Source organism: Mercenaria mercenaria, chromosome 2 (assembly GCF_021730395.1).
Source record: "Mercenaria mercenaria strain notata chromosome 2, MADL_Memer_1, whole genome shotgun sequence".
Lineage (NCBI taxonomy): Eukaryota > Metazoa > Mollusca > Bivalvia > Venerida > Veneridae > Mercenaria > Mercenaria mercenaria.
Window position 1 is genome coordinate 40,333,363 of NC_069362.1, and position 72,089 is coordinate 40,405,451.

General features: G+C 34.8%; 1 protein-coding gene across 1 annotated transcript; it reads left to right on the top strand.

Annotated features, from left to right (window-relative positions):
- Positions 1–29,435: 29,435 nt before the first annotated feature.
- On the top strand, positions 29,436–46,790 carry LOC123563783 (uncharacterized). The gene is made up of 3 exons (XM_045356804.2): positions 29,436–30,007; positions 43,282–43,440; positions 44,706–46,790. Exons 1-3 carry the CDS (start codon positions 29,743–29,745, stop codon positions 45,059–45,061), a joined length of 780 nt encoding a protein of 259 aa, XP_045212739.2. The 5' UTR covers positions 29,436–29,742; the 3' UTR covers positions 45,062–46,790.
- Positions 46,791–72,089: the final 25,299 nt, after the last annotated feature.

Sequence of the window (72,089 nt, forward strand, 5' to 3'; positions counted from 1 at the left end):
GCCCGTATGTAGACAAATTAAATTCAAATCATCGAGACAGAAACATCTTAATTGAGAATGTTGCAGCCGACAAAACACAGGGAAGTATGGGAAATGTATCCGTTTTATGATACTACTATCAGATAATTATAAAAGCAAAATGTTAGAGTATCAATTTAGATTCTATTATACACTATTGCATTGAAAAATGATTAGTTATCTTCTGTAACAACTACTGCGATATGAGAATTACCATAAGCATAAATGAGCCGCGCCATGGGAGAACCAACATAGTGGCTTTGCGACCAGCATGAATCCAGACCAGCCTGCGCATCCGCGCAGTCTGGTCAGGATTCATGCTGTTCGCTTTCAAAGCCAAATGGAATTAGAGAATCTGTTAGCGAACAGCATGGATCCTGACCAGACTGCGCGGATGCGCAGGCTGGTCTGGATCCATGCTGGTCGCAAACCCACTATGTTGGTTTTCTCATGGCACGGCTCAAATTATAATAACATAATTGCTATGATAACAATAATTTATATAAAATGTGTCTCAAATGAAGATCGCGAAACTGCGTTCTAACAGTTAGGTAAACATCCATTAACGACACCTTAAATTAGCTTGGTCCTCTATTAAATGAGTTTACATGTGTCTCGTAATACAAATCAAACTGTACAGTGTCTGTTTCTCCTGAGTTTATGTCAACAGTAGTTCAGCTTTGTAACAGCGCGCAGTAAACCTCACAAATGCTTCTGTATTCTGTAACGGTACCAGTACAAACCTGTTCACCTCAAGTGAATGCTCTTCTCCTGTGAGTCAGGGGTTGGAAGAGTGACATAGAATGTTTTTTTACCAATTCGTCACGAAACCGAACACCCTCGAGGATCAAACACGCGACCTTACGATACACAAATCTGCCCTTTCCCTATTGAGATAGCCTGAGAATCACTTGAAACTGATGTGTTTAGTTGATTTTCATTTGAGTCTCTTCAATGTAGGTCACATATCAAATACAGAGTGTCACATGAAATAAACATTACATTACAACGATTACATCAGTTTCGTTCTAAGCTTTTTTCGTCTAGACTGTCAATTCTACAAAATTAACATTTCCTATCTGCAACATATCTATCCATAACATTATTGTTAGTAACTGGATATAACAACATGTTTTTGACGCGAGATTTTCAATGAATACATTCTTTAAAATACACTGTTAAAACTTTTGCTTAACTACAAAATATCAATTTTTACAAGAATTTCCAGCTTTGTCATCAATCCAAAGTGCAAATCTCTTACTGACTCCAGACGGAGCAGTGATTCACAAATGTGTCCATAGGAGATGTTGCAGATAATTACATTAGTTTGATAGTAAAACGAAAGAAAATTGAAGTGGCGTTAATTGGGATCTCAAGAATCTGCCTGCGTCTAAACAAATGAAATATTAATTGTCCAAAGAGAACAAAAAAGTGAAGTTAACGAAATTGCTGTCAACCAAAACAGAGGGTGTGTGGAAAACATTGTATCAGATAATTATAAAGAAAAAACCAAAAAGTGCATTTGAAATATCCAGTGTTGTTAAAGATCTGCCATAATCATTAAAAACATTTTATTCTTAAACAGGAGAATCATTAAAATATCTAATTTTTAAACAGGAGAGTTATGATGGGACTAGATCGGTCACCTGATGTTTTAGCTTATAACTAAAGCAGATAAGCAGGCTATTTCTTCGCAAACATCTTAGAAAAATTAGCGGACATGCTTGTATTAAAAAATTTCATTTACTTGACTCGCCATTTTGTTAAAAAAAATTGAGAAAATTCAACGTTTTGCATATCGAAAGTGCACGTAGGTCTTACCTAAGACCCATAATTTTAGAAATCTATATTACCAAGAACAACGTCAGTTTATTAAAGCAATATAATTTTTTTTTCTCGAACATCCGAAAATTTCAAATGTAACCTCTGCAACTAGAAAACGCTTATCTCTGTTTTTGTTACAACATTGAGGCACCTATTTTCAATGCATCAGTTAGTTGATAATGGAATTAAAACTTAACGTTCGTCATGTTCCTGCATTAACATTTAATAATAGTATCTTAAAATAATTACTTTCCCCAACACTCCTGTTTTGAATGATCAAAGTGTCATTAATTATGATTATATATCTGGGTAACTATTTCTGTATAAGTTTCGATGCCGGGAAAAGATTAACACGTCCCTATGTTCCACATCAAAAGCATTATTTCGAGACATTGTTCAATAATCTTATTTTCTGATTATCTGTTTATTTATTGTGGCTTTATTAATTGCATGATTAAGTGAAATTTTACAGTTCCTGGTTCTAGCCTTAAGGAAAATTAATAATGATTAATTCATACGATTGTATCATTAGTGTATGAAATGCATACGGTTCGTTAATGACGATATCCTATGAAAATTCAATTCAAATTGTCTGTTCCTGCCAGCTACTTGCCATGTTGTCACGTGAAAGTAGTACTTGCCATGATGTCACGTGAAAGTAGCCAGCCATAAGCTATCAAAAATCTTTTCTATTAGCATGTTTGATGCTATAATGATTTATTCATTCTAGTAATGCAGTTAATTTAACATAATTTATCTTAGCGTAGAAGGGCTGAAATGGTAGTGATAACTGGCAGATAAGCTCTTATTACGCAGCTATTTTTTCAGTTCCACGTTTACGTAATATTCTTAAAATGTTGTGTGGCTATCATATATAATTTTCTTTCGTACTTGAATCAAGTGTTGATAATTATTGTTTTGTTTCCTTGAGATCATTTTGTCCCTTCAATGTCTTTCGCTCATTGGCAAACAAGTTGATTTTTCACTCCAATTGCACTTCATGCTATATGTATGAACATTATCAATCAAATTGTGTGTTGGACAAAGTGGTATTATATTTCCTTAGAGTGCACTCAATGTATATGTATACTTTAGTCGGTGATAGTGGTTGGGCATAAAGATCTCGATTAAACAGTATGCTGCTGATTTTCTTTGTTTCTTTCTATGTTCAATAATGTCTTATGATAGATTTTACTGGTATCATGTAACCCCGGATATAATAGGTATCTATTTCACCTTTTTTAGAGAAAAGAATCATTTTTACATTATTATCATAAATGGATGTTATTCCAGTTGTAGAAATGCCATTTCACAATTTAAGTTCAAATGTAACTTTCTAACAAGAAACTCTCGTATCACATTTATTGCTAAAGTAGACAAATGCCTTTTCAATACCGTGGGTATAGAGGAATCTTAATCAAGATCCTATCGTTTTGCTTTTATAATTATCTGATAATCGTGTCATATAATGCATATCTTTCTCACATACTCCTGTTTGGGTTCATCGCAACTCGGTAAATTGATATGTTTTTATCTGGATAATTGATATTCCATTTTTTAGACGCTGGCAAAATCTTTGGTATGTCTGTTAACGCAGCATTAAAACCTTTATTTTGTGACTTTGTACGAAAATATTCCAATTATTCTTATAATTTATTTGAGGTTATATTGTACTTTCTGATTTCTATTCTGTTTATGTTTTACATATGGTTCTGCTATACTGATATCAACTGGCACGGTAGCCTACGTGACTGAGTGCTTAAGGTCGCTGGAAAAGTCACTGAATCACAGAACAGTTTGTACGTCCGAGTAATTAATACTTCGCGTGGCCTCCCACGGCTATCACAACATGCACACACCTCTGACTCCTCGACAGCACGTAATTCCAGATGACCCATTCGGTAAATTTCCTCCATTCCTGCACAACGGCCTCGGCACTCGGGCAACCTGTAAAGGAAGAAAGTATTAAAATTTCACTGATAAATGTACATTTGTATTATGATTTATTGGGAATAGATTCATTTTGTAAATATTTGCAATTAAAATATCGTTATATAATATCGATAAAATCCGATTTACTTTTGTGTTGGAGTGAATGTCAGGCTTACAATATGCCGATTGCGCGACCGCGCTTTTAAATTTTCATCCCAACCATTATAATTTTAATAGCTAAAAAATTAATATGTTTTTTGTTAGGGTGAATAGAATTCTAGAATAACTAAATGAAAATAAAAATCGATATTTTAGAGTTGAAATCGTGCACGTACCAGGCGCAAACCTGCTGGATCATCAAGATTTGATAGTTTCTGTACAGCAAATGTAGCCAAACAACTTTCTGTATAGCTTCAAGCTAATACATTGAACTTTATTTATTCGAGAAAACGGAATTTAAAAAGTGTCGGGCTATAAACGGTCGTAAGTGTACAGGCGAAAGTACAACTACCATTTCAATCAACACCATGAAAAATAACTCCCGGGTAAAAGTGAGTACCGAGTCATAAATTTCAGAATTATCAGATGATTGTACTTCAAATGGTCAGATTGTCTACATACTCTTAACATAAAAAAGTTAACAGCTTTCAAATTGATTGTTTACTTCTCATGCAAAACATAAAGCTGATATAGATACACATATATATATTAAATGACTAAAACGCAGAGGCGAGTAAACTACATTTCTGTATAATTTGTACATAGGAAATAAAGTTTACTTTTATTTTAAAACACGTTTGCGACCAGCATGAATCCAGACCAGCCTGGTCAGGATCCATGTTGTTTGCTAACGGTTTCTCTAATTGCAATAGGCTTTGAAAGCGAACAGCATGGATCCTGACCAGACTGCGCGGATGCGCAGCCTGGTCTGGATCCATGCTGGTCGCAAACGAACTGTGCTGGTTTTCTCAAGGTGCGGCTCAATTATTATATTGCCATTACATATTGATTGCAAATGTTTATAATGCGAAGAAACAGTACTACTAGTTTCCGAGACAACTGAAATATATCCGGCTGAATCCCTGATTTATCTTGAAATAGGGTTGATGTATGACAAGGATAATGCCAAGAAATAGAACATTTAGAATACATCTATCGTGTAGAAGGAACACAATTACAGTATACATCATTTAATTTTTTGCAACATTTCGGGGTTTTGATATATCATCACTATGCTAATACGGCTAATTGTCTCGCAATTAATTACCTGCCATTTTAAATCTGCTTCGAAAGAAACCACTTAATTACGGTGTGTATTTATATATATATATATATATATATATAATATATATATATATATATAATATATATGATATTATAATATATATATATATATATATATATATATATATAACAATAAAAGGAGACATAAATTTCCTGACTTGTGTGGGTTTACGAGGATCTACGACTGTGACCGTAATTGGAAAATCTAGAACATGTTCTCGTTTTGGTGACAAGTGAAAGAATGCGGACTTACGCGATGGAAAAATATCAACAGCTATATATGTCTAGAGACATTAACCCTTAGCATGCTAGATAAATTGTCGTCTGCTGGAAATGTCATCTGCTAAAATAGTAAAGTTCATTCAATTTGCTCCAAAATTGGAAGAAATATTGTCAGAGTAGCAAACAGCTTGGAACCTGATCAGACGCCGATTTAATCGGCGTCTGATCTGGTTCCAAGCTGTTTGCAAAGGCTGTTAAATTCGCCTGCAGCAGGCAAAGAGTTAAACGTCATTTTGTTTTTCATATACTCAAACCAGAAGATAGCTTTTTTCAAAACAAGATTGAAAGTTTCTGTTGAAAAGAATACTTCTGGCGTCAATGATTTAGTCAGAGCCATCTCTAAAGTAAACAAATTAATCATTTTAGTAAACAATTGAGGTTTGTTGAAGGAAATCAGTGTTCAGATGTATATATAGTGGAGAATATATTTCAAGAAAGGAAAGTCATGTATTGAGCTGAAATTTTTGACCATTCAGTTGTAATTTTAGGTGTCTCAGTAGCCTAGTCTTCGAAAGGTTGATGGCTGTATATAGGTGTCTGCTCGTTTTAAATTCGTAGACAGTACATGGAGTATTACGCTGGCTATTCCTTGACATGAATATTATCGTTGTTGTTTAAAACCCATTTCACAACATTTTAACTTATGAACTTATCATTTATTAAGATATAGATATTACTTCAATTATGATATTAGTTCTGATTTCATTTAACTGTTGGGATAGAGGCTAGGAACATATCTAGATCATTTTAACGCAACACAAATGTCATAAGATAACAAAATGTCTTTACAAAGATCTGGCCTTATATGATAATATAACATAAGTACATGCGACGGAGAGATATGGTTTTGATGTACAACGGTTTGATCTATTCCATGATTAATTACTTATGCAGTCCTTCCTGTGTTGATGGTATTTTTATTATCTTTAACATCTCATCGGCACAATTTACTTTACGTGGCGATATTTCTAGATTTTGACAGTGTTGAAAACCACCAGGTGCCCCTCCTAGCATTGTTTAAGGTAGGTGTAGTATCCTCGGTAGACCCACAGGCCTTCTGTTTGGCTTTCTCACATGCAGAATTCCAAGTGAAGTATCGAACCCACACCGCTAATGGTCAAGCGATTCGAAGTCAGCAACTTTAACATGGGCAATGGGTGAAATATATATGACGAATACATTATATAAATGCCCCAGCCTTGTACCTTTCGGAGCAGGTAGTACATTTATATGCTTCACAATATAATATGGGTTTTAAATTACTCAGTCCTACCCGTACAACTGTGCGCGTACTAGTCTGATCCCCTAAAATATTTCTTCATTTCATTTGATATGTCAATGGAATAATAAAATAATACATCGTGTACGATTGGAATGCCAGGTTATTTCGAATCGTTAAATAAAAACTAAATTTTATGATATAGATAATTTTATTAAAATCAATGTCTCAAGACATGAAGTTGGGTATATCTAAAGAACCAAAATATAATATAGAACCATGCACTGAAAATGCGAAAAGTTACAGAAAATCCTAAACAAACTTAAGGTGTAGGGCAAAGCAAGAAACGGAAATAAACGCTCTGATTAACAAAGAAACAGCAAAAGGTACGTCCTTGAGGCAAAGGAACACAGAAGGGGACGCGGTCAGTCCGCCAATGATAAGAGAAGAAGTATTCTGATTGGTCAAGAGAAGGGTTCCGGCCATTTCACGCGCATGTTGGGTTTATTTCCAGAGTTTGTGGAAAAAGCGACCATGCACTACGCAAGGATTGTTTATCAGTACTGGTAAATAAGGCTGTTCTGATTCTGTTAGTGTTAACACATAAATGTAAACATATGAACAAATTTTTTATAATACAATAATGTAGTTATTATTGTTTTCGGACTGTAAAGATCAAAATTGACTCGTTACAACCACGTGACATTTTTCTGGATCTTTACTTTTATCGGAGGGTGAATTGCAATGTAATGTTGGTGGGTCTTTTTTACTCTAATATTTTGATGAAAGAGCCTGACAACTATTTTTATTGTCTGATGATGTTGGGAGAAAAGTTATTTTTGTGGCAAGCTACTCTAAAAGAGGAAGTATAAGGATTGAAGCGTTTAGAAGTGAATAAACCAGACTGGCAAATGTTACAAATCATCCTATAATCGCCCGAGTGGTTCGACCGGCAACAAGCACAAATATGGTTTATACTCGTCTAAACGCAAAAAAAAAAAATAATTGGAAGGTCTTTTAACGTTTTCCAATCTCGAGGCAAACATAGATGATCCAAAAGGGGACGTACGCGATTAATGTGATGTAATTAACACTATAATCACAATGAATTGAACTGTCCTTAAATATGTACCCATTTCGATGTTATCGAGCTAACAATATCTGTTTCCATTTCTGCACATCTTTGTGTTAGCTATCACTTCCGAGAATATCTTTGAAATATTTTAGAGATAATTGTTGATTTTCTACAGTAGCATATAATGTCAGTATATTTAGAGGTGTATCTTGTTACGATATTTAAATAAAACGTGAAGGTATAATTTCTGGAAGTATACTTGGTTTTATTTCTATCAAATGTGGCATGTTCTTGCTGTTCCGAAGGCATGACGCTATTCTCGTGCAAAACGGAACTGTTTAATGATTTATATTTAATTTCTAAACTCCCGAACGTAGTGTATTACAAAATGGTATTAGTAATTACTTTTGTTTTGGATACCAACCGTTAGGGTTATGGAAACTATCGATATAACAGGCTATCCGTTGTATCAATACAGATTGTATCAGCTTTACACTCATATTAATAGTCCGATGTTTTAGTCTGCGAATGTTTTTATGGGCATTTTCCTGTAATTGCTTATATCTAAGATTCATTTTCATTACATTTTCCTATCTTAAAAACAAAAAAAGCCAGTCGATTATCATTAAGTCACTTTCAAGTTTTTTTGATACTTTGAAAAGAACTGTTTGGTGAAAATATGCAAAATGTTCCGAGTGGACAGAGCAGGTTAGAAGCCTTGCATATGTTTCAACACCTAATATTGCAATATTTAGATAAATTTAAGAGTGGTCAATACCTAGGATAATGTGTATACTGCGGCAATACAGAAGTATTTATGTGTGTATACTGCGGCAATACAGAAGTATTTCTGTTAACTTTATACTACAGTACATGTAGAACAATATCTAAATAAAATGTGCGGTATAATTTCTAGAAGAAGACTGACTTGGTTCGAACAAATATGACAAGTTCTTGCTGTTTTGTTGTAAATTATTCGATGGCATGACGGCAGTATCGTGTAAATTGGAAAATATTTAATGATTTATGTTTCATTTCTAAACTCAGAGCATCGTCTATTAGAATGTGTTATTAGTAATTATTTCTACTTTAGATACAAACCATTATGGTTACAGTAAATTGCCTGTATAATAAGGTATCCTTTGTATAAGTACTAAGATGCCTCTGTCTGCAAAAAACATTTTTCCTCTTCGACGTTTTCCTGGAATTGCTTATATATCTAAGATTTATTTTCAATAACATTTCCCATTCTAAAGGCCAAATGACTATCATAAAATAACTTTCAGATTTTCTGGTGAAGGCAATATTATGAAAATAAGTGATTGTGTACGTAGTCTTCTCTAATTGGTATGTTTCAGAAAGGGGTTTAGAACAATGTTCCGTCTGGAAAGTGTTCAGTAAAGGTCTTGCAGTTATTCTAAATTATAATATATTCTGTCATAATTTAAGGACCTCCGTAATACGTACACAATTATTTTGCTCCTTTTTAAGAATTTGCAATAATTATGTCACATTTATATCCGTACTTGATACTTTCCTTAAAGGAAAAATAAACAAGAAAAAAACAGATTCTTACTTTAACACTTAGTGATAAATTGTCGGCAGATGGTATTCAGATAAGCAGCATGACAGTCTTGTAAAGCGTCTTGTAGCATCAGGTCAGTTAAATTTATATGTTGCATAATCACTTTAACAAAATTATTCTTAAATATTTCCAACCAAGTTTGCCTGTAATTTTCTAGTATACCACTAGCATGCTGGTGACAAGTCAATCGCATCCCTCCCCCTCCCACACACACACACTCTCTCTCTCTCCTCTCCCCTGAATAGATTAATTACGTCGAGAATAGCATTCCCCTAGCACCAATTCGAGGGAAATCTAAACATACCTATCTTGAAAACGTATTGTTTGTGTTTTTTGTATTTTTTTTTCTTCAGATTTTGCAACATTGCCATCTACTGGTGAATTTGACATAAACAATTAAACTGTTACATCGATCAGACCTCAAAAATGTTTACCTCTGCTTGTCTGTCTAAATTGTACAAACCAGTATATCTCCAACTAACAACAGTAACAGTTCAGATATAGCTGGTCCAAATCCATGACTCTAGATACCGCCCAAAGTGTAACAAACAATGGTTATTAAATCGGCGTGATCGAGGTTCTTCAGTCTTTTAGACGTGATTGTTAAAACTGTGATGATTTAATGGCGAAAAGAAAAACATTTCCAAATAGCAAATTTTCTCTTTTGCGTGGTTTAGTGCAACACGTGATACGAGCATTTTGCAGTACTCGAAAAAAAAATCACCCACTGACCTATATCATCGATTTGATTTTCGCTATTTGCCTGTTCTTTCATGAACGCCCCGGATAACCTTTGGTGGACAAATCGAGAACGACTTTGCACTTTGGCTAAATGCCATATGTTCGTGCAGATATTTAGCTGCTGTTCATAAGTAAAATTTCTAAACTATTTAAAATTTTACAATGAAAACAAGAGCAATGAATGGTAAGTAAATGTTACCTTGGTAATAAGTTAAAATCTGTGGGACTTCAGGACATTATATGAATGGTAAGCTTGAATGCAGTAAAGGATGAACCCATTGGCTGGCCTATTTGACTAACATAATCTATATGGTCAGCTTGAATATAGTCAGTGATGTAACCATCGGCTGAACTACTTTATCACTGACAATTCATCCGCGATATTCATGAATTAAATTATTTTCTGTAGTGCACGAATGTAAGGTTACAATAAGGATTCTATGAGGTTTACAAGTAAACTCGTAACTTTGGTACATGTAGGAGATAATGCCGTCCCCAAAATATTACTCAGTACATCAAGATATTAATGTGCAGCTTTAACTGAAATGAAAGGTCTTACAAGACCGCTGCTTGAATGCTAAGGATGATCCAAACATAACATTATTTGCTCGAACCGAGAACCGATCTCCGGATCAAGCCTTAATATATAATCTTATATTGTGACATTGTTAAACAATTATACAGTCCAACTTCGTTCGCTCGAACTCGACGGCACCAGCAAAATTTGTCCGATTTACCGGTAGTTCGAGTCAACGAACAAAACTCATTAAACTGGAATATTGCCGAGACCTGACGACGAATTCGAGCTAAGGGTGATGTACGAATTACCAGAGTTCGAGCGAACGAAGTTTGACTCTAAATTACTAATTGATTCTAAAGAAATACGTAAATTTTCATTCTTGATGTCTTTTGTGTTCGTTGTGTCACCGGCTTACAAATGTAGTAAGGAGCTCATGCTTCTAGCCTTTAACGTAAATGAAAATTATTTCCAATTACGTGTGGTGATTACAACAATTGATGCGACACATATGTTCCGGTAACGTCTACTTCCGATGGCATTTTAAATAAGGTGTTGTGTTTCTGTTATGTATGTGCTGTGTCGAGGCACGGAAGGTCACAGATATCAACTACCTAACCGACGATGTAGATACTATACCAGAGGGGTTTTGCATTTATTGTTTTCGGTCTTATTACACAATACAATGTTTTGGAGAACTGCATGACCTACGCGCTTAAAAAGTATGTGTGCCAATAGTAATTAATGAAAACGAAATGATTTCCTTATAGCAGCACGATTCTAGAAGGGCTGATTAGAAAATATAATCGAATTATATCATAAAAATGATCAAAGTTATTTTTTAAAAAATGGGTCCCCCGAATTCCAAAATTCATGGGAAAGAAGCAAATTTTTAAAAGAAGCCTGGTTTTAACTCATTTTTTCAAAAGTCTCATTTTCACATTAAATGATAACTAATTACAAGTATTTTTTTATTTCAAAACCATATATTATTGTGATTTGTTTTATTATGTTGATATATTGCAGCTTCAATGACAGTTCTTCGACAATAATAATAATAATGATATTGATATGCTGTTTATCTAATTGCATGGAATATACTGACCATTGTAGTCAGATTCTTATATTATGTAGATTTAGTTTATGACAATACAAATATATACAACCGTTTCAGTGATCGATACTTTTTTAAAGAAATATCTTTAAAACTTGAACGTGAAGTAAAGAGGTCACTCATCCCCCCCCCACCCCCATCCCACACACACCCCTCTTTAAGTACTTGTTTGCTATATTACTGACTTAACTTGACATGTAATCTAATTGTCTTTCGTAAACCAATGTTAATAAAATATTCATTGCATAATTTTACACTTTGACATTTATAATACGACGATTTGAATAGCACGTTGCTTCGTACTCAATCCTTCATACAAATATAATTATCTTTATCAGTGATTAACGTATGTAATAGAACAAGATCAAATTTACATTTAACAATGCAATAACTGATTACATAATAAGTATCAATTTCAGAACATTATCATATATAAAGATATAATACATTCACATCACATAAAGGGATTTGTTATGAATACTCGTGTTTATGCAGGCAAGGTTTGTATTACATGTACTTCATTTTACACTGCAAAGTAACGTTTGCAATTATTCAATAAAGACTATATGCAAATAATTTATGAATGAAATATTAAAGCGATCAAGATAGTGCTTTTTTTGCATCCCGCGCAGGCAAGCAGCCACTTGATACACTAAAGGACCTGGATCTCAGCATTTATTTCACAAAGATTTAGCATGATAATTTCAAAATGGGTTAGATTTATCTCCAAATATTCTTGATATGACCGGATGTGTTTAACAATTCAAGACATTTCCAGTATCCATGACCATGCTACAGACCCTTCTATTTGTTCGCCGCGCATATATGAACTGCACATTTAATGGGGACTACCTTCGCCCTTGTCTGCATGAATTATATAGAAATGTAGCATGCTTTTTCTATGCATGTAAAGTGCATTGCAATTTTCACTTTCTTTGCATGATACAAATCTTTTTAATGCTTCATAATAAAAGAAGAAAGCCTTAACCTTTTCTCGCTATTTCCCATTCTCCGTTTTACGCATGCAGTTATTTTGTAAATAAAACAGTAAGACTATAACTATCTCTTAAAGGCTCTACAAAGGAAATCCAATTTGTGCTTATCACAATGAAGTAAGCAACCTACACCTTGACAATGTGGTGGGAGGATTTACTGAACGGAAGGCTTCAAATGCCTATCAACAATAAAATAAATTGTATTGAAGCTAAGATAACATGATTTACACAATCAAAAGGGTAACTATATAAAACGGTGAAAGTTTGTAATGGGAACACCACTGCCGTGCAACGGACAATAGTCTAGGCACATAGATAGGGTGTTAAAACGCTAAAAAAATCACAATTACCCTTTTACGTTTTTAACAAAACAAAAATTGAACTAGAGCTATCATTAAAGATGATTAATACCAACAAACGCCTCTTTGATACAGAGAACGCAAATTGTGATCTATGCCTTGAAAATAATGCATTCTAGTGGTTTAGATGGTATGGATAGCTAATTGAACAATGACCTCTAAGTAACCTTGACCTTGCACTTAACAACCTGGGCCATCATCCCAGCATGCCATCTTAAATGGGATAACAATAGATGCTAGTTTTATGAAAATCTTCATAAGAGTTTAGAAAACATGGACCAGAAACGAAGTTAAACCGTTTGACCTTTGAACGCCAAGTGTGACCTTTGCCTTAGACCTAGTGACCAGGATTATGCGCCCTGCGCATTGGAGCGTACGCGAAGGACCGACAGACAGACATGCGTGGTTCAATATAGCCTCCATATATTTTGTACCTTGGGGTATAATGATAATAAAAAATAAGATAATTTCCCGTTAGGCTAACTCATGTTATTTGTTACAAATAATCCGATCGTGCCTTAAGATAAAAATTAAAAATAGGGTTCATACAAGGTATCGGCACACAAACGTGTACTCATTGGCTTAGCTAAGAACAGCGCACCAAGAATTATGTGTTGTTTGGTCTGTAATTCTGATTTGCCTAATAAATTTCTCTGCACGAGAAATAAAAAAAAAAAAACGACACTGCATGTCAACTTAAAGGCTCAGTTTAAGATTTGTAGAAACTTGTTTTATTTTCAATGTAACCGAACATTATGAAATTGTGAATGAATGTGGACAGTTCCATACTATTTACTATGAAAACTTTTGGTGATATTGCTTAAAATGGGCTTTATAAGTTTTGTGTGCTGCATGTATGCTATGGAAATAAGACAACAACGCGTGCAGATCTATCTATGTACAGTATTATATATACACTGACCAAAATTTCTGCATTTACACATTTACATTGGACAAATACATGCCTGTGTGCATATAGCAATTTTACACTATTTATTTATTGCAGAATAATGGTAAAACACGCTATACACTCGTTTAAAACATATAAAGTTTAGAGACTCTAATACAAAAATCGCGTTAGGCTATAAGGAATGTCATTCCATCAATTTGCACATTTACAATCAACCATTTTTCCTTTCCGTGCACGTGGTATTCTTTTACCAACCAGAATAGTGACAATGAGCATGTATCAGCGCATGTACATAAGATTATGATACCTCACATGCATATCCCATATAAAAATTCTCAACACATACTAGGTCCAAAATGCACAATATTATTTCTACAACGGCATGATGGTGCACCTCTAAAATTAACCATCAGTACATTGCAATGAATTATTCATCACAAATGTGTATCAAAATGTGTTGAAAGTGGCATCTTGGTCAATAGAAGCTTTCAGTTCTGACAAAAATAGCTGGAATTAGTGAAAACCAAGTCATGCTGGCGTTTCGGGGCAGAATTAAACAGATCAGATGAAAGCAAAAACCTGTAAGCACAAATCTGACAATTAAGAGTAGTGTCATTGGGAATTTCTAGGGGAATAAAATGCAACCTTCGTAGTGATCTAACCCGACAATCGTCAGTTGAGATGAATTTTCAAAATACATGAAGGATTTTGTAACATTGATAGTATATTGGCTGCATTTTCTGGTTGGTTAGGTAAGTCATTGTTTCTTTTTCGTTTTATCTGAGAGTAGACAGGTTTCCGTTACTTACAGAATATTATTGCACACGTAACGTATCAATGAAAATAATTCGGGACAAAGAACTAATAAAAACATCTTGTATAGCTCTTGACCGGAGAGACTAGGTTTTAGTTAACTTGTTCCTCAATATAACTATCAAATGTTTTGAAAAATGCCATATATAATCACAAAAATATTGAAATGAAGCACTTATAATAGACATTTTTATTTAGATATTATCTTTGCATACAGAAAATGATGTTACTCAATGAAAATCTTTGAACTACCGGATTATTTTTTGTGCATTTTGTTTTTGAAATTATTTAAACTTGTTCATAAGGTTTAATTTAGTCCATTACTTTCAAAGTTTCTAAAGAGGTCATTTAAAAGAAGATGTCAAACATGCTATGTTTATTTCAGCACGGATTCAAGAAAAGACGATACAACTTGACAGGCAAACTGTAATATATATGAGACCTGGTGACAACATGTTTCCGGTACAAGTTTCAAAAAGTGTTTGGATAGACTACATACAGACCTTGATGATATATGGCAGCGCCTTGCTGACAATTTCGTCAAATAAACAGACACAACTATAATGTTCCTAATGGCGGAAAGACCCCGTAGTAACTAAAATAATAGCTTACAGACATTTCCAAAGTGTTTTCTCTGCATAAGCGATATAATAACCATTCCATTAGAGTAATATCTATTCAATCTCTTAATACAGCATATTTTTAAGGCCAGGCACATTATGCGTTAGTCAGAAGCTTTAGTCTTTAATTACCCGCTGAAATAAACGGGAACAACACAGAGAAACATGTCGGTCAGCCTCAGAGGTGCATTTGCAGTGCTTAAGTTTTCTAACACTACTGATCTCAGCCATGTTCCTTCAGCTCCGCAGCCACCAGAGTTTCTCTTGAAGATCTTGAAGAATGATTTAGTGGTGACATTATTTACGTTGAAGTCTCTAAAATGGGACAACCAAAGCCAGGAGCTAGTACTGTGGCAACCGCTTAGTCTAATCAAAATGTGTTCCAAAGTTTCCAGGGTTACAGTCAATATTATGCAAACTGTCCATATCAACAAAGATAGTGCAAGTCAATTTACACAAAGCGTAACACAAATTACAAACCCTTCATTCATAAGCCCGATTCAAAATTACATTATTGATCCAACACCTTTTAACTGTACTGTGCACTTCTATTTGCATAGGAATTAAGATAAATGAATTTGTGTTACACAATTTCCAAGACACTCACTGTGATATCGTACTAATTTAAAAGTTACTAGACTGTTTTATTGTTTACAATTGTTAAAATTCTATTAATGATATGCGAAATCGTATTTTACTTGTATTTGGTTTTGCTAATAATTGGCTGAATTACATATGTAATACTATAAGCACTTTTTCAATTCGCTAGCTAGTTTTTCAACAAACCATCATGCACTTTATGGTGTGGTAGGGGATAATGTGAACCCTTGAAAGAGGCGAAGCATTCACTTGAGTATAATAGTTGATATTGTGAAACCGAAAAAAATATGATATTTCAGGCGAAACCTGCACTTGAGGACGGTGGCAGATATTTCGAATCAGATGCGAGGTACATGTATGCACTTGATAAATAGGGATGGTTGTGAATAGTGTGAATCCGAGAAAAGTTATGTCAATCCAGGCGTATCATGCACCTGAGGAATATAGCAGATATTGTGCACCCGAGAAAAGTAATGTCAACCAAGGCGAATTATGCACCTGAGGAATATAGCAGATATTGTGCACCTAAGAAAAGTTATGTCAACCAAGGCGTAGAATGCACTTGAGGAATATAGAAGATATTGTCCACCTGAGAAAAGTAATGTCAGCAGATATGAGGGAGGATTGTGGATTTTGTGAACCCGCGAAAAGTAATGTTAACTGAGGTTAAACCTGCATTTGATATCGATAGCAGATTATGTGAACCCAAGAAAACTGAGGCGAAACATTCACTTGAAACGACAGCAGATTTTGTGAACCAGAGAAAATTAATGTTAAATGAGGCGAAAGCTGCACTTGTTGACGATAGTGGATTTTGTGAACCCGAGAAAACCGATGCTTCAGATTGATATTGCTTTTCTTGGGTTCACAAAGACATCGTCTTTGAAGAGCATGTGATATTTGTATGCTTGATTGGCTTAATTTAACTAGACATGGCTATCAGATCAACTTTAAGAATGTTTTCATTGCCTTTTCTTTTATATGCAAAATTCTAAAGACACTTTGCTACCATTAGATAATTTACTTCCAAGGAAAACAAATATGTTTTTCTGTTTCTGTTTTTTTTTTTTTTTTTTTTTTTTTTCGCTTAATCAAAATTGCTTTGTGTGCATCTGATGTAGCACAATAATTCTTAAATTACTACGAAATACGTCTCATATATCCTAACAAATATTACAAATCGCAATAAAATTGTTCGTAAATCAACCCAATAACATTAATTTTTATAATTGCACTGGAGTTGGATGATAAATTGCATTGTCTGTATCCGTTGTCCTCTTAATTTATACATTATATAAAGCTAATATTTTCAGATTATTCCTTATTTTTTACAGATAATTTGACAGCATAGACCATTGCTCGTAGATTGTTTATATACATATAGAGGTATTTACGTGAGGTGAGGGTAATTGGAAATAAATAATTATAAATGTGCTAAAACATCTTATATGCATGCACTTATCTTTCTATAGAATATCTATGATAATATTGAATGGATTATTTTATTACCCAAACTGAGTCAAGTCAACTTAGCTAAACCGAAATAGAAAATGATATCTGATAAGATTTAGCTTAGCAAAATGTCCCCCCTTCTAGCAAATATGCAATATTCTGTCCTTTTAGCATCATGTTACAGATGTCTAACACAATTTCAAACATTTCGAAGTAGCTTTCCTCGAATATTTTCGCCGCGTGATTAACACGCACGAACTCCTGCACGTAGATACACAAATAATTTTACACATTTGCATTTATGAAATGCAAGAAATGGTATAGACAGGTCTAAAAAATGAAAGAAAGCATTTGCACGCTTAAAACCATCACGTGACCAGAGACCATTTCATTACGTGCTTATTTGACGGCAGTCTGTTTTTAGATAATACACATTCATCATATTAATCTCTATTCTACATTATCAAATATTTATTGCAAGGGTTAATATACTAACGACTGTTCCTTGTCGTCCTGCTGTTAACAACTTTCATTTCATAATAGGCTGACTTAAAGACGCATAAAACACGTTAGCACAGAGGCTATTTGTTATGAATATGCGTGAGTCCACGATGGCGGCGCCCTACTTTTAATCGGGTGTCTTTGACAGTACCCTTGTATTCACCACCTTCTCAGTCAAGTGTGAAATGTCAATAATAAGTGTCCCGTGTCTTGGGAAAGAACAAAAAGTGTTTGCTCGTATGCTTCAAGTAAGGTATCTTGCCCATTGCTGTTGTCTGCTAGAGAAGTAACATTCTAGATTGACTTTATTTTTACAGCATAAAACACACCGTGTCCTCTTGACCTCAAATTAGTATGACTAAAAGTTGCGTTTTGAACATCGTTTTTCTTCCAGTGTATATATTTGTATATAGATACAGACCGGACACGAAATAATCCTAATTCGACCTTTGATACCTCCAGTCTCCTTTTCCTTGAACCGACATAACCATTAGTAATTATGATGTCCTGCATTTTGTCTCAGAAAAAGATAATTATTGTGGCAAAATATGTGACAGGAAATAATGTTTATTTGATGGTTGATCTCACCATGCAACCTTGGCCTTGAAGCGACATAACCGAATGTTGTATTCTACATGCCGTCTCATTATGGTTAACGTTTTTCTTTATTTTTATTTTTTTAAGGAAATTAGTTTTGGTGAACAGATTTATGACCCAAACGAAAACAAGCTATGTCCTCCAATGTTTGCGGATACATGACTAAAGCCTTAACTCGAAAACTCCGTTTCCATTTCATTAAGATTATGAATCTGTGATAAAGTAAACGCTTTGCCAAATCAGCAATGCAATGCAAGATACAGTAACAATCTACTGAATTATTGGAACAATATACGAAATAAAACTTTTGATACAGCGCTAACAGACGCACGAAATATCTTGTCTGACTTTAAAGCAGATGAATTAATAATTATCCAGACTAAAAAACTTTAAATCAACTGTTTTGCGGTCAACTAAAATTGTTATCTGTGGGAAGCACAATCATGGTATCATACTTTAATCAGATAAGTACTTTACCAAAATGATAAAATATTAATTCAAATTCTTTGATACACATTGTTGCATTGAAAATAGATTAGCCTTTCTCTTATAACATCAACTTGAATACAACAATTCCAAGCGATCAACTGAAAATAAACTTTTCGTGAGACATTAACCAGACGAAATTGCCAATTTATATTTGTAATCAGTATTCAGAATATTGCAAGGTATTCACAATATTTGGCGTACACTTTCAAGATAAGTAAAAGCATTTAGACCAACTCGATTAAAGTGACAAGGACAATATTAGCAAACGCTTATTATTAAGTATATAGCGTATCGTACTTAGTGAGCTTTTGAAACAGTCATTGTTTTCATGAGATTTTGTTTGAGAAAATATGTTTGTTGGTCAAAACTGGTTACCTACTTAATATAATTCTTTACATCGTCAGAAGAAAACATAACTTATAGAAAAAGCGGAAAACCACCAACACGAACATACATTTGTAAACGAAAATGTAGCAGGCTCGGTTTGACTGGACCTGTTCATGGATGGTTGTGGAGTTGCAAGCTACCGTCAACGTCCTCTAGCCCCGGGTTGAGTACCAGAATATAGGAATATAGGTTAGAGACATACGCAGATGTATTTATACGGCAGTGCACATGGAACCTTCAATGACACACGGAGTTTAATTCCATGAATAGCGGCGTTTGGTCCCCAGATAAAAAATGGCTTTGCCGTATACGAGAAAACGATGGGCAGAACTAAACAAACTGGAATCTGGAGATGGGATCTTAGGTTATGGAGCCTGCTTATCACAGAGACTGCCAAATGACAAAATTATAAAGCAGGCAGCATATTCAAGAGGCGATTAAACAATACCCAAAGCATTTGAAGCGGGAGAATTGGAACTACCCAAGTCTAAATGTAAAAATGTGAAGAAAAACCTCCGACAGAATTGATGTCGTTTGAAATGTTGCCTATCTTAGAGTTGCGTGCGCCAAAATAAAGACGGTGGTGACCTTCAGCCAAAAAATATTAATTTAAATTACAGGACGACTCGAAATGATTTGTTTTTCGTGTAACTAATGGAAAATAATCGTTTTCGTTTCAGCGTAAGATCGAAATATCTTTAACCGAGTCAGATGCAATATTTTAACGAGAGGCGCAATCACGAGTGAAATTTAAGATCTTGTTTTCACGAGAGCAAAGACACAAACAAACGTTTTTTCCATCTTACATGTAACAAACGAATTTTCTTTTTATTTCACATCTTTCTTAATTTTTCAAAGTCCTAATTATTTCACTGAGTGTTTGCTTAAATCATTTATTTGATTTGTGGCGCATCATACTGTAAAAGGATAAAAGAAATAGTTTGATAAAAAAGGAAAATGTATGATAATCGAACGCGAGAAAATGGATTGTTTCCGCAGTATAAATCGACATTCATTCTGCCGACTACACTAATGACGGATTAGTATGACTCGCATAACGTTTAATATTAATAATATTATTGTGTTTTAGTATAATTATGTCAGTTAGATTTACTTATGATGAGGGCAACTTGTAAATGCTGCAGTAATTGAACGGGTAAATTTGTATGTACTTTCTATCCTAATATGAAATATGTTAGTATTAAAAAGGCCCGTTCTGTGGTACTGTTCTCAAGGGAAGCGACTAGAAGAAGACTGATTGGAAAAATATCTTTCTCAGTTGTCGTACTTCGTATACACAGAATTTTTCCTACTGTTTTTTTTTTTTTGTGTGGTTGTTTGCTTTGTTGTTGTTGCTATTGTTGTTGATGTTGTAAGTGGTGTTGTTTTTTTTTATATTTCTTTCGTTTTGTTTTGTTGTAGCAGCTGTTGTTTTGGTTTTTGTATTTTTAAATCCCAGTGAAAGCAAATATTTGATATGTAAATAAAGATGGGATGCTACTATGAAAATACTAAACATTCCTAATATGCCATTGATATAGAAGTGGAACTTTTACTATAATTTTCTGTGGTGCAAACCCAATGTAAGCAAGTAGGAAAATGGTTTAATCATGGCTACATTCTGTGAAAGAATGCATTTAGCGCACTATTACAATATGTACACGTGTACATAACGATTTAATTGCTGTACAAGCCATGTAAAATGAGTGTTCGACCATGTAAAGTATTCGCGAAGGAATTTGTCAATAACATAACCTTGATACCGAATAAGATAGCATGCATTTACTGGTGAAATTTTATGTGTCGTTCTGTTGAAACGTTACATGTTCTTAATTTTTGAAACACAGAATTATATATGTTACGTTTATCGTAAGTTTGTCTTTATAAATTCACCTAATTCAAGGATGCAGGGTGAATTTTTAGTATAGCTGAGTAGCTGAGCGTTATTCATCAACAACTTGAACTTGTTGTGACCAAACCGATTCTTGCCGTGCAATTCAATCTTTCTTTATATATTTTATATATACAACTAAAAGTAAAACTATAAATTAAACCATATTTGTTCAACTGGTTCTGCTGATCGCTCTTAGGGGCAGAAAGAACGATTTTTTCTCATACGTTTGATTGACATCCATTAGACTTGATATGAAGCATGTAAGGACGTTTCTCTAATGGTCCCTGGTGACTACACATTTGGGTCGCTAGAACTAATAATCAATAAAACCTTTAAACATTTCTTTTTTTAAGAACAACTTACAGGAAGCTAAACGAGCGTGTTCAACAGTGTGGTAGTACGCGAAGATACCTCTCATCAGTGCTAGAACTGGCAATCATTCGCCCAGACCAGAATAACGAATGTACGACGAAATCCCACAATACTGAACAGCCTTCTATTGCTTGTGTCTTCGAAAGTTGTCTATTGTCATCCAATGAAACCGATTTCAGAAATACTCGGCACTGGAACCCATAACAACGGGGAATTGCAAGTACAGGTTGATTTTAGTATCACTATCTGAAGGCAGAGATCAGATTAGCAACTACGAACTTAATTGCCTTCCTGTCTTACATATTTGACACAGAGCACTTTTTTATCAGAATATCACGAAACGCATTGCAATTGACCACAAATCAATAACGTATATCTTGTTTTGCTTTGATCATGTGTTATTACTAATATCAGTAGAATCGTCAGTTTGTATGATATATAAAATCCTCAGAATATTTAACCTTAACGCACACCTGATAAAAGAATTATTATTATCCATGTATATGTTAGTGTTCTTGAATCCATAACAATGTCAACAACTTCATCTGTTTTGTTGTCTGTCAAACCTTCACGCAGAATATATTCCTCATCTGAGAACGAACTTGCGACCTCTCGATTAGTCGTTTATGATGTACATACCAGATGCATTGTGCCTTGATGATTGGGGAATTTCAAATATCCACCCGTTCATTTTTACCAAATATACCAAAACGGAAACTGATACAGAAGAGGCGGGAGAGTTTTTATGATATAACCCAACTTGGATGGTGAATTGACGGACCGCATGTCAGTTCAGTTTGTAAACTTTGCTTCAGGACATTAAATTGCGTGTTTTAATTGTTTAAATCTAATACTGTCGATAATTTTAAAAAATGATAGGGCATAGTTTCAGCGTAGGTTTTGTACTTACATCCTTATGCTGTTGTCTGTAACGCAACATCCAAGGTCCGCTAATTTCTTGATGCATAAATTTTGTTCTTTTTGTGAAATACCTTCAAAAGATTCCTCGAGAGAAACCTGCTAAATTTACGCATCTGTTGTGACTACAAAAAAATCGATACATATCTAGTCGTCTGCTGCTACCACTGTGTCTGTTGACTAACAGCCTCGACCGGCTCCAAAGCGAAAGTACATGACAAAGGCATATTAGCAAACGACATCTTACTTGGAACATGCGACATTTTGAGCGCACGATATCTTACCTAGAGGGTGACGACATCTTATTTCAAGCGTACATCATCTCATCTCGTGGACACGGCATATTATTTCGAGCGCACGACATCTTATCCCGAACGTGCGACATATTATTTTAAGTGCATGACATTTTGTCTCGAGCGCAGGACGTTTATTCTAGTAGGAATGACACCTTATCTCGAGCGCACTACATCTATTTCGAACACACCACATTTTATCTTGATTGTATGACATACTATGTCAAACGCTCGAGAAAATTTAATCTAAAAACGTAAGTCCGTGACCTAAACATTACATCCTAGAAATTCTTTATAGTTTTATAATTTTTTATATTAGCTATTTAAACCTTAAGTAGAGTAGTCAATCTGAACAAGCTGTATGATGTATTTCATCAATTAGAACAGAGCAAAAGATGATTCGTAATTCATCTTTAAAATGTACATAATTAAATTAATGGCATGCATTGTTCCTAGACACTACATGTTTTCTTAGACATATAAAATATAATACAAGGAACTTTATACTGAACCCGTAATAGGGAATCGATCCTACCGATTTTCGTCGCGAAGAGACGAAAGTCGGGATCGATCCCTCTACGGTAACATGCGATAAATGCAGAACTAAACAAACTGGAATCTGGAGATGGGATCTTAGGTTATGGAGACTGCTTATCACAGAGACTGCCAAATGACAAAATCATAAAGCAGGCAGCATATTCAAGAGGCGATTAAACAATACCCAAAGCATTTGAAGCGGGAGAATTGGAACTACCCAAGTCTAAATGTAAAAATGTGAAGAAAAACCTCCGACAGAATTGATGTCGTTTGAATTGTTGCCTATCTTAGAGTTGCGTGCGCCAAAATAAAGACGGTGGTGACCTTCAGCCAAAAATTATTAATTTAAATTACAGGAAGACTCGAAATGATTTGTTTTTCGTGTAACTAATGGAAAATAATCGTTTTCGTTTCAGCGTAAGATCGAAATATCTTTAACCGAGTCAGATGCAATATTTTAACGAGAGGCGCAATCACGAGTGAAATTTAAGATCTTGTTTTCACGAGAGCAAAGACACAAACAAACGTTTTTTCCATCTTACATGTAACAAACGAATTTTCTTTTTATTTCACATCTTTCTTAATTTTTCAAAGTCCTAATTATTTCACTGAGTGTTTGCTTAAATCATTTATTTGATTTGTGGCGCATCATACTGTAAAAGGATAAAAGAAATAGTTTGATAAAAAAGGAAAATGTATGATAATCGAACGCGAGAAAATGGATTGTTTCCGCAGTATAAATCGACATTCATTCTGCCGACTACACTAATGACGGATTAGTATGACTCGCATAACGTTTAAGATTAATAATATTATTGTGTTTTAGTATAATTATGTCAGTTAGATTTACTTATGATGAGGGCAATTTGTAAATGCTGCAGTAATTGAACGGGTAAATTTGTATGTACTTTCTATCCTAATATGAAATATGTTAGTATTAAAAAGGCCCGTTCTGTGGTACTGTTCTCAAGGGAAACGACTAGAAGAAGACTGATTGGGAAAATATCTGTCTCAGTTGTCGTACTTCGTATACACAGACTTTTTCCTACTGTTTTTTTTTGTGTGGTTGTTTGCTTTGTTGTTGTTGCTATTGTTGTTGATGTTGTAAGTGGTGTTGTCTTTTTTTTATATTTCTTTCGTTTTGTTTTGTTGTAGCAGCTGTTGTTTTGGTTTTTGTATTTTTAAATCCCAGTGAAAGCAAATATTTGATATGTAAATAAAGATGGGATGCTACTATGAAAATACTAAACATTCCTAATATGCCATTGATATAGAAGTGGAACTTTTACTATAATTTTCTGTGGTGCAAACCCAATGTAAGCAAGTAGGAAAATGGTTTAATCATGGCTACATTCTGTGAAAGAATGCATTTAGCGCACTATTACAATATGTACACGTGTACATAACGATTTAATTGCTGTACAAGCCATGTAAAATGAGTGTTCGACCATGTAAAGTATTCGCGAAGGAATTTGTCAATAACATAACCTTGATACCGAATAAGATAGCATGCATTTACTGGTGAAATTTTATGTGTCGTTCTGTTGAAACGTTACATGTTCTTAATTTTTGAAACACAGAATTATATATGTTACGTTTATCGTACGTTTGTCTTTTATAAATTCACCTAATTCAAGGATGCAGGGTGAATTTTTAGTATAGCTGAGTAGCTGAGCGTTATTCATCAACAACTTGACTTGTTGTGACCAAACCGATTCTTGCCGTGCAATTCAATTTTTCTTTATATATTTTATATACACAACTAAAAGTAAAACTATAAATTAAACCATATTTGTTCAACTGGTTCTGCTGATCGCTCTTAGGGGCAGTAAGAAGGATTTTTTCTCAAAAGTTTGGTTGACTTTCATCAGACTTGATATGAAGCATTCATGTAAGGACGTTTCTCTAATGCTCCCTGGTGACTACACATTTGGGTCGCTAGAACTAATAATCAATAAAACCTTTAAACATTTCTTTTTTTAAGAACAACTTACAGGAAGCTCAACGAGCGTGTTCAACAGTGTGGTAGTACGCGAAGATACCTCTCATCAGTGCTAGAACTGGCAATCATTCGCCCAGACCAGAATAACAAATGTACGACGAAATCCCACAATACTGAACAGCCTTCTACTGCTTGTGTCTTCGAAAGTTGTCTATTGTCATCCAATGAAACCGATTTCAGAAATACTCGGCACTGGAACCCATAACAACGGGGAATTGCAAGTACAGGTTGATTTTAGTATCACTATCTGAAGGCAGAGATCAGATTAGCAACTACGAATTTAATTGCCTTCCTGTCTTACATATTTGACATAGGGCACTTTTTTATCAGAATATCACGAAACGCATTGCAATTGACCACAAATCAATAACGTATATCTTGTTTTGCTTTGATCATGTGTTATTACTAATATCAGTAGAATCGTCAGTTTGTATGATATATAAAATCCTCAGAATATTTAACCTTAACGCACACCTGATAAAAGAATTATTATTATCCATGTATATGTTAGTGTTCTTGAATCCATAAGCAATGTCAACACACTTCATCTGTTTTGTTGTCTGTCAAACCTTCACGCAGAATATATTCCTCATCTGAGAACCGAACTTGCGACCTCTCGATTAGTCGTTTATGATGTACATACCAGATGCATTGTGCCTTGATGATTGGGGAATTTCAAATATCCACCCGTTCATTTTTACCAAATATACCAAAACGGAAACTGATACAGAAGAGGCGGGAGAGTTTTTATGATATAACCCAACTTGGATGGTGAATTGACGGACCGCATGTCAGTTCAATTTGTTAACTTTGCTTCAGGACATTAAATTGCGTGTTTTAATTGTTTAAATCTAATACTGTCGATAATTTTAAAAAATGATAGGGCATAGTTTCAGCGTAGGTTTTGTACTTACATCCTTATGCTGTTGTCTGTAACGCAACATCCAAGGTCCGCTAATTTCTTGATGCATAAATTTAGTTCTTTTTGTGAAATACCTTCAAAAGATTCCTCGAGAGAAACCTGCTAAATTTATGCATCTGTTGTGACTACAAAAAATCGATACATATCTAGTCGTCTGCTGCAACCACTGTGTCTGTTGACTAACAGCCTCGACCGGCTCCAAAGCGAAAGTACATGACAAAGGCATATTAGCAAACGACATCTTACTTGGAACATGCGACATTTTGAGCGCACGATATCTTACCTTGAGGGTGACGACATCTTATTTCAAGCGTACATCATCTCATCTCGTGGACACGGCATATTATTTCGAGCGCACGACATCTTATCCCGAACGTGCGACATATTATTTTAAGTGCATGACATTTTGTCTCGAGCGCAGGACGTTTATTCTAGTAGGAATGACACCTTATCTCGAGCGCACTACATCTATTTCGAACACACCACATTTTATCTTGATTGTATGACATACTATGTCAAACGCTCGAGAAAATTTAATCTAAAAACTTAAGTCCGTGACCTAAACATTACATCCTAGAAATTCTTTATAGTTTTATAATTTTTTATATTAGCTATTTAAACCTTAAGTAGAGTAGTCAATCTGAACAAGCTGTATGTTGTATTTCATCAATTAGAACAGAGCAAAAGATGATTCGTAATTCATCTTTAAAATGTACATAATTAAATTAATGGCATGCATTGTTCCTAGACACTACATGTTTTCTTAGACATATAAAATAAAATACAAGGAACTTTATACTGAACCCGTAATAGGGAATCGATCCTACCGATTTTCGTCGCGAAGAGAGGAAAGTCGGGATCGATCCCTCTACGGTAACATGCGATATATACCGAATGAGATATACTATCGAATTAAAAAATGTGGTCTTCCGGCACGTGCACAGAGCGTCTGACTTCGTACTTTTTGGAAGAATACGCGTTTTCCTTGTGCGTAATAAGCGTCCACATAACTTGTCCGAACCGCAACGTCTTGCATATCAGTAAAAATATGTGCAGTATTGTTTTTTATTCCAAAATCTACCTTTAAATTGATACAAACGCATATTTCTGGGCAAGCTGATGGATTGTAACGATTCCCGATTGAGGCATTGCCTTATTTCATATTAAAACTCGGAACTTTCTATTTAGTTAGATATTCTCCGAATGGTATCTCTGCATCTTCCGAAGCTCGTATATCAGCTACGTTTACGCCCGTTCCGATGCCCGTATATCAGCTACGTTTACGCCCGTTCCGAAGCCCGTATATCAGCTACGTTTACGCCCGTTCCGAAGCTCGTATATCAGCTACGTTTACGTCCGTTCCGAAGCTCGTATATCAGCTACGTTTACGCCCGTTCCGAAGCCCGTATATCAGCTACGTTTACGTCCGTTCCGAAGCCCGTATATCAGCTACGTTTACGTCCGTTCCGAAGCTCGTATATCAGCTACGTTTACGTCCGTTCCGAAGCCCTTATATCAGCTACGTTTACGCCCGTTGCGAAGCTCGTATATCAGCTACGTTTACACCCGAAGAATGCCAAAACGGCAGCTACAAGGAAAATACCTGTTGCTGTTACGTGTCCATACATAGATAGTATTTGTTTGTTTCAGTGTTAGATTGAAATATCGTTCACAAGTGACAAAGCCACGAGTGAAAATTAAGATATGGTGTACATAAGTGAAAGATATTTTGATCTTACATGTACAACAAACAAATTTTCTTTTTTATTTCACGTTCTGATTAAATTTACCCATTTTACAGTTTCTTACCAGTGAAAAATTTATTCGATATTTTTCAATGTGAAAATACATGTACCAGATATATTTCACTCTAATATTTCAATAATTCACCGAAAAATATGTGATAAAATTTAACATCATTCACAAAAAGCCAATATAATTCATTATAAAATGACACGATTTTCATTCGAACTGAAATTTCAGTGCTAGAAAGTAATCGATTAAAGTATTTTAACGCTTTAATGTAATAACTTTGGAATCACTTTTGCTACAGTAACAAATAAAAGGGGTGAAAACAGATATCTGCAGCAGATAGTTTGGTTATCGTTATTAAATTGGTAAAGAACATTTATTTAACTTCGTTGTTAACAGGAAAGACCATCAAATATTATGCAGTACAGCCATTAAAGTTTAGAGCAGGATTTGAATTAAATACATCTGCATTGATATACTGTCTGACTGAATTATATTATTATTTATGCGTTGCATGTGTATACGCCCAATTAACAGGGATTGTTAATCAACTGTTGTGGCTTTATATTTTAATTTATGAATATGTATCGATAGAAATTGTTAACATTTCAACTCGTTGTATTTATTTCCTCTCTGCTTAAACAATTTTTTTTCTGACCTTCAAAAATATTAAAACATTGATAACCAGTCAATGAGTTCAAGCTAGCTTAAAAATGAGAAGTTTCAAAATGATATAGAGGGGCTGTTTATGTTGTTATTGTTGTTGTTGTTGCTGCTGCTGCTGCTGCTGCTGTTTTAGAGTTTCCTTTTAGGACCAGTATCAGAAATAATACGATTTATAATGAACACATCATACCATAAACAAATACAAACACAATACTCGCCAGGACACGGCTATATGCAATATGCCCGCAACCTCAGGGGCGCGGTCGTCTGACGATAAAGAATGTTTCAATAAACGTTTCATGACTTTCAACACCTTAATATATCACTGTATTCTATCATTTATATTTCTCATAAAGCAAGCTATTTCAAATAAAACAATTCTTAGTATGATAAATGGTGTATCAAAAAGGCCTGAAGTTCTAATTTTATAAAATGGCATAATTAGTATGTAAATTGCACGCTCATCAGTTCATTGATAACACGAAAAGAGAAAATTAATAGCAATTACACTACACGCATATTATCATAGATTGTGGCAAAATACTGATAAACAATCATTTACATTAATGGAAAATATATTATGTTAATTACTAGACACATCAATTGTAAAACTTTCCGTGCGCAAAATACTAGTTACAGAACATCAACTGTCACAAATCCCGTTACGTCTTCATGCGTTGGCTATGTCCTTTACTATGTCCTTAAATTTAAAGCCAATTTGCATAATATAAGCTTTAAGATGTGCAGTTGTTGCGTCTTTATTCATTTAATTTACGCCTGAGGCAAGGAGACGTTGACAAATACATCGTTTTAATTTAAACATTTAACTGTACCTTCATCAGATTTACGTAAGCACTACAGGAGGATAAACCGGCGATGCAGGAATAATTGAAGCTTGAACTCTCTCTTTCTGGATTTGGTGTTTCAACATTTCTTCGAGTTTTCGCGAGGAGCTATTTTTTACTGATTTATTACGAGCTTTGTGAAGATTTTGTTTAAATTAGTTTTAAATTTTCTTTTCGTTGTATCTAACAAAAACTGTACAAAAACTGTACAAAAACTGTAATTAGAAATGGGTAATGGTTTTTTACGTAAGCTTACCACAACGTTGTCTGTGATAGCGTGTCTATTGCAAATCGCTTCAGTTGCATCGCCGGGTTGGATTATATATATTAAAGGGAACATTGAAGAACATCATGGTTTATTTTATAAAAGGACATGCAAGACCATTGTAGATGACACTAAATGTAAAGTCGAGTCCTTCCATGAACTACATCATGACCTTAGAGATCGACTGGTAAATGCGAAGGTTAGCAGAGAGAAAATAGCATCTGTTGGTAAGGCTGACGTTATCTTTTTATGACCTTTTACAACAACTAATCTCAACGTACAAAATAAAATTATGAGTTATCAAACATAATAATTATTGTACATAATGTACAGTGTGTCCAAGGCATACGCAATAGAGACATTTGCTTAAATTGGACATATAACTTTACTCTGCTGAAACATCAGTCTGAGAATAATTGCAGTCTATTTAAATGTAGTCTTTTTACAATAATATTCTGTTTTTCTTTTTATGAAATTTCCATCTAACTAGACCGACATTATACAGTTAAGGACGTCTTGCATGCAGTTTGAAACATGTAAGTCGTGGTTCAACAATTGTTCATGTGAAACCTATTATATCTTAATCCGGTATTCAAAACTGGCAAAGTTAGAAACAGATGTTAACCAGTGTTTCAATCATTATAAAACTGCCTGGCGAAATTACCATCGTCCTGAATGTCACATAAATACGAATGTTGATGTGAAATAATTTCAAATGATATCATTAAATTATCTTGAGATATGGAGTTCATTTTAATTGTTAACAAAAATTTCATTTATAGAAAAGAACATGCAGTACTAGGCTCATCGTGGTCTATCAACAACTTTGAGTATATACAGGCTACAAACATATCTTCTATAATAAAACTTATTGTTGAAGGACATTCAAAGACAAAAAGAGATGCAGTACGTCTTTATATCAAATATTAGATGATAAAATTTAAATTCTTCTTATTTTATATAACCGTTATTTTTTACTCTTACTTTTATCGTAATTTATTAAGGAGACATTAACACAATTTCTTACTTCAAAGACAGGAGAGCTTCAATTGCACTATTATATTTAATTTACCTGTTATTTTCCATTAAATGATAAACGCTTGGTCACGGGATATTTAGTTGCAACGATGACCTTGAATGACACTGTAAAATATTTGTTACATTTGTCTTAATCATAATAAATAATATGTTTAATTAACATCACTTATTTATTTGTACTTACTTCGTACATGCACGTGTCAACGTACTAGGTTGTTCAACTTTGATACAACCTTCAGCTTGTAAAAATGTGTGTGTTTTGATACGTTTGGCTTGCTTGTTTTGCTAACATAACGGCGTAGTTACTAATTGAGATGTATATTACTGCTAGATAACATATGTTATCCTGATTTGTTTATTTGCTAAATTAACGTGTATTCTGGTATTAAATACAGACATTAAATCTAGAATTTCCGTCCTTAGCAACAAATGACATTACTATGGTGGCCGATTTCTGCCCCCGCCTCAACGAAAGAACGACGTTTTCCCCTTTTGGCGTTCTGTCGTTCTGGCGCCCCCGCCCATTCTTCGTTATATCGTTTTGGCGGGAGTGCCAGAACGAGGGAACGAAACAACGCCAAAAGAGGAAAACGTCGTTATGGGAACAGTTAGTTTAAACATATTTTATTTCTTTCGATAAAGTTACATAGTCATTGTGCAAAATACATTTATGAAATGTTGGATTAGAAAACAAGCAAGTAAATGCTTATATTAATTCCTTTCCATGGTGGAGTTGGCCTAATTATCATTGCACTTATTCGACCGGAAAGTAATGTAAATTAGTGAGAGTAGTTTTTAATTGAAACGTTTGCAAAAAGGATTTATATCATTACGTTTACCGCAAAAAATATTATAATAACTTTATCATTGTTATTCAATTGTGTAAGGTATGTAATAGAATATAGACTAAGAGCTGAGGTGAATATGAAATAAAAAAAAGAAACAAATTGTGATTTGGTATGGGTCATGATGTCACGCAAGGGATAAAAAGAGTGCAGAATATCACCAAATATGTCCCCGTCATGTGTCAAATCTCTTAGTTGCCGCTATGTAGCTCTGGACACGTAGGAAGATTAGTTTATTGTTTTCGTATGCAAGATGCTCGTCTCCATGAAGAAGATTATTGAGTGTGATACCACATGGGAGTTCAGATAAGTACCGTTGACGTGCAAGGTGAAACCTCGGACACTGAAGGAGAAAGTGAAGCGGAGTTTCGACTGCACCACATTCGCAGAGAGGAGATTCAACAATATTTCTACGATGAAGCTCAAAGTTTAGAGAACTGCATCCGAGTCGTAAGCGGGTATGTTGAATTTGGTACTTTCGTACCCCGACGTTAAAGAGTGGTTTGGAGCTATTCTTACAAATGGAAAGTTTGTTTTTAAATTCAGAAAGAGAGGAGGCGTTTTGGACATCTGGAGAGAGCGCGTTCCACTGACGGATTGTTGCAGGCAAAAAAGAACTTGCATAAGACTGGGTGTTTGTATGGATCAAAGGTATGCTGTGAATAGAACGGAGATGGTAAGGTAATGGGAACAGTTATATTGACAATAGCTCGTTGATGCCCTGGCCTTACCGTCACAAACTATTTTCAGTCTCAGCTGAGTCTAAAATAACCATATAGTTCACACTAGGTCAACTGCCAAGTTTTCTGTGCAATAAAAACCAGGTTTCGTCACAGCAGTTTTTCTTAGCAACACACACTTGAATGTAAGAATGTAACTATAACTTTGGGAGAAAGATGGTCCAAGGACGTCCGAATGAAATCTTGCATAACAAAACAATTGTAAAATCCATTTTGTGGCTGACAATTCATTATTAGTAAAGTGTTTTGCGCTTCAAATATGCAGCCGATGCACAAAATTTAATAACACCTGTTCTGTGTGACTTACGTCTTTACCTTGCAAGATGTGAGTTATGCTTCATTTTCCAGGTCTTTTAAAAGGTATCTTCAATCAGGTTCATTATACGGGCAGGATAAGAGAAAATCCATAAGTAAATATTTTGTCTAAGAAGATTTCTATCGAGTAAAGATCTATAAATATTAATTTTATCTGGGTGTTACCTTGATGCTAAATAAGATATTCTGAAAGTTCAAGACGGATCCATTGGACTTTCGAATTCCTCACGAATGTAGGTTAAATTGACAACGGTAAAAACTATTAAAATCATTTTTGTAGTAAAATTAGTATAATCAAACTTAACTGAGATGTCTTAATTATTTTTAACAGTTTATTTTACCGCCATTCAATTTCTTTCGAATTAAGTAAAACATCGATGGTATTTTCTAATATTGAAAAGAAAGTTTAAAATAAGTCTTGTTATGAAATAAGTAAATCAAAAAGTAAAAGTTAGTAAGAAGTGACCCCCTTGGTCGAGTGGTAAAGGTTGCTTACTTAAAATCACTTGCCCCTCACCGATGTGGGTTCGAGCCTCACACGGGATGTTGAATTTTTCTTGAGAGGAAGCATCCAGCTGGCTTACGGAAGGTCGCCGGTTCTACCCAGGTGCCCACTCATGAGAAATAGTGAAGGAGAGACATCTTGGGTCTTCCTCCACCATCAAAGCTGGGAAGTCGCCATATGACCGATAATGTGTTGGTGCGACGTTAAATTAGGGGTATAACGATACATCGAAATATCGATGCATTGCGATACTGAGTGTCCCGATGGTATGCATCGATAGAAAAGTCAAGATCCAATAACAATCGCCGATAGTTCCTTCAACAATCGATAGTTTCGATAGTTTTTCAAACTTTAGTAAATACAGAAATAACTGATAATTTATAATCCAAGAAACAGAGTCGGCTTTCATTTGCGCCTCGGAAAATGTTTACGTCTCCATTACAATAAAATAATTACCCTCACGGAATTAAACTACCATAAAGGGCTGAGAAGTCTGGGAGATAATCAAAACATTTAGTTTCTTATAAACTTTAACTAAATGTATTTAAATAAACCGTTAATCGTAAATGAGAAACAGTACTATGGACATGGAGAAAGTAGGCTACTTGTAGGAAACTGTTCGGTAGGGCCCTTCATTTAGTCCGATCCGTCAGTTTTTCGTCTTTTTCGATGCTTTGGGTTATTAAACACGCTGACATTCGCAACAAAACGGCCGATTCGTTTGAGTGTACCTTGCATAGGTTTATTGTTTTACTTATTGTTTCAAAGCCAAGGAAGGCTAGAAAAAGAAGAAAAAATGTTACAAATATTAAATGTTAGATTTATTTCTGTCCATTTCAGTTATACAAACATCTCAATATGTATTAACAACAATTATATACAGTGCCTTACACTGTGTAATAATGCCAGTTGGTGTTTTATGTATAAAACATGGTGGCCGATAACTATTGCAATAGTATCGCAATAGTAACCTGCAATAGAATAGTATCGCAATAATTTTTCAGCAATATCAATAGTATTGGAATAGTCAAAATTGGCCTCAATAGTCACCCCTATTTATTTCTGTCCATTTCAGTTATACAAACATCTCAATATGTATAAACAACAATTATATACAGTGCCTTACACTGTGTAATAATGCCAGTTGGTGTTTTACGTATAAAACATGGTGGCCGATAACTATTGCAATAGTATCGCAATAGTAACCTGCAATAGAATAGTATCGCAATAATTTTTCAGCAATATCAATAGTATTGCAATAGTCAAAATTGGCCTCAATAGTCACCCCTACGTTAAATCCAACAAAAACGTTAGTAAGAGTAACAACACCACATATAATTTAGCATAAATCTTGTTTGGGCTGAATTTCTTACACTGAATCCAGTCAAGCTAATTCTACAGTTTTCTTTTCTTTTAAGATTCCGACTGGTGAATATTCTCATATGTGGTAAAATCTATCCGTTTACTAAAGCAGTCGAGCCGCTGTCCTTCTCTTGCAAGCCGGTCCAATGCTGCTTTGCTTTGTGTTATAGGTTAGCTGGATAGATAGAGCAGGAGGCTTAAAATATGAATGTAGTTTTTGTTGTGTGTTATGCCTCAAGCCCATAAGGTTATCTGGATTGGTAGAGCAGGAAGTTGACAACCTGAATGTTCTTTGGCATAATAATGTGCACTGTATGACGATTCACCAAATATATTTTTTCAAGGGACTCCTGTTAATGCTCGGAAATTGCCAGTCAGTTATTTGCGAGGCTTGTATAAATTCTGGTAACAGTCTAGGAAAAGTAATGGAATTATTGTCTGCCAAATATTACTGAAATGCATTACTTACTAACTATACATTGAAACTTCTTATGTTGCATTACCTTAGGATATGATCAAACTGTTTTTGTTTCGTAGTTCAGACCAGTCACTGAAGAAGCTATACCACTTGCACTGGGTCTGCGATGAAAAATCAGACATTTACACTTCATGAAAAAAAGAAATAACCCTTAATCTGTAATTGAGAATCTTCATTTAATCTGCAAACAATTTCATTAATTCCTATCTGGGTTCATTGAATTGCCATAGCACGAGCATCATGGGAATAGACAGAGATTTTAAACTGATTGTGTGTCTTGGAATAGAACTATTTTGAAATGAAAATCAAATTATTGCCCACCAAGACACATTTGAAACCCTGATTTAATCTAAGCGATAACACATTAATGCACCGCATGGAATTTTGTTGATCACGTGATAATTACTGCTTTCGTTGTTTTGATAACAAGCATTGGTCACCGCAAAACTGGTCTTAAACTTTGGTCGATTTTCATGAAAATATGATTTTTGTTTTTTTGTTTGTTTTGGATTTAACGTCGCACCGACACATGATAGGTCATATGGCGACTTTCCAGCTTTTAATGGTGGAGGAAGACATCAGGTGCCCCTCCGTGTATTATTTCATCACGAGCAGGCACCTGGGTAGAACCACCGACCTTCCGTAAGCCAGTTGGATGGCTTCCTCACATGAAGAATTCAACGCCCCGAGTGAGGCTCGAACCCACATCGATGAGGGGCAAGTGATTTGAAGTCAGCGACCTTAACCACTCGGCCACGGAGGCCCCATGAAAATATGAATACGTTTGTTCTAATTCATCGCAAAGTCCTACAAAATACAATTAGTATAGGTACCTACTTTCAGGTCAAATGCATTCCGACCATTTTATTCTTGATTCACTGTGTTATACATGTTGTTGACAGCGAAGAAATTAAAAACAATGAAACGAAAAAAGTGACAGACTGTCATAATGTCAAAAAGTAGAGCAACAGTCAACGCAATACAGTCACCGGCACATGACAGAAACTGTTGAAACGGCGAATTCTATGAAATAGCATTCTTTCGTTTACTCACAAATGCAAAATAAACATGAAAGTAACTTTTTATATGAATAAAAAGATTCATTGAATGATACAATGTCTTTTCAAGCCTATTTTCATTTGAATTATACATGTGCTGAACACAAAAAGCAAAAACAAAACAACGATGAACCTGTCTTTGCTTGAAAGAAGAGAAGGCGTGTATTGTATATAATAATATTAACTTGTTTTATGAAGAAACATGTATTGTATTAGTTATTACAATAAATCTACTGTTGTGTCCAGGTTGAAATGTAAAATCATCACTTAGAAATTTTGTTTTCGAAGATAGAAATGATACTCTGTTGATTAGTTAAAGCCATGTACATGTCAATTTCGCGAAATAAATGCCTCTCTAATAATATCATCACTAAACGTTTACAAGGTAAAAAGTTTACGTAACAAACTCTGGTGCTAGTCTGTGTTCAGACCCAAAGTTTTGTTCACAGGTGATAACTCCTGAGGCTATTCAAATTTTGTATAACTATGTCCCTTTTCTTCTCAAAACACTGGAGATTATCAAAGCCAAAATATATAAGGAAAATTATTAGCAAGATTTAAAAAGAATATCTAGTCGGTAGCCAGACTATCTATAGTGCTAACGTTTACATCTTTGTTCCTTTCGCTGAATAATCACATCACTCATGATTGTACAGTCAAAACTCGCATACATGACCAGCAAGATAATTTTCCTTATATGTATTCTGCATTCCTATGTTACAAAAAGAATTATATATAGCACGATTCTTGTCTCATAGCATATTCAAGTTCTTGTTCTGCAACCAGTTTATCTAAACTGCTAAAAAGCAAGGCTTTAGCTTGAAAAATACATTGTGATAATGTATACGAAAACTGTGTTATATAGTTATGCACCTTTTTTGTTTGAAAATACCCTTATGGAATCATACATAATTTATATTTAAAATTAGCAAATGCAAGTTGTTTTTTTACAGTTAGTACGTATAACTGCTCTACTTTAAAGAACACTTTACCACATAATCAATATAAATACCAAATTAATGCTAGAAGCTATTATCTGTTCTGTTCTGTTCTGTTCTGCTCTGCTCTGATCTCTAATAACCATGTTATGCTGTTTATTTTGATGGATTTTGAAAATGTCAATTTCTGTAAGATTAGCTTTTATTTTAGGACAGTTTGCTGAGATGTAAAATACCACAGGCGTGATTTGTTTTACATAAGCGTGTAATGTAATAATATATAAATGTTCCCGGCCACATAATGTCGAACGATTATGCAAATGTTCGTTGTTCTCTATATTCTATAATGTTCAAATTTATTTTTCTTTTTTTTTTTAAACTTTTTTTTAAAACTGAGACATGAAAATGTGTTCCTTATAATCCGATAATTCGCTATAAACGTGTTCGCTGTATAACCATTGTGAAGAGACCTTTTAACCGGAAGTGTTCGATATAAGTGAAATTTACTGCATATGAATAGAGATGGTACCTAAAAAATTCAAATTCATCTTTATAGGTTTTTTTCAGAGTGAAATGATAGCTAAGTGCACCAATTTTCTAAATATATTTATGGTTTTCCTCTTCTCCATGTCAAAAATAGAAATATTTGATATCTAAAAAATGACCTTCTCAAAACATCTGAAGCAAAATGGACAACTCTTGTATTGACCATTTTTTAAAGATTTTAGGACTTCCCCAATTATAGTCTATATCAAAAGCTCCCACAGCTAAATAAATTCAATAGCGTATAAGGTAAGTTTACTCTACTTTCAACATTTTGAAAGAGCCTATACTGAACTTCCTTTTGTCTTTTAATAAAGTCAAATTCCAAGACTAGCCAAGAGTCTAAAACGCTTGAAAAAATTCTGAGTGAAAGAGAATGACATGCTCTTTATTATAAGCTTACCAAAACCATACCAAAAATGTACCTAAAAGAAGTTATTAAAGATTTTATATTGTAAACAAACCCCTACACCATTTTACTATCAATATTTTCCACTCATGAATGCACTCAATTCAGGTGATAATTGTTGATATATTTGTAAATGAGAGGCCCCAACAAAAACCTTTTTTCAAGTTGTGTAAACAGTATAAGTTTTAAATTAATGTCTGAAATTATCCGATTACTTTGTTTTCAACAATAAATAAAACACCTTTTAGTTTGTTTAGGGTAGTTGACCTGTAACGAAAATCATCAAATAGAGTAATCTCCATATGCTTTTTCAGCATTTATTCGTTTTTCAAGGAAAGCAAAGGATCGTGCTGTTTCCCTCCAGAGAATGTTTAAATTGAGAATTGCTTAAAATACATTACACAGAGCCATTACCTGTCAGCTACCTTAACATGTAATATTACAACCACTACCTTAAAACATTGTAATTATATTTGACAATGAATTTTTGTGTTACCAATTTAACTTTTTTTGTTATTTCTCATTGTTGGATATATACATTTTACATTTTGATATATAAATGTTGTGTAAACCAATGTATCACCATTGAGAACAATAAATAAACAACTTTGGCTAAAAGATCAAAATGATCATTTTGATATATAAATGTTGTGTAAACCAATGTATCACCATTGAGAACAATAAATAAACAACTTTGGCTAAAAGATCAAAACTTAATATAACGTTTCTTAATGTCGTTAATTTTCTTCAAAGGAATGTATGCATTATTCTATATAATCTTCATGCATTACAAAACTTTCTATCAGGGCCTCACTACAACTTACAAAATAACTGTCTGTGTAAGTCATGAGAAAAGCGTGCATATTGTATATTGAATACAAAGGGATTTAAACAAATGTAGGTCATATTTTGTCTGCTTGATAAGTTGTTTGAAAAAGGACCTATCTGATTTTTCTTTCACTTTTGATCAATGTTTAATGTTGGCTTCAGTTTATTGATCAATTCAGAGTTGTCCCCCTTTGATTTATTTGGGTAGGTACCATCTCTAATATGAATATGAAGGATTCGTTTATGTCAGTACTTTATATCTAGAATTATGGTAGTTTTTTATCTATAATAATTGATTTCTTCAGATATTATCTAAGGGTAGTATTTTCTTAATTACATGTAATGGTAAAATTTTCAGATCCAGTCAGGGTCATCGGTGTGTCTTAATACCATGGTATAATTTGGTTTATTACACCTCACTTTTGTCTACAATGGTAAAATCCCATTGCTCGAAAAAGAGATATTTTGACTATCAGAAATATTTTCAACCTTTTTGACACGTGACCGAGCGAAAGTGACTGTCAGGTCATGTGACCGCGCTGATATTTTGAATGTCATATAAGGGCAAATAACTGCTTCATTTTTGTCGAGCCCGCTTGCGGAAGCGAAGACATAGTTGTCCAAATGGCTGTTCGGTGTATGTGCTTGCGTCCGTCCGTGCGTCCGTGCGGATTTGTTTGTCCGGACCATAACTTTGACGTGCATGGAGCAATCTTGTTTATATTTGGCATGAATGTTAACCTCAGTGAGACGGAGTGTCATGCGCAAACCCCAGGTTCCTATCACAAAGGTCAAGGTCACACTTACAGGTCAAAGGTCAAAATTAAAAATGACTTTGTCCGGAGCATTTCTTCTTCATGCATGGAGGGATTTTGATGTAACTTGGCACAATTATTCACCATCATGAAACGGAGTGTCAAGCGCAAGAACCAGGTCCCTAGATCTAAGGTCAAGGTCACACTTAGAGGTCAAAGGATACAAGAATGACAACTTTGTTAGGAGCATTTCTTGTTCATGCATTGAGGGATTTTGATGTAACTTAGCACAAATGTTCACCACCATGAGACGGAGTGTCATGCGCAAGAACCAGGTCCCTAGATCTAAGGTCAAGGTCACACTTTGAGGTCAAAAGTCGGATACAAGAATGACTTTGTCTGGAGCATTTCTTTTTTATGCATAGAAGGAATTTGAATTAACTTGGCACAATTGTTCATCATCATGACACGGAGTGTCATGCTCAAGATCCAAGAATTACTTCCCTTTGTTGTTACTATAAATAGCTTATATTCGTAACTTTTTTATTACTGGTCGTAGGGAAAAATCAAGACCACTTTTCTGTAGTACAACATTCATGTTACATCCAATTGTCAGGTGTATTTTGATCTATCTCTACTGGAGAGGAGTTTTGTTTGGACTTAATTCTTTTTTAAGATTTACGTCCCATTGTTGTTACTTTAAATAACTTATATTGTAACTTTTTGCAATCTCTTCTTTATTTGGCATAAATGTTTGCCTCAATGGGACAAGGAGTGTCATGTGCAACTCCCAGTCCTTTTGACAGCTGGCGGGCTCGACATGTTGCCCGTGGGCATCTAGTTTAGCCAAATGATTGCCTCCCTTGTACACAATGTCATATTGTAATGAAGTCACTATTCAATGTGTACGCATGTGATTACCGCGCTAAAGATGAAACTGTTGAATTAAATGAATTAAAAACATTTTCACAACTTTATGTGCTTAATTTTGTTCGGTATAATAAAATAAATATCATATGGCAGCGGGTGCGACATTGATATTGTCAACCCTCGAAACAGAATGTCACCACTCGGCTTTCGCCTCGGGTGACATTCTGCCCTCGGGTTGACAATATCAGTGTCACACACGCTGCCATATGATATTTATATAATATGCAGCTATATGTCTCGAAGTTAAATTCGAACAGGGTTACAAACGGCAGTGCAATATTAGTGGGAATTACTGTCCTTGCGTGTAAATAGGAGTACTTATCAACCTATAAATTAGCTAATTAACATTATGCTAATTTATAATTAGGCTAATATAAATGAAAGCAGTTACTTTCCATGTAAAGTTCGTTGTACTTTTCACAGAAAACAAGTTTTTTTTCCTACTAATTTTTGAAACTGCGTAGTTACTCATGTATCCTCAACAATTAATCACTGTCACACGTTAAGTTGATATACGTCCTTATATTAAAGCGGCTTGCAAGCAGAAGAAAAATAATTATCACAAAACGCTTTGAAAACAACGAGTGGTTAATTTATAAAAAAACAAAATCTTTACCTGAAATATGCTGTAGTATTTTTCACGAAACGCCATTCCAGACATACAAAATGGATTTCCAATTAAAACCGTCTTTTGTGTAAGCTCGATTAGACAAAAAGCAGGCTGATCATGGTCTACACTGTTCGCTATTCAGTCAGTAAATTTTCAGTGAAAACCCCTTTGAATAATAAGTGGTACTGCCCAAACTGAATGAAGGACCAGACCATTTTAGGAATATATCAGGGTAAAGGTTAACGTATCATCAACATGTATTTGTGTATAGATAGTGCTGTTTATTAGGTATACAAAACTATAAACATAAATATATGAAAAAGTAATATAAATGAAGTTATACATGTATGTTTAGCTAAGTTAAAGTTGAAATATTTTGATGAGAATTTTCAAGACTAGATCTAATGATAAAATATTTTATTAAAAGGTGAGCATATGTTAATAATTTTTTAAAGCTTTAATGCGAAGTTTTGATATAATATATCACCAGACAAAAGAATAGAAAGGCGAACAACGTTATACACAAGTTAAAACACGTTTCTACTTTTTTATTAAGCCAGCCGAGTAACCGCAAAACAATTAACCAAGAAACAGGTATTTTCATCCGCCCCTTCGACAAGCGATAGATTCTTTTTCTTGCATACCGCTTCAATTAATATAAGAAATCGTAGACTTTAAAGTGCTTTTTGAATACAGTGCCGAATAAATATACCCAGTCATTCCTTAAATACAGCACGAGGGCCATCTTACACCCCGGGGTGTATGGCGAGTTTTTTTCCACACCGCTAAAAACGCGAAAATTGTGTCTGGCATGCAATAATATGTACACTAAAATACATAAAGTAAAGTGAATATACATGTACAAAAAAAAAGACAAAACAAATGCAAACACATTCTTTGAAAAGTTTTAAGTATTGACTGAGACAATGGAAAGTTTAGCAAGAAATTAATTAACTAACCACATGAATTTGTTTTAATGGTCTTGATTTACAGTTCTTCACATGTAAAATGAATATATTAGCTCATCTTAACAATTTCTTTAAGTAATGAATTTATGTATGGATTTATATCAAGCATGTGTTTTTGGGGTACGGTCGGGATGCAGAGGCAGCTTCATGAATCAAAAATAGGAGCTCCATTACAGAAATGTATTCTTTGATATGTTTTTTGTCTCTTGTATTATTGTAATTTTTTTTGTCGTTGTTTCTTCTCTCTCAAGTAACTTGCTAACATTTAACCTATTTAATAGAGTATAACATTTTTTTTCTATGGGAAGGGACTGTATGCTGATGTTGAAATAACTCGTAACCAACCCTTTTGTTTTTTGTTGTGTGTTAAAAATGTATTTATATTGTGTGTATCTTTGAAACAGAGAGCAATAAAATATGATTAAACCAAACTAAGTAATGAATGTATTTAACATGTGAACATATCGTATCCAGAGAGAATGGTTACAGTCTAGCATACTAGTATGTAACAGGATAAAACTGAACATTCAGTGTAGTCAGATGTTTAAACTTGATTAGTACAGATAGCGTTATGTATTAAAACAATCAAGGAATTAGCTGACATTAAGCAAAAATTAAAGCTGACAATTGATAAAACAGAGCGCTATAATTTATTCGCGCGCGTGTGTGTATTGTTTTCTGTGGGTTTTTATGGGTAATGAACATAATGTACATTTATACAAACATTTGTGGAGCATAACGGCCAGCGTCGGTCTTTAACAGATTTTATATGATACGTAACGGCCTGGTGGAATATGCACCAGTATTGGCTAATTCTCTGCAATGAACTAGCAACTTCCTCACTTGTCAGACAGGTGGGCGAAGAATTACTTCATACGCACTATTTTTGACAAATCTTCACAGCAGAACACATGCCGCGGCTAGAGAGCTAACTCGCGGCCTCTTGATTCAAACTTCTGAGCTGACCGGGCAGATGGACAGAGGACAACAGAATAAAACTGATTATTACATAAATACTTGATTATATTAAAACATATATATGACATGCAAATATTCATTCTCCAACCAGTTCAAACAAGTTACATTTGCTATTTCCCGAATATAGACGGAATCCAGTAACAGCTCAAATTAGACAAAAAAAGAACAAATTGAAACGGTTTTTGTTTCGTCTCTTTTCAGATTTCGCATACAATTCGTTGATATGTAAGCAAGTTTTGACAATGGTTGCTGTATGCTTAGGACTAGGAATGGCAGTCTCTCAGGTGGTACAGAGTATCAAAAAGCATAAAGGCTTTCAAAGGCTAATCTTTCTGTCAGCAGCAACGGCTGCGACATCAGGTGAGTCGCCATAGTTCCAAATTAACCCTTAGCCTGCTAAATTTCTAAAATGGAATGGTCCGTCATTCATTTTGGACAGTACCAATTTATTATTCGAAGGGGTGTTCAATGAAAATTTACTGATTGAATAGCGAACAGTACAGACCATTGTCAGACTGCACGGACGTGCAGGCATATCTTGGTCTGCACTAGTCGCAAAGGCAGAATCACTTGCAGCTCCCGTGCAGGCTGATCTTGGTCTGCACTGGTCGCAAAGGCAGAATCACTTGCAGCTCCCATGCAGGCTGATCTTGGTCTGCACTAGTCGCAAAGGCAGAATCACTTGCAGCTCCCATGCAGGCTGATCTTGGTCTGCACTGGTCGCAAAGGCAGAATCACTTGCAGCTAGCAGCTGCACAAAAGTTAACACTGGTACGTCGGCTAGGTCGCTAATTGGACCCTCATCTGGTGAAAGTTCAATTATATTTATACCTAGTTGAAGGGGCTGAATATTCACTGTGAGTAGCAGACAGATAACTGAGACCGTGTGATTGCCATGGCGCAATAGCAGAACACTTTCTGATATTGTCTGCACTGGTCGCAAAGAGAGAATCACTTGCAGCTTCCGTGCAGGCTGATCTTGGCCTGCACTGGTCGCAAAGGCAGAATCACTTGCAGCTTCCGTGCAGGCTGATCTTGGCCTGCACTGGTCGCAAAGGCAGAATCACTTGCAGCTCCCGTGCAGGCTGATCTTGGTCTGCACTGGTCGCAAAGGCAGAATCACTTGCAGCTAGCAGGCAAAAAGTTAAAACTCGGTACGTCGAGTAGGTCGCTAGTTGACCCTAATTCTGGAAGAATGTTTTCAATATATATTTAATACCATAAGTTGAAAGTGGGCGACATAGTTCAACATGTGAGTAGCAGAAGCATAACTGAAGACCGTTGATATGCCATGAGGGCAATATGCAAACACTTTCTGTAATAATTTCCGGAACAAGAAGAATTAGTTTTTTTATACTCATGAACAATTATATAAAGGATATTTGTTAGTTTCAGTGTAAGCTCGAAATATCTTTCACGAGTGAACACCAGATGCAATATTGCCACAAATGGCATAGCCATGGGCGAAAATGTATGATATGGTGTTCATGGGTGAAATATAGTCATCTTAAAACAAACAAATTGTCCTTTCATTTTATGTTTTGACTAATTTACCCATTTTATAGTTCCTTACTAGTGAAAAATGATTTTGATACATGTACTTCATTATAATTTGTATCTTTCAGCGGGAATGGTTATTGTTGTCGCTTGCAATGACATAGTAACTATCTACTACCAGATAGAGCTTCAGAGCTTTGATGACGACAGAGACCATACATACGTTGGCTTCCCTTTCTGCTTGGGAATGTTACTGGGTTCTGCCTTTCTTCATTTTTGGAGTCTTGTGGCCATCTTTCCTCAGCTGCACACACCAAGGGTCAAGGTCAAAGTGCGTAAAGCTTTACCAAGAGACGACGAACCCAATGGTGTTCCATCCACGTATGTTCCACCAGTCACCACATTGAACGAAGTATCTGTACCAAAACCAGCAAAAAGCAAAATGGTGGGAAATGATAACCTTGTATTTTCGGAAAAACTTTAATACTGTAACATAATGTAATGCGAAGGTTGGACGCAGATATGACTCTCGATGAAATGTTAAAGGAAAAGTGTCTATCAGGTACATGTGAATATGAAAAAGAAACAAAGACAAGTCAGAATTTCTAGGAACATTATTCAGATATGTAATATACTGCAGCTTATTTTACAATTATTCAAGACATAATTATTCCTTCAAACTTGTTAACTCTTATCATGCTGGACACGTTTGATCCTGCATTTGCGACCAGTGTATATTATGATCAACCTGGACATCCATGGTGTAGGCTGATGATGCTGTTCAGTCAGTGAATTTTCATTGAACATCCCTTCAGATGATAAATGGTGTTGCCCAAATTAAGTGATGGATCAGTCCATTTTCGAAATTCAGCAGGTTAAGTCAATATGAATGATATTGCAGTCAGTATCTGCTAACAACCGCCGAAAGCTTAGCTTGTATCATAAAATACTGATAAGAGGGGTGTTCAAAAAGTAATGCAACAGGATCTGTGTTTTATAAACTATGCTCCTTCTGTTAAATATTCTCGCTTGTATTGATTAAATTGTTTCTCATCTCCTCGGCGCTACCACGCATTACTTCATCACAAAAGAGGGCATTCTTGGCCCCTATTTTCGTGTATAAATAAAGAAATTTAACTTTCAAATATGCTCGCTTAAAAATCAAACTTCACGGTGTTTTAGGATTTTGTATATTTTCTATCGGATTTCTATTAAAAATATTTTATCTTTTAAAAGTGTTGATTTTTGGGTTGTTCGTTACTATTAGTTGAACTTCCTGTATCGTCAGTATATTTTAATTTCCACTACTTACAGTTTTCATAGAATTTCTACATATTGAAATTAATCAGCAGTTTTTTTTTTAAATCGTGCAATTATGGTCGTTTTTTTAAGGACATTCCAATGTTTATTTCCTGCGAAAACTCCTACTTCCTAACTATGGGATACTTACGTTTGGTGTCAATGTCAATCTTGAGTGGGCTATTTCTTCACAAACATACAGACAATTCGAAACATGAAAAACATGAGACACAATAACATAATTCAACTTTTGACTGCTCTGCACATTTTATGGCCATCCAAAAGAGGCGCCTGCAGAAGACAAACTGGTAAACAAACTAGCTCTTGTTGCTAGCGAATATGACTGTTCTCAAATCAAACTTACGTGGCAAAGTTATTCATTATCTGATTCCGGTCGACACTTTGTACCGAATACCTAAAACAAAATGTCAGTCTTTAATCTAATTCAAAAGATTAAATAGCTTACAAATTGGTCGCTTTTTCTTAAAAAAAAATGAAAACGTATTCCAACTGTTTATCTAATTTAAAAGATAAAATAGCTCGAAAATAGGTCGCATTTCTTTTCGAAAATCCCTCGTATACAGTTCTGGCAACAGACCTTATAGTGTCTACTTTATGTTCAGCCATAACAAGTGATTGTTGTATGACAATACGTTGGACATTCAAACAACTATGCAAGATATGATGGATAAACCACATGACATTGTATACTTTTTCTGCAAGGACTTTGCTTCTGCATGATGTGACAAGCTTTCATTTTTGCATCCTCGACATGAACAAATTTATATGTAGAAAGTGTAAATAATCTTATTAAACATACGCCACAATAGCAATTACTTCACTGTATAGGAGTTAAAACTTAAGTTCAAGTAAATAGATATGCTTTTGATATAAATTACACGGTTCAATTCTCAGTGTGTTTGGACTTATTATTTGTTTTTCTACACGCGTGATCCTGAAAATGTTCATTAATGCCCTTGATTAGTTTTCAGTATAGAATCATGATACATGTGCACGAAATTCAGAATAGAGTTTACAGTGAACAGTCATATGTTTTTTTCATATCTTCGTCTAATCGATTTTGATCTTCCAAGAAGCAAACTGTTCTATATCGTTGTTGCAATACTGATGTCATGCTGTCGTTTATGAAGCCCCCGCCCCCACAACACACAGATACACGACAGAATGAGACCACGGCAAAAGTAGGGCGATGACTCGGTTGTAAATGGACCTAAATGGCCGCCTAAATGTCACCACTATGACAGTGAAAAACAGCTTTGTACATTAATTTAAAACAAAATAAGGAGGATGCGATCTCGGCCAAGTCGGGTACAAAGCCACGTTTACTAAGGAACTTACCTCCATTTACGTCAGTTATTGGAAACTTCGTAAAATGTGTATTTTAACTGCGCATATTAGCCGGAAAGCGAACATCTTTTGTCGTGTCCTCGTGTTGTCGTGTGGCGCCCCCTCCATAACACCAAGACTACGACGAAATGTGCCTTTGTCATGTTCGGTTAGTATACTGTTTGACATCACCAACAGAGAAAACGACAAAATACGGTGACAACACGACAAAAAGAATGCCATGCCGCCGCCCTGCTTTTTCTGTGTACTCTTGCCGTCATGCTATCATGCTGACGTTGGCAAAAGCACAGCAATACGACAAAAATGATCTATCGTGTTGTCGTTCCTGCTTGGTCGACCGCATAACATGATTGAAAGGAGTCACCATATGATGTTACAAACGAGTATGCCAGTTGGTACTTAGGCTACCTGCAATTTACAAGAAATAATTTAAATTAAAACCCTGCCAGCTAATATCGGAAGCACAGAACTATTGATCGTCTGAACGTCAGTTCGATCCCCAGTTGAGGCATATTTTCTCCATGTCGATTTAATAGAAACCATTTTGTTAGAAGGCATTTTAATTAGTAATTTATATATACTAACAAGGGAGAAAAATCTGACAAGCTGTTTTTCTCCTCCTGGTAAGTTTCCCCCCTTATTTTTCCCTTTTCACAAAAAAGTCAGTTGTATTGTTTCTCATCCTCAGTTTTGTCCCTGAGTATTTTTGTACAGAGTGAAGGGAGAAAACACTGTCTAGTAAGTTTTTTTCTCTCCTCTCACCTTACTTTAAACACAAACGAGAAAGAAAACCCAGAAGTTGTGAGTTTTTCTCTTCCACCCTCTTCCCCACCTCCCTACCTGGGTTATTTTAAACCCTTTCATTGTTTCATTTCGAATTCTTTTGTTTAGAAAACTCCATTTCTCCATTTCTGAAAAACAAAGGGGAAGAAACTGACCAGTTGTTCTTCCCCATCCCCTTGTATACATGTATATGCATGTCTGAATAATAGCAGACGATAAATGCGGAAGAAACTTACTATTTGGTTCTTCCCCATCCCCTTGTATACATGTACATTGCATGTCTGAATAATAACAGACGATAAAGATGGCAGAAACTGACCAGTTTGTTCTTCCCCATCCCTTTCATGCATGTATCTACATTACTGTGTGTAAATAATAATAGACGATAAAGGCAGAAGAAACTGGCTAACTCAGTTGTTATTTCCTGCCTAATAGTAACCCTTGACTAGTTAGTTCATGTCTCTAAGTTAAACTTTTTTGAATAAAAATAAACGTTAATAGAGGAAGAAATTGACTAGCTGGTGTTTTCCCTCCAGCCCTATCCCCACCATAGTATTTTGTGCTTATATATACGGTCGGTCACCAGGCTAAAGAAAGAACCAAATGGTCATTTTTTTCTCCTTTTTAAGTGAAACAACTAACTTATAAAAGGAAAGTCAACTAATTAGTTGTTTTTTTTTTCTCCTCTTTTGTATACAGATAGGGGTAACACTTACCCATTGGAAAATCAAATGGTTTACTTTTTTCCCTTTTTGTGTATAAAAAGGCGAGATAAATACTATGAATATGTGGTTTGGGTGGAGGGAAATTAACCTGGGATGAAAAAACGGCTATTTTTATCTCCGTTTCATGTACAAAAACTACGGGTGGAGTAACTAGGTGTGAACATCTAACCGTTTTTTTTTTTTTTCTAAACCTTAAAGGCAATATAAACCAGGGCGGCTAGTTTTCTCCATGTCTGTGTACAAAAACTAGGGGATAAAATCAACTGAGGGAGCGACAAACCAGATGTTTTCCCCGAGAAAAAAAACAGACCGGGGCCTGGCCTGTAAAAGGTCAACAATCTGAACTATTTACCTTAGATCCGAATGAATGTTTATAACATCTGTTAAGGTATTTAAAATAAATAATTTCAAAACCTGCCTCTCGGGTATATAGACAATACATATTAACAAAAATGGCTACCTAGTGGTTTGAAGTTTGATTAAAAAAAGGTTCTGAAATGTGAAACTGTATTAATTACACTGTCAAATAAATGTTTGTCAGACATCTAGATTCAAGTCTGTATCCGTATAAAATGAATTATTCATTTCGTACTAAATAATGAATGACTACACCTGATATATAAGATTAATATATTTGCACTGAAAACTTTTACTCATGACACGACATCTTATGTCCCAACTTTACTTCAAATATGTGTCTATTTTCATTTCTCAGTTCGGCATACATGCGGGTATTCTATACAGAAATAGATCAAGCTTGGACCTTTATTATAATTAGTAAACACATTACTTGCAAACCGGGCGGAGGTGTCGGGTAGTTACACCAATACTCAACTACAGTTAAAGTTGATCGACATATATATTACTCATCGAATATTACAAAGAAATATTTTATCAGTAGTTATATATTCAGGTGGGAATATTATTAATTACTGGGTTTGTTGCTGACCCTCTACGGAAATATGTAGGGTCGGTATGCTTTATAGAGGGCGAGGCGAAGCAAGTAGGATAGCTCCCTCATTCATTAAATAGTCAACCTAAAAAATGAAACGTTAAATCATAATTAAAGAAGAAATATAGTAAAAATTTCCGTCATTTTGGATTGCAATTCTGATGTAGGGTCACCCACTGACCCTCTATAGAAATATAGTGGGCAACCACGTGACACAACTCAACCAATGAAATGGCTAGAATCTGGTGGGAGGTAAAACAAACGGTTCTCGCGTAACTGTTTAGTATACGTATTAACTTAGCAGCAAAATAGTTACCCTCGGGCCGTATTTCCCATCTGCGCCTACAACCATTGAAAGAATCTTATATTCCATGTTATCTGCTAATCACAATTGATTTCGGTATTTTCCGGGGTTTTTTTTACGACAAGCCATCTGCACATTGGGTTATAGTTACGCCGGATGAACGCCGAATTACCTAAAGAGAATACGAAACCACGCGGAAATTGCCGAATGTCATTACATGTCTTAGGAATCAGTCTTAGAACAATCTTGCCATTTGTCAAATTTGGACTAACCGATGGATATTCTGGTGTCCAAGCCCGTAACGGCGATGGTACAAACGTATTCAGAAAAAAAATCCTGTGGATGTTATAATAGGAAACAAGCATGTGGTTAAACACTTTTAGCATTAATTGATAAAGCTAAATTAAGATATTAAATAGTCTTCGATAATCGTTTTCCTTTCCTTTTAATTCGACGTTTATTTAGTTTTTCACTTTTACGTTTCGCCATGGAACGCTCATATTTCAAGAAATATGTCAACAGCACGAGATCTTCTTTACAAATATTTATTCTCTTGTAATCATGGTAATCAAACACCTCTTGAAATCGAGGGTTTCAGGCTAAAATTTCATAATTAAGGTAATGGACACAAATGAGATCTTGTATACGACGTGTATTTTCCAATCGACTGCCTATGCTCCATTTGCGATTTCGGCTTTCTCCGGTAACCAGGGAAAACTAGTTTTCTTTTATGACCTAATGATTACGGAGAATTCGTAATCGCGCGGAAATTAGCGATTCTCACAATGGGTCCGTCACCTTAAGCTCATATTTAATCAACAACAAGGTCTTCGAACTTATTTTACCGAGGGATAAGATAAATTTATTCTATACCTATTTTATCTATCCAATCGCTAACGTTCATTTGCAACATGTGACCGTACAATATATTACGGTATTTGGATGCACGTGCGTACAAAAATCCTGTATTTTCTGTATTTGGACGCACGCGCGTACAACAAATCCTGTATTTTCTGTATTTGGACGGTTCAACAGTCCCATGTTAAACATACGATAAAGCCCGAAACGCGTGAAAATGTTCCGAATGTAAATCGGATGTAGTAGGCGCTGTTACAACCCACATTTGTAATAAAAACCAGATTTGTAATAATTATAACATTTCTCGTTTTTATTACAAAAGTGGTTGCAAAGATTCAACCACATTTGTAATAACCAGATTTGTAATAAAAATCGCAAACACTTTTTTCGAAAGATGTGTTTTCCCACGTGATATTCATGCTTATGCAAGCGTTATTAAGCACGTGCAGGTCGAATTGAACTGTCCTGGGTCATTTAAGACTCCAAATGTTTTACCTGAATTCCTTGTTTATAGACATATTTTACTTTAAAAATTATTACATTTCTCGTTTTTATTACAAAGGTGGTTGCAAAGGTTCAACCACATTTGTAATAACCAGATTTGTAATAAAAATCGCAAACTTTTTTTTTCGGGAGATGTGTTTTCCCACGTGATATTCAAGCTTATGCATGCGTTATTAAGCACGTGCAGGTCGAATTAAACTGTACTGGGTCATTTAAGACTCCAAATGTTTTATCTGAAATCCTTGTTCATGGACATATTTTACTTTAGAGAATTATTACATTTCTCGTTTTTATTACAAAAGTGGTTGCAAAGGTTCAACCACATTTGTAATAACCAGATTTGTAATAAAAATCGCAAACTTTTTTTTTTCGGGAGATGTGTTTTCCCACGTGACATTCAAGCTTATGCATGCGTTATTAAGCACGTGCAGGTCGAATTAAACTGTCATTGGTTTTTTAAGACTCCAAATGTTTTACCTGAAATCCCTGTTCATGGACATATTTAACTTTAAAAAATTATTACATTTCTCGTTTTTATTACAAAAGTGGTTGCAAAGGTTCAACCACATTTGTAATAACCAGATTTGTAATAAAAAATGCAAACTTTTTTTCCGGGAGATGTGTTTTCCCACGTGATATTCAAGCTTATGCATGCGTTATTAAGCACGTGCAGGTCGAATTGAACTGTCATGGGTCATTTAAGACTTCAAATGTTTTACCTGAAATCCTTGTTCATGGACATATTTTACTTTAAAAAAATATTACATTTCTCGTTTTTATTACAAAAGTGGTTGCAAAGGTTTAACCACATTTGTAATAACCAGATTTGTAATAAAAATCGCAAACTTTTTTTTTCGGGAGATGTGTTTTCCTACGTGATATTCAAGCTTATGCATACGTTATTAAGCACGTGCAGGTCGAACTAAACTGTCATGGGTAATTTAAGACTCCAAATGTTTTACCCGAAATCCTTGTTCATGGACATATTTTATTTCAGAAAATTATTACATTTCTCGTTTTTATTACAAAAGTGGTTGCAAAGGTTCAACCACATTTGTAATAACCAGATTTGTAATAAAAATCGCAAACTTTTCTTTTCGGGAGATGTGTTTTCCCACGTGATATTCAAGCTTATGCATGCGTTATTAAGCACGTGCAGGTTGAATTGAACTCTCTTGGGTCATTTAAGTACTCCAAATGTATTACCTGAAATCTCTGTATAAATATTTGTCCTAAGACACTGAACTGGCATTTTTAAAGGTTCTAGCTTGATAGAAGATGTCGGAAAATAGTTATGAATCTGGTCCAGAAATTCTGATGTATATTTATCTTTTCAAACAAATTTTACATGCCAAAAGGCCTGTAAACAAAAGCCATTTCATCTCAGCAGGTTTTAGGGGATTCTTTATGTAAGCTAATTCGTACCTATATATCACACATGCGCAAAATAATTTCTGTAGGTACTAATTCCTCAAAATTTCATAAATACCATCTACTTTTAATTCTTAATGACCCTAATCCCGTTGTAAACAGTTGTCGTCTTGGGGTATTCAAGATCATCTTTAGTGAAAGGTCGTTTTTGCATTAAGCCTATACTCTTACAGCTTACCTGACACATGGACATAGACACTAACACCAATGGCAAATATTTGACTTCAGCAGAATCATTTGATATAGGAAATAATCAAATAACAAGCTTATTAAGATTTAGCTAAATTTATTAGGTCTATATCCTTTAGACCCTTTAAAGACACATGCTCACAAATAACGCAAAATTACACAACAAGTATCGTAGTATCGTAAGCAGGCATGAAGTAAGGGACAATGCTACAAAATCAGGGTTACAACATAGCTTTAAGTATCAGTCAAGTCAGTGTCTTTGACTCTAATGACCCCAACACCTAACGTCTTCCACGATTCACGTGCTGAGTCAAAGCAGGCGACAGATGCAAATAGTTACAGACACACATACACACGAACATTTACACACACGCACACGAATGCGCACACGCACACGCACAACCTGGCAGAAATAAATATATAAAAAGAAAAAAAAATTCATAACAGAGTTGTGGGGGAAATCATTACTAGTGTAAAGTGTTATACTTAGAATTTTTAGATTAAAGTTATTGTTTATGGCATCTCTGTTACTTTGAAAGTTATTGATTTGAAACTTAAAATATTTCTTTAATATCAAAGATTACACTAGTAGAAACAATGTCCATAACCCCTAATAGAAGAGAGAGTTATGCTTCGTTTGCACCGACAACCTTTATGGTACAGGTTTATATAAAGTTCAATTTATCAGTAACTTTCAAAGGTATTGACTGGAAACTGAAATTGGATCACTACTATAACACTTTACACTAGTAATGATTCCCCCCACAACTCTGTTATGAGTTTTTTTCTCTTTTTTTTACATATTTATGCCACATTTTAAGTTAGATTTTGTTACATATTAAAGTATTGTTAAACTCTTATGTATATTTCTACCAGCCAGGTTGTGCGTGTGCGTGTGCGCGTTCGTGTGCGTGTGTGTAAATGTTCGTGTGTGTGTGTCTGTAACTATTTGCATCTGTCGCCTGCTTTGACTCAGCACGTGAATCGTGGAAGACGTTAGGTGTTGGGGTCATTAAAGTCAAAGACACTGACTTGACTGATACTAAAGGCTATGTTGGAACCCTGATTTTGTAGCATTGTCCCTTATTTCATGCCTGCTTACGATACTACGATACTTGTTGTGTAATTTTGCGTTATTTGTGAGCATGTGTCTTGAAAGGGTCTAAAGGATATAGACCTAATAAATTTAGCTAAATCTTAATAAGCTTGTTATTTGATTATTTCCTATATCAAATGGTTCTGCTGAAGTCCAATATTTGCCATTGGTGTTCGTGTCTATGTCCATGTGTCAGGTAAGCTGTAAGAGTATAGGCTTAATGCAAAAACGACCTTTCACTAAAGATGATCTTGAATACCCCAAGATGACAACTGTTTACAACGGGATTATGGTCATTTAGAATTAAAAGTAGATGGTATTTATGAAATTTTGAGGAATTAATCCCTACAGAATTTTTTTGCGCATGTGTGATATACAAGGGGCGTTTCAAAAGTAATGCAACTGGGGTGATATAAAGCGCACGTTTGATAAATTTTAAATTATTTACGCGTCATACCGTCAAAGAAATCCTCCTTGTTACGTACACAAAGTTTCAAACGTTTAATCCAGTTCTTAAAGGCATCTTCATGCTCATTTTTAGGTATACCCAACATGCACTGATAAACAGCGAACCCCAAGGCCTGTCGGGACCTATACCGTCTACCAGCTAAATGTTTTGTTTTTCAATTTAGAGAACAAGAAATAGTCACACGGGGCTAGGTCTGGGGAATATGGTGCATGTGGAAGAACTCGAACCCTTTCCTTGTTCAAAAACGAGGTCACAATAGCAGACTCATACGCAGGGGCGTTGTCATGCAACAAGGATAGGTGCTTAAAGCCAGTGTGTGGACGACGTTTGAAACATTGCTTTTTAAGTTTCTTCAACACTTTTTCTTTATAAAGAATACCAGTCACAGATTTTCTATTTGGTACAACCAGTTGCATAATAGGGCCACGTATATCAAAGAAAAAAACAAACATTGCTTTCTTAGCACTAATCAATCTTTTGGCAATTGAGGGGCGGCGACAGTTTTTGGTAGCCCATATTTTGTTGTTTATTTTTTCTGGTAGGCTTGAAAAAGTGAACCCATGTCTCATCTCCAGTAATAATGTCAGAAAACTGCTTTCTTTGATATTTTGGAAACATTTTAAGCAGTTTTCTTGCGGCTTCAAGTCGGACATGCTTTTGCTTGTCTGACAACAAATGAGGAATCCATCTAGCTGTAATACTTCTCATTTTTAAATTACGTTTTAGAATGCGGAATACGCTTGCGGCTGACTACCAACTCTACTAGCTATCTGATGAACAGTTAGTCTGGCGTCAGACTTAACCACATCACATACTTTGTTAACCATAGTGTTAGAAGTAGCACTACAAGGACGTCCCGAATTTGGTGCATCATTAATGGAGTCACAACCGCTTTTAAACTTCTTAATCCACCTCGTGACGTGGCATACGACACTTCATTCTGTCCATGAACAACACACAATTCGTCAAAAATCTCCTTCGCTGATACGCTAATCTGGCATCGAGTCTTTATATAACCTCGAATTTCAGCTGCCTTTACACTTCTCTTGCCAACCATTTTACTATAGTATCAATGAGTATATGTTGCGTTTATCACTGTATTAGCGATAATACTGCGTGTACACCTGTAAATGTAGTATATCTGTGTAGAGAATGGATGTCTCGCTATATCGGTACCATTTTCAAGAAAATCCCGTGCAAGGCAGGGCCGCACGATAATCAGTTGCATTACTTTTGAAATGCCCCTCGTATAGCTACGAATTAGCTTACATAAAGAATCCACTAAAACCTGCTGAGATGAAATGGCTTTTGTTTACAGGCCTTTTGGCAAGTAAAATTTTTTTGCAAAGATAATATACGTAAGAATTTCTGGATTAGATTCATAACTATTTTCCGACATCTTCCATCAAGCTAGAACCTTTAAAAATGCCAGTTCAGTGTCTTCGGACAAATATTTATACAGAGATTTCAAGTAATACATTTCGAGTTTCTTAAATGACCCAAGAGAGTTCAATTCAACCTGCACGTGCTTAATAACGCATGCATATAACGCACGTAGAAGCTTGAATATCACGTGGGAAAACACATCTCCCGAAAAAAAGTGTTTGTGATTTTTATTACAAATCTGGTTATTACAAATGTGGTTGAACCTTTGCAACCACTTTTGTAATAAAAACGAGAAATGTAATAATTTTTAAAGTAAAATATGTCCATGAACAAGGATTTCAGGTAAAACATTTGGAGTCTTAAATGACTCAGGACAGTTTAATTCGACCTGCACGTGCTTAATAACGCATGCATAAGCTTGAATATCACGTGGGAAAACACATCTTTCGAAAAAAAAGTGTTTGCGATTTTTATTACAAATCTGGTTATTACAAATGTGGTTGAACCTTTGCAACCACTTTTGTAATAAAAACGAGAAATGTAATAATTTTTTAAAGTAAAATATGTCCATGCACAGGGATTTCAGGTAAAACATTTGGAGTCTTAAATGACCCATGACAGTTTAATTCGGCCTGCACGCGCTTAATAACGCATGCATAAGCTTGAATATCACGTGGGAAAACACATCTCCGGAAAAGAAAAGTTTATGTTTTTATTACAAATCTGGTTATTACAAAAGTGGTTGAACCTTTGCAACCACTTTTGTAATAAAAACGAGAAATGTAATAATTTTTTAAAGTAAAATATGTCCATGAACAGGGATTTCAGGTAAAACATTTGGAGTTCTAAAATGACCCAGGACAGTTTAATTCGACCTGCACGTGCTTAATAACGCATGTATAAGCTTGAATATCACGTGGGAAAACACATCTCTCGAAAAAAAGTGTTTGCGATTTTTATTACAAATCTGGTTATTACGAATGTGGTTGAACCTTTGCAACCACATTTGTAATAACAACGAGAAATGTAATAATTTTTTAAAGTAAAATATGTCCATGAACAAGGATTTCAGGTAAAACATTTGGAGTCTTAAATGACCCATGACAGTTTAATTCGACCTGCACGTGCTTAATAACGCATGCATAAGCTTGAATATCACGTGGGAAAACACATCTCCGGAAAAGTAAAGTTTGCGATTTTTATTACAAATCTGGTTATTACAAATGTGGTTGAACCATTGCAACCACTTTTGTAATAAAAAAGAGAAATGTAATAATTTTCTTAAGTAAAATATGTCCATGAACAAGGATTTCAGGTAAAACATTAGGAGTCTTAAATGACCCAGAACAGTTCAATTCGACCTGCACGTGTTTAAACACGCATGCATTAGCTTGAATATCACGTGGAAAAACACATCTCTCGAAAAAAAAAGTTTGCGATTTTTATTACAAATCTGGTTATTACAAATGTGGTTGAACCTTTGCAACCACTTTTGTAATAAAAACGAATAAAATAAATGTTATAATTATTACAAATCTGGTTTTTATTACAAATGTGGTTGTTACAAGGCGCTCTATGTACAGGGTTTGATTATGCGTCTTGAAATCTGGATTTAACTTGAGATTTTTTTTTGCTTACAACACACAAAAACGATTCAAGGGATAACAATGCTATCTGATTTAGATATTAAAACGTTCGTTAATAATCAAAAACTTAAAAATACAGTAAAAAGGATCATCAGATGTTGGAATATTTGAAAAGTCGCTTAAAGAAGCCGTTCCGGACGAAACCTAGAAATTGGTATCAGCCCTGACTGTCTGAATAGCTACCTCAGCAGTTTTTATTTAACGGTTAAGAAACAAAATGGAGATTATGAATGGCAACGGACGGGCGGTCAGCATCCAAAACATGTCTGCTGTATAACTCAGTTTTGGTCGGATCTTCACCAAACTTGCTGACTATGTTTGTGGGCATTACATCTCGGCCAGTTTCGATAACCAACCAAATTGTACCAGGCACTCTTTGATTATAGTCCTTGAATTACTCGAAAAACGGATATTTTGCCTTGTCCGCTCTTTTAAGTCGAATAGTTTTCATCCGATCTTCACCAAACTTGCTGACAATGTTTGCTGGCATATAATATCTCAGCCAAGTATTATTACCACCCAAATCGCCAAATGGCTGTTGTAGGGAGGTTGCACCAATACTTTTTTAATGATGATACGCAGAAAAAACAACATTCAATGAATTACGTATATTACGTATGAAGTGAAATAAATATAGAATTAAAAGGTTATTTAAGGTCTAACATTGTTCTGTATAATATATATTTGCACTCATACCAAGCTGGGAAAAACTAGAAAAGGCAGGAATACAATATTCAGTGAAACATTTTTAATTTAAACTATTATTATAATAATAGTAAGATAAAATAGATATAGAATAAAAAGGTTATTTAACATTGTACTGTACAATACGAGATATAGCGGCTCGTCCAATATAGTTTTCTCAGCTGGGTACTCGTCCAAATATATCTCCGTATTGTACTGAACAATGTTAAATAACCTAATAGTACTAAACAGGTAAGTGTTGCCAACTGTATCAAATCCTACAATAAAATCATTTTTACTCTTAATGTTACATCTTTATTGCAAGAGAATGAGTGACATAGATATCAAAAAGGAAGTATAAATTTCAGTATGACATAGATCTCGTTTATTGTAGCATTTGAATGCAATACAAAAGTATATTTGCATAACTTTCGTCTCAAAAGAATATTAAAGACACTATTAACATTTTCCTGGCTGCATCAGTTAACACACATATCAGTTTGTATTAAATTAAACAATTAATATGACATTCGTGCTCATTTTTAAATTTACGGACTATGCATTCAAAACATAAACGTTATATGAACCTCTCATTTCGCATTTTAATCTACTACCCATTAGGATAAAGTGTGATGTATCATTTGTTCTTTCTTTAACCCTTACCCTGCTGAATTTCTATAATGAACTTGCCCATCTTTCCATTTGGACGTACCATTTAACTGTTAAAAGGGATGCTTACCAAACATATACTGACTGAATGACGAACAGTGCAGATCATGATCAGACTGCAAGTATGTGCAGGCTGACCATGGTCTACACTGGTCGCAAAGACAGAACCAATCATGTTCAGCATAGTAAGAATTCGAACTGACATCATCCGGTCATAATGACCTAGCCCCAATTTCAGAAATGAAACACATAAGAAATTTCTTAGCTAAGTCTGTTATTTCAAATACTTGTTTTTGCCCTTTATGCGCCTTCAATGTTGACTTTCATCTACAGATATCAGATCAGTATATGACTATTACATAGATCAAAACATAACAGTTCTGAATTTTACAAAAAAACGAAGTATAGAAATAAGAAATATACTTATTAAATACTTAAGGTTATTATATCGTGCTTAAATATAAATATCATATTTGCGTGACTGAAGTAGTACTGCAGACAAATACTACTAACCATAGTATAATTTAGCTATAAATACATTGTTTTAGAAAAAAAAATCAACATAAAATAACAATAACTTAAGCAGTAGCAAGACTTTTAAATAACAGACTAAACTAATAATTACTAATAAAAGTTTTTTCGTGAAATTGGGGCCAGGCATTATAATGCAGGCCCGGATTCAGGCCCCAGTTGGCTGAGAAGTGACCTAAAATATAGTGAAATATATGTAGTAGTTTTACTGTTGTAACAATCTAGCAATCACATATTATATGTTAATAATGTCGACTATATCTGAGCTTAAATTATTTGAGGTATTGACTTTCAAACTTAAGAGATCTCAAATGTACAAGCATGTACATGAGGCAGTTGTCCGAAACTTTAACTGGCTGTTAAACTAACCATGCACCGGTTAAATTTCGATTAAAGATATTTTTTGGTGGGAAAGACTAATATGATATTTTTTAACAGATTTAACAGAAAACTATGTGTTTGGAAGGAAAACCAAGTCGGCACCAGTACAGAATCCAGGATAATTGACTGCCTCATAATCACTGAAATACTGTCGCAATGCGGCGTTTAGCTTAGCCCCGAACAAGGAAACTCCAATGAGCATATTATATCATCAAGAGGTTCATAGTATGATAAATACAGTACACTTTGAGCCGCACCATGAGAAAACCAACATAGTGCATTCGCGCAGTCTGGTCAAGATCCATGCAGTTCGCTTTCAAAGCCTATTGGAATTAGAGAAACTTTGTCATGCATTTATATAAAAATAATCTTTATTTTCTGAATTGCACCATTTAACAATATAACAAAAATGAGATTTAAAAAAATAAAGTAACATACAGTGTCATTCATATTTCAGTTACGTAAATAATATAAATAGACAGTCATGCCGAGCTTTATAGGCCCTACATTTATTTTACTGAGAAGGCTTTTTTATTGTTCAAAGACCTTATCTCATTTTACTTTTGTTTTTCAAAGTCTTCTAAAATGTCGACATATAACCTGAAAAGTTTACCGACCGTTAGCTTAAGCTGGAATCACACTGCCCTAGATGGGCTTGCGGATGAGTTCCGGATTCCCATCCCCGGATTGCTCCGGATGTGTAAGGAAAAAATAGTTTTGCGAATTTGTTACATTATAATCTCTAATGTAATCATAATAGAACCTTAATTAACCTTATTAGAACCGGAATAAAACCGTAATAGCCCTTAATTTTTTTACCACAGTATTTGTCTTCCGACTGGTACGATCTTTTAAGATCTGTTACGATCTTTCGGAACTGTACGGATTATTAAGGTTTCCGTACGAATATTTATCCGTGCAAAATTTTGAGCATGTTCAAAACTTCGCACCCTTGCCCGGATGACACCGAATTCTGAACGGATACTCAAGATGACTTACGAATGAGTTTGGTGTTCTACGGATGCGTTACTTCAAAGTGAGGATTTAACAGAAAACTATGTGTTTGGAAGGAAAACCAAGTCGGCACCAGTACAGAATCCAGGGTAATTGACTGCCTCATAATCACTGAAATACTGTCGCAATGCGGCGTTTAGCCCCGAACAAGGAAACTCCAATGAGCATATTATATCATCAAGAGGTTCATAGTATGATAAATACAGTACACTTTGAGCCGCACCATGAGAAAACCAACATAGTGCATTCGCGCAGTCTGGTCAAGATCCATGCAGTTCGCTTTCAAAGCCTATTGGAATTAGAGAAACTTTGTCATGCATTTATATAAAAATAATCTTTATTTTCTGAATTGCACCATTTAACAATATAACAAAAATGAGATTTAAAAAAAATAAAGTAACATACAGTGTCATTCATATTTCAGTTACGTAAATAATATAAATAGACAGTCACGCCGAGCTTTATAGGCCCTACATTTATTTTACTGAGAAGGCTTTTTATTGTTCAAAGACCTTATCTCATTTTACTTTTGTTTTTCAAAGTCTTCTAAAATGTCGACATATAACCTGAAAAGTTTACCGACCGTTAGCTTAAGCTGGAATTACACTGCCCTGGATGGGCTTGCGGATGAGTTCCGGATTCCCATCCCCGGATTGCTCCCGGGATGTGTAAGGAAAAAATAGTTTTGCGAATTTGTTACATTATAATCTCTAATGTAATCATAATAGAACCTTAATTAACCTTATTAGAACCGGAATAAAACCGTAATAGCCCTTAATTTTTTTACCACAGTATTTGTCTTCCGGACTGGTACGATCTTTTAAGATCTGTTACGATCTTTCCGGAACTGTTACGGATTTATTAAGGTTTCCGTACGAATATATTATCCGTGGCAAAATTTTGAGCATGTTCAAAACTTCGCACCCTTGCCCGGATGACACCGAATTCTGAACGGATACTCAAGATGACTTACGAACGAGTCTGGTGTTCTACGGATGCGTTACTTCAAAGTGAGGATTTAACAGAAAACTATGTGTTTGGAAGGAAAACCAAGTCGGCACCAGTACAGAATCCAGGATAATTGACTGCCTCATAATCACTGAAATACTGTCGCAATGCGGCGTTTAGCCCCGAACAAGGAAACTCCAATGAGCATATTATATCATCAAGAGGTTCATAGTATGATAAATACAGTACACTTTGAGCCGCACCATGAGAAAACCAACATAGTGCATTCGCGCAGTCTGGTCAAGATCCATGCAGTTCGCTTTCAAAGCCTATTGGAATTAGAGAAACTTTGTCATGCATTTATATAAAAATAATCTTTATTTTCTGAATTGCACCATTTAACAATATAACAAAAATGAGATTTAAAAAAAATAAAGTAACATACAGTGTCATTCATATTTCAGTTACGTAAATAATATAAATAGACAGTCACGCCGAGCTTTATAGGCCCTACATTTGTTCAGTATTCAAATAAAATAACTAAAATTACAAAGGAATTTAATTAACTGTTTTTGATTTTTATCAGATTTCCTTTGCAAAATAGATATTGTAATGTCTGTAATATTATATTACTTTAACGGGGGTATATTTTTGTTGCAACTATAGCCTTCAATCTCACGTTTATTTGACGAACTTTGAAAACAAATGATACAATGGTACGGTCTTAGTTTTCAGTTTTGATTCTCGTCCTGTTCCTCTTCTATAGCAACCATAAGCTCTTCTGTTATAACGTTTTGTGAACCTTATATTTGATATCTGACTAGGCTAAAACAATGTATGTTTGAGAGGATTTAGGGGGATGTACGCGCCACGTCTGCCCCTTTGACACTGCTTCTGCACACTTTTCTTCACAATAGAATACCAGTGACGCAACAGCTAATAGTTTATGAGATCTATAATTTGAGCCGCGCCATGAGAAAGCCAGGATCCAGACCAGCCTGCGTATCCGCGCAGTCTGGTCAGGATCCAAGCTGTTCGCTTTTAAAGCCTATTGGAATTGGAGAAACTGTTAGCGAACAGTATGGATCCTGATCAGACTGTGCGGATGCGCAGGCTGGTCTGGATCCATGCTGGTCGCAAACCCACTATGTTGGTTTTCTCATGGCACGGCTCATTTAATGTCTACAGTGATTGTTTGAAGAAGTAGCTTTAAGCCGTCAAGTGCAAATTTTACTTTTCCGATAGTTTATTGATCTCTGTAATTAGTATTTGCCAATACAAAGCATAAAATACCACTGACGTATTGATATAAGATAGGCGTGACAGCTCATGTTTAATGCACAATTTAACATGTTACTAAAGCCGTACAACGTAAAACTCTTAAATTTTCAGACTTAATGCGAAAAAGAAATGTTTAAACATAATAAGCTTTGAATTCAGCAATAATATATTCCGTGGTGAAAGAGGGATAATTGATCTACTTACTGTCTTCATAATCGTGTTAAAGTAGTACAAAAGACAAATACAAGTTAATAGACAAAATGACGCGTGTACCAATCTACATGTATTGTTAAATATAGTGACAATGTATAAGTCGTACAGTCAACATTAAGAGCGTGTCATTATAATATACAAGGGGTATTGCGTTACACATTTCATTCTTATTTTAATCTTTAAAAGCGGATCTGAATTTACTTTATTGGACAAAAAAACGTACGATATGTATGACCACGTTACAGTTGGGTTCATGTATGTTCTTGCAGTAATAAGGGATTAAGCATTACAGCTACTTACAAATTGAACAAAAAGAAAACAAATAAGAACTTTGTCATGCATTTATATAAAAATAATCTTTATTTTCTGAACTGCACCATTTAACAATAACGAAAATGAGATTTAAAAAAAAAATAAAGTAACATACAGTGTCATTCATATTTCAGTTATGTAAATAATATAAATAGACAGTCACGCCGAGCTTTATAGGCCCTACATTTGTTCAGTATTCAAATAAGCACACTTAAAATAAGCATATTTGACGCTTTTAAGGACGTTTCAAACCTAGTAGTATATGAAACATTTTTTTTTACTTCAAATTTATAAATAACGCTCCAGGATCATTAACTTGTTTTTCATAGGACCGGCCCCTCTTCAACCACCACATGTTGCACCGGAATAAATCTTTTCCGATTATCGTGTATTTTAGCTTGTAATTTTAACTTACGGCGACAATTAAATGCCATAGAGAAGTTGCGTACTGCTAAGCAACCGTGCACGATTTCCTTCTTTATTTCAAGCGTCTTGAGTGTTTAATTTCAGAACCTTGCAAAAATTTTAGAAATTATAGACTTTCACAAACTTGCACGTTTAAAAGTGTATATTTACCTGTAGCGAGAGTTTGAGTAAAGTTTCCGGAGCCAATTTTTATGTTTAGAGATGCAATGCAGGTACATGTAAAGGATTCACTACACTACTAAAATGAGTATGGTAAAGGAATTTTTGGCACAGGGAATTTTTCAATTTGAAACGAACTTTTGTACACGGCACTATTTAGATGACGTCACACATATTCAATAATTAACTGTGTTCATGCGCACAGTGTTGAAGATGTAGTGGTTTATTTATTTAGTAAGGCTAAACCTTAAATCCTTTCGACTAAGATGAGGGGATATAAATTATAGATATGTCACGAAACAGTATATTTTATATACACAAATGTACTGCATTAGAGGGAAATATTTGTTTAGCATTAGAAGATGAATTTATGACGTACTTGTGTGACGCTAGTATCATTCCATGAAAGATATATTGCTTCTTATATACTTCAGTACTATCATGTGACCTGGCTTAACACATCATCAAACGTGTATGTATATTTTAAGAGCAGCAAATTATTCTGTTAGAATATGACACAAGTAACTGCAATGTATTAAGACGTTTACAAATATGTAGAATGAATACTGAAATCACAGTTTTATTGTTGGTCAAATACGTAAAATAATTGAATCTCTTGTTTACTTTCCTTATTCAAATACATATTCCACATTTATTTATTGATTAAGATTATATAAAATACTTAAGTCTACTTAACACTTTTAAAAGACGATTGAAGGAGTACGCCCTTTCCAACAAGTAAATGTTATGCAAGTTTGTACATGAAAACATAAAAATAATTATTTTCTGACATCAATAGATGAGGTGTTTCTGTACAGAGCGGACACTGTCATACTGTGGTATAATGCAAGACTACAAAACTGACAGGTCGCTTCTACGACCTTGTGTCATGTACGACCTCATTGTGTGAATGTTTATTCCTGGTATACTTAAGAACCGGATGGGGTATCTTTAACACACTGCACTATCCATCGCCACCTAAAATGAATTTTTGTTCTTAAGGAGATCCCATATTGGCAATTGGTGGCATTTGTCATTAACTTAGATACACACACATGCATGTGTTCTGTTGATCTAGTCGTAGGGCTTATTCCGGCGCCTCGGGCGGCGTCGTCGTGCTCGTCGGCAAGATTCGTAACATAATAGTCCACACACAGACCCAACACAGGAAGCTATTAATATCCCGATGAAAACACATCCTAACCCGACAATAACCATCGTCATATATTTGTTTGACAACTCACCAAGCAACTCCTCCAAGCCAACCACAATCTCTTCCACGTTCACCGATACAGAAAGCTTAGTCATCGTTTAAGATTTCTTCTTGAATCAACCGAAGAATATTTCTCCTAAGGTCGACTGTCGACGATCTTTTCTCAAAATAACCGTTGAAGATCTCTTCTCAAATCAACCACAGATGATCTTTCCTATAATCAGACCTCTACTCAAATCAGCTGTGTGACTGTGTTCTTTTCTGAAAAGAGTAACCGTTGAATCAACTGCAGGTGATCTCTCTTCAGATCAACTGTTGAAGATCTCTCTTAGAATCAACTATTGAAGATCTATCTTAGAATCAACTATTGAAGATCTCTCTTAGAATAAACTTAGAATCAACTATTGAAGATCTCTCTTAGAATCAACTGTTGAAGATCTCTCTTAGAGTCAACTATTTAGATCAACTGTTGAATATCCCTCTTAGAATCAACTGTCGAAGATTTTATTTTTGTCGCCAGTTTAATCTTTTCTTTGCATTACATGTTTCAAATATCCTCGGCATCTGCATTCCAATGTTTTATTTTATCATTACAGGAATAAACAACCTTTAAAAAAAATTCCTAATCTCGTAAAAGTATCCTAACAAGCACAAGAATATCCGAAAGTAAGTACGCCTTGGTTTGTATCGAATGGATACAATCCGAAATAATCCGAAAGTTAAACTGTTTGAACTTACTGAAAAGACAGAGCGAAACAGTTTCAATAACTTTTATTAATATAGTGATTAAAGAGACATTAAATATCCATTGACTGTTTACTGTAATCTACTTTATCATTAAATCGATTAAATCACACGCCTCTTGTATATTTGCTCATTCATACAAAACCGATCCTTTTGAAAATGTTTTTGTTCTGCTGATAATCAATAAATTCAATAGTGCCATTCTCAACCTTGATATTCGTAAGGAAACGGATAGCGAGACAGAATAATTATAGATAAATCAGACAAATGAGTGTTCATTTCATAATTTCAAAGCGACTGGGTCACAGCTTAATTATTTTAGAATATTCGTATCAGCCTATGGGAGAGGAAGAAACAGAATTTAGCAGTTTTAGAATTTTCTTTTAATAAGCATTATGGCGGTTTCTTTGTACGGCTGCTATAATATTGTCGTCTGCGAGAGTTTAAGATTCAAACCAGTTCATCAAGACGTGGTATTTTGCACGCAATGATAGAATTAGTGGGACTAATATACGTTTCAAGAAGTGGCCATCCTGTTAATTCTCTTTTTTTTTTCGAGAAATTTTATAAGCGAATGGTACGTGAATAATGATGAAAACAGAATAATTGAGCCGCACCATGAGAAAACCAGCATTTGCGACCAGAATTTTTGCATCTAAGTTAAGTTGCAAAACATTATTGCGAACAAATCACTCATCATGTTTATGAATGGTACAACTGTCTGGTCAAAATATACAATATTTCAAATTTACTCTATTTCAGAAGAATAAAGATGAGATAAAAGTAGAAACCCAGCATCTCGAATTCTACAGGATCGAACGGTTGAAATTCAAATTGTCTTTAAAAATTTGTGTTATAAACAAAGAAGATCTTTCTGAAGATATAATTCTAAGAGTAGAGTTTTCACTCTGTTTTATTCTATTCCATTGGAATAAAACAGATAAAACTATAGAGTCTACCCTTTAGAGTAAAAACAGTGATATAATTCTAATTTAAGTTTCATACAAAGGCCTTAAAATTCTTGTTAATTACTTGTAAGTCATGTTGAATATATGCCACTGACATGAAACTGACCGGCTATGCCTCGCACTGAACAGTCTATATACCGTCATATTTATGCCACTTTAAAGCAATTCTACTGTATTTAAAATTTATGAAATGTGAATTTGAATAAACTTTAGACTGTGTACAAAGTAAATAGGCAAAAAGCGTAAGTCAATAAAGAGCTGATATACGTTTAACAAAGTAAATAGTAAAAGCGATTCAGTAGTATTATATACAGTTTTCCAATAATTCTTTTTCTATTATATTTATTTCAATGTGTTGTATGTTACAAAACAATGTTTGGGCGAGGTATTACGTGGAGTGTGTACTTACTTTATTTTCAAGGGCGTACCAGCAGGGGCTTGTGTTTTTTTTTTATGACTGCAATGTATACTTATCTAGCCCATTTATAGACGTCTTAATTTTTTTCTTATTTGATTAGCTACGAAATACAGCACGATTTTAATCAAAATAAAGCGCGTTCTTAAATGATACACTATACTGGGTAACATGGCACATACACCTACAAAATATATATAAAATTTAATTCGATTTTTGTAGTTTGAACTTTGTCCTACATTAATAGTAAACAAACATTTTGATATACACTTCTTCAAAATACCAGTTTAAGCTGAAAGGATGTTTTGTGGTCTCTCAAGAAGGAAAATGACAACGTTCATCTTTGATACTTTTTCTTTTGTGTACTCTTTTATAGATAAAGCACTCCATAAACGTCAGTTATGTGCAAACTCTTGTGAAAGTCAAGCACAGTGATTTTTTTGTTGGGTTTAACGTCGCACCGACAATTATAGGTAATATGGCGACTTTCCAGCTTAGATGGTGGAGAAAGACCCAAGGTGTCCCTCCGTGTATTACCTCATCAAGAGCAGGCACCTGGGTATAACCACTTACCTTCCGTAAGCCATCTGGATGACTTCCTCACATATAGAATTCAACGCCCCGAGTTAGGCTCGAACCCACATCGGACCCACATCGATGAGGGACAAGTGGATCGAAGTCAGTGATCTTAACCACTCGGCCACGGAGGCCCCTAAGTTCAGTAAAGTTGTAATTAGTCAATAGTACACAATTAACTACATTCAATCCAAGGTCCTATTTTTACAGGACAGGGAGTGTAAGGTGATTAAAAAAATGTCCGTCAGGATGCTCTGACCTTTTCAACAGCCCTTCCTAAATGCAATATTCAAGCAAAATTGCTTGATGCCGACGCCAACACTCTTTTAAAATCTTTTGATGATTACAAGTACTGCCGGATACAATGCACTAAATCTGTGCCGCAAATTTTACTTAGATAATTAATAATAATTTGTATACATTGTACTGGTATCTTACTGGTTTGTCTTTGATTTCTTAACGTAGGATGCTCATCAAGGAAGATGGAAAGGAAGGCTTTATTCTAAGTAATACAGTTTCAAAACGTTTTGAGAATTAAACGGAACGATAAAAAGTTTGAATTATCATTACTGCGCCTCTAATTAATAAATCTTTTTTGATATGTTTACCTGGTAAAAAAATCCTCCTTTTTTTCCAAGTCAGGAACTACAAATTGAAACCTTATGTTAAGTGCTTCTACACTGGCAGGATTGCGAAGTAGTTCAAGACGGGATGTGGTGGGAACATTCGGAATATTTTTTTTTCACTCAGTACTATCTGAAACTCTTATTTTTCTTTATATTTATACTAAATCACGAGCGGATATATTCAAAAACGTATTAAACCTTGGGCTTCCATCTTTTCATAGTGTGTGGGCGGGGGGATATATCAAGTTTAAATCTCGACAACGTTTCTTCTATTTTATGACATTTAACACTATGTTGTTTTACAATCATAAGGGTGAAATTAAATTTTGCTTGACAGAAAACTTTTTTTTAAATATTTGTTTAAACATTATTGCAACTTCATGTAAATAATATAAAACAGTGAACTTAACAAGGATGGCAAATAGCTACTAAGTACAAGAGCGAGAGATCTCTGAAATGGATAACTTGAGATATATTGAAAACAGTTGGGAAAAATAGTTTGTTTATTAAATTGTATAGAATATCATCAAAAACACTTTTAGAAATACGGTCACACTTATGCAAACGCATTACATTTCTAACTGATGATGAATATTTTTGTAATAACTAAGTACTGACATCATCTGATAAATGTTTCACCATCTTATCAATTAATTCTTTAATTACTGTACTATTAATCTAATCTTCATTCTTTTATTCCGGTCCGTAGTTATTGCTGAGTCTCGAGTGTTAAAGGAGGATGAATGCAATGTCACTGAATAACGCCGATAGGCCACAACGGCAAAGTATCACAATAGTGTATACAAAATTTAACTTCAGTAAATCTCAGATATTAGCACTTCATCAGGTTCGATATATATATATATATGAGCCGTGCCATGAGAAAACCAACATAGTGGGTTTGCGACCAGCATGGATCCAGACCAGCCTGCGCATCCGCGCAGTCTGGTCAGGCTCCATGCTGTTCGCTTTTAAAGCCTATTGGAATTGGAGAAACTGTTAGCGAACAGCATGGAGCCTGACCAGACTGCGCGGATGCGCAGGCTGGTCTGGATCCATGCTGGTCGCAAACCCACTATGTTGGTTTTCCCATGACACGGCTCATATATATATTTTTTTTTTTTAGAAAACTGTAATAGTTTTCCAGCAGTGTGATTGAATGATACAACGTCGTCTTTTTTTATCTTAAATGAAGATTTCCCGTCTGATTGTGTATTATTTTAATACTACAATTTAAATAGTATCAAATCAATCTTTAAAATTAAGTGTATATAAAACGACATTTGGAATAGCAAAACAAAGCAAACATAGCGTTATTATTCCAGCAGTAATCACACACACTCTATTACACTTTTTGCAAACTGCAAATGAACAATCCTTGCTTGATTTGTTGCTGTTCTGTTTGTACCTCCCATCTATAACCTTCAAATCTATTAATACGACCAGTAGTCCGTTTGATATTTTTTGATCATATGAAGATAAGTCAAAGCAAATGTTAGCACGAGACGCATTTATTCTGTATATATCTTGGCTTTCCTTTGACACACAGATAATATACTTTGATTCTGCACTTTCTATCAATCCAAATTTAGACAGCACTGTTGACAGTTTACGTACGATTCTGCTTTCTCTTCCTTCCATTAATAGTCCTTTAATTAGTTTGTAAGTTGTTCTTTGATTCAAACCTTTTGAGTTTATTTTTAACAAAAACCGCATTACTTGAGGCCACCACGATGACATATTTTTAAAACTAGAAATTTCTAGAAATATTCCTTCTTCGCTAAATTTTGAGTTCAGTGGGTTCGCAGAATGGGCTCCAGGTTCTGGATCAGCAACAACATCATTTTCTTGTATGATTAAAATATCCTTTTGATGATCTCCGATACCTTTCAATGCATCACGCCATAGAGTCACTAGTTGCAATGATTCTCTTTTATCAGATAACAGAAATAAAACTTTTTTACATCTAATCTGATCCTTTTCATTTCTTTGGTCATAAATACTTCGCTTAATTACCCTCGGTTTAGGCTGAAGTGTGCATACAGTATCCGTTATTAAATGAGCACGGGCTTTTGTTAGATCAGAACCATCCGAAATAATCAGAAAATCGCACTTTTGCTGTGTCTGTCCTGCCATCATCAAATTGTTTCAGCAAGTTCATTCAGTCTTTCTCATATATGGTAATTCCACAGATATTCCACACCTTAAAATTACAAGGATAATATAATATTCAGTTTAACAGAATTAAGGTTAAACTCTTTACTCGGCAAAAATGACTCCCCTTGTACACCATACCTTCACGTGACCAGGGAATTCTGGGCCAGGTATATAAACGCCCGTCTCACCAGATTCCAGTCTTTTCGATTCTGAGTCCACTGAACGAGGTAGAGTCATTGATACTTTAAATAAAAATTTTAGTTTAAAAACTTCTTAAGACTTATATTCTCTTTCCAAACAATAATAGATTAATTTAAGATGTTGCTGTTACAAATTTGCAATTTTTTACAGATCTAAAATGAGTTTAAAGCAGGTTTTATATACGACCACGTGGAAGCACATGGTGAGCACATGTGAACTATTGTAATTTAATAACCTTGTCTGTCAAACTTTAGATGATCACATATAGATCTAGATCTTATTGAGATTAAAAACAAAAATGTTATCAATTATTTATAAATATCTTATTGCATGCATGTATACATCTAGATTTTGATCTATAAATAAATAATAGAATTTAATTTGTTGACGTCATGACCGCGTGCAGTTGTAAAGCGTGTTTACAAGCTTATAAATTTGTAAACAAATTGATGGGTCGTGTTTACAAATGTCAGAGCAACCGGGTTTCGAACTCTGCCAGTGTGAATGTTCTCAAACTTAAAGCTGAATAAAGCTGAAACTGTTTTATTTGAGTAAACGCCTTTAAAATTACGCAAAACATATTCAATGTCATTTAACTTATATAATTAATTTCGCATTCATGTTAATAATTTTACAAGAAACACTCTCATCTCACAATTTTCTTTTATTTTATGCTTGAGATAAAATCCGAAGATGATTTCAAGAGCGCAAGCAACTAGTCCTACAAGTTCATAGAAAGCAGAGGTCTGGTCAAGCCGCCTGGCGGAGATGAAAGGGTCCAGGAACAAGATGAGACGCCAACCGATTTTACAGTTAGAGCTACATCGTATTCACTAGGTGAAAACATTTTTAGTAATTCTGGCTGTATGCTTGTCACACACGTCCATAAATAAATAAATAAATAAATGAATAAATAAATAAATAATGGACCAACTAGTCTAAAGTAATTGTAGAATTGCAAATCTTGTTTAAAAAGTATCAGGG

What these genes read in the sequence shown, in the direction of transcription:
- LOC123563783 (XM_045356804.2), top strand. Translation starts at nt 29,743, where the DNA reads ATGGGTAATGGTTTTTTACGTAAGCTTACCACAACGTTGTCTGTGATA. An exon ending in AGAGAAAATAGCATCTGTTG is followed by an intron (nt 30,008 to 43,281) that starts GTAAGGCTGACG and finishes GTCTCTTTTCAG; the next exon opens with ATTTCGCATACAATTCGTTG. An exon ending in AGCAACGGCTGCGACATCAG is followed by an intron (nt 43,441 to 44,705) that starts GTGAGTCGCCAT and finishes TGTATCTTTCAG; the next exon opens with CGGGAATGGTTATTGTTGTC.